Source organism: Crinia signifera, chromosome 6 (assembly GCF_055691185.1).
Source record: "Crinia signifera chromosome 6, ASM5569118v1, whole genome shotgun sequence".
Classification (NCBI taxonomy): Eukaryota; Metazoa; Chordata; class Amphibia; order Anura; family Myobatrachidae; genus Crinia; species Crinia signifera.
The window spans coordinates 98,544,336-98,616,424 of record NC_139222.1 but is presented as its reverse complement, the minus strand read 5'-3'; the positions used below and the strand labels follow the sequence as shown (position 1 = coordinate 98,616,424).

Here is a 72,089-nt window from a genome sequence, read left to right as displayed (position 1 = left end):
GGTGCCTATTCACGTGCCCACACCAGTTGCCGACATTAGTAGTGCTGCCTATACACGTGCCCACACCAGTTGCCGACGTTAGTAGCACTGCCTATACACGTGCCCACACCAGCTGCCGACATTAGTAGCATTGCCTATATGCGTGCCCACACCAGTTGCCGACATTAGCAGTGCTGCCTATATACGTGCCCACACCAGTTGCCGACATTAGTAGCGCTGCATATAGATGTGCCCACACCAGTTGCTGACATTAGCAGCGCTGCCTATACCCGTGCCCACACCAGTTGCCGACATTAGTAGCGCTGCATACACATGTGCCCACACCAGTTGCCGACATTAGTAGTGCTGCCTACACATGTGCTCACACCAGTTGCTGACATTAGTAGTGCTGCCTACACACGTGCCCACATCAGTTGCCGACATTAGTACACTCACACTTTACAATGGTGGCAGCTCATCCTCTCCTGTTTCCTGGTGTCTTCAGTCAGCATTGCTCCCTTGTAGCTCCGCCCCTTCTGGTCTGTGTAGCCACGCCCCCTCCATCAGTGTAGCTCCGCCCCTTTCGGACCCTGCCGATGACCAGCTGATAATGAGCCAGGAGGGATCTCTGTGCCTCCGGCGCTGCTGCCTGTGATGAAGTGTGACAGGCGCAGCAGCAGCCGGCAGGCACGGAGGACAGCAGAGGATGCACAGCAGGGACAGCGCCTCTCCTGCCCGGCGCCTACCTGCTTTGCATCCTCTGCTGAGTGGGTAGCGCCGGCCCTGTGCGTGACATCACATGCAGCCGCTGCAACCCAAAATGTGGCCAGTCTGTGCCTGGCTTTTGAGCTAGGCTGCGCAGCCAAATTAAACTGATATTGGCAACTAAGAATATACTATTAATATTAATGATACCGAAAATTCTAACAGTTCTAAAAAAGTCTCTGAGGACAACAGAATAAACTTGCAACAATTGTAATTTAGGACTCTGGTGCAGTGGCAAACGCAGGATTTTCAGAAGGGGGTTTCCAGAGGGGCGGAGCAAAGCACGGAGATGGACACTTAGGTGACCCAGTATATGCCGGGTCAGTTAAAGTATTATAGATAGACCAAATGTATATAAATAATAATAATATATTTATATATATATATATATATATATATATATATATATATACATACATATATATATATATATATATATATATATATATATATATATATACATACAGGGGCATTAACAGCAGTGTAGGCCCCTGGGCATAGCAATGTATTGGGGCCCCTACCGATCCTCCAGTGGTAGGGGTGGGGGAAGCTTTGATGTCCCACGGGTGGTAGGGGGTATTATATCAACCGCTCTGCATGTAGGGCCTGGATCAGTAATTTCCACTAATTAACCCTTCACTGCACAGATGGTGGGAGAAGGGGGCATTGGGCTGAATGAAGGGGCCCTGATACATAACTTCCAGGGTGGTAGAGGACTTTTAATATGCAGAGGAGGGGTGTATAGTGGAGTGGGCTTATTATTCATCATTTTCTGGTGGGAGGACAGCTTGCTTGACTACAGATATCTCCAGTTCCCGTAAATAGATTTCTTAGATTTTAATGGAATTAAAAACTAGAGAATTCCACCTACCAAATGGTACTGGGGACTAGGAGATCAGAGTTCAGGAGGCAGAGCAATCCACAAAAGAGTATATAAAACTACATACCAGGTGTGTGGAGCTGGAGCAGTAACCAGCTGCTGGAAGGCTGATATCTCTGGTTCTGGAAAGAGTAGAGACAAGCTACTAGTTTCCATCAAAGGGGGAGAGTCCCAGCTTTTGGAATATACCCTCAGAAAAACTCTAAGTCAGACACAACCTGAAATATCTGACTAGGAAGAGCAATTAACAGGCTTGGATGGGGACCACTGCTTTGAAGTCAGATATCTCTGGTTCCCAAGGGCCGATTTTTAAAATTCTTGTACCCATGGAAAGAGGGGACCCTCAGCTTTCAGCCTAGGGCCCTTAGACTCCTAGGGGGGTTTCTGGGTACTCAGAAACCCCCCCTGCGTGCGCTACTGTGGTGTTATACATTGATAATATTACATACAAGTTAGTATATCCAGAAAAAAAGGGGGAGGGGGGGGGAGAAAGGGGGGGGGGGGATATGTGTAATAATCTCCTTGTGTTTAAATTTATCATCCAAGTGCAGAATCTATATTATAATATTATAATGGGTTAATACGTTCACATATATATATAATAATATCCTTTACAAATATGTATTCTTCTTATATGATTGATTTGTGCATCCCAGGTTAGGATGAGCTTTAAATAATGAATATAAAACGGTCTGAAACTAAGGACCTAGATAGCACAGCAGGTAACAACTTGGACTTTAGCGTACCAAACCTAGGGTTCAATTCCAATGGAGACTGTTTTTATGTGTAAGGAAAACTAATGTTTTCCGGTCTTATATTTATGGTTTAATTATTTACTATTATTTTTATATGATAACGCTTTGTGTAAAAGAAGCAGGAATGGATGGAATTTAAATAAAATTAAAATAAAATTCATAATCTATCAAAGTAATTGCCTTTGAATGTGTAAAGGGTTAATTTGAAACCCACACCTGGATGCTTTACACAGGGAACTTCCTACGGGACACACCTGTGCAACTAATGTAAGCCAATGAGAAATCAAGGACCTGGGTATAAATAAGCAACTGAGAGAAACGAAAATTATTCTTTGAAAAAGCCCCCCAGTCGGGCAAAACGCGTTAGTATTTGGACCCAGCTACTTGTTTGGAAGTGCCGACACAGCCTGAGTCAACTAACATCTCCTGTGGATACAATCCACCCAGGCCGCAACACCCACGCCACTTCCAGCTGACCTAAAGCCGCAGCACAAGCCACAGAAATTTGGAGAACGCCGGGAGGAAGAGACATGGCACATTGCCGTTAGCGTCTGTCCCTCAGCCAGCAGCAGCGGGAGTGAGAGACCCGCCTGCCGATTCCATCGTACGGACCAACACGCTGCTCTCCCCACCCTCTCCTCCCAGCGGGACACTCCACGTAATACCACCATCGGATCACCAAGGGTGAGATAATGTGCTAAATGCACTCAATTACTTACAAAACCCCTAAAAAGTGACTTTCCTTTGGTGAGGGAATAATTCCTCTTTAAACATCTATTGTTTGTGGCTATTTGACTCTCTTCTGCAATTAGCGGGCTAAAGCCAGCTCTCTTGAATTATAAAACATCCAGTGCGGATTATACAAATATTTGCTGGAAGTCACGTGGCTCTTTCTAATATCCATTATTCAAAGTGTTTACATTGTTTTTTTATTTTATATTTTTTATAATGTATTTTTTATGATGTTTTTTTTACACATATTGATACAATGTACTAGTACATATACTGCTCTAGGTGGCCGCCTATTTAGATGTATTGTCTATATTTAATGTTTATATAATAAATTACAAACTGTTTTGCTTTTAAATACAACAGTCTCCATTGTTTCTGATCATTTGAACTCATCCATGGCACGGGAGAAGTTATTTTATTAAAATAGCGCAGTCTCCTATTCCTTTTGGAATCAAGTATGCGCAGCCATAGGGCAGCAGGCCCATGCTTTAGCGATGTGTCCGCTAAATTCTGCAGGCACATCGCTGGGCGGGACCTGGCCTGCGGTTTGTATACGGGACCTGCAGTTTTGTGAAACTGCAACTCATCCTGAATTAGGCCCAATGTAGGCTATGCAGAGAACGCGGTAAGAAAAATTACACCTGCTTGGAGCCATGCATTATGCACCTATAGTAAAGTAGTATAGGGCAGATGTAAGCGCAGACTGCTGCTTCTTATGACTAATGGCAAACCTTGCTGGAAGCCAATGCAGTGGTGGCATCTATTGGTAACTATATATGCTGCTTTTCCATGCACTACAGTATTTCTTTATGAATAATGTGTTTTAGGGCGTTATTCACTCAGAAAGGATTGTACTTCAAACTGATATCTGTATTGCAGTGTAAAAATAAAGCAGCCAGTATTTACCCTGCACAGAAACAATAAAACACCCACATCTCACTCTCTCTGCACATGTTACATCAGTCCCACCTGCAGTGCATATGGATTAGTCCATTAGAGAGTGATTGTGCCTTTCTTAGTGAACCAGAATAACCCCCTTAGGCTCTAGCTGAATGAACAATCAGTGAGTAATATAAAATTGGCCAAGTAATGCAAAGTGTAAAACATGTGCGTTTCATTAGAGGAGGAGGTCTGTGTGGTCCGGGCCACCTCCTCTGTACTGACAGCCGAGCAGCGCAGTGCTACAGAGTGTGAGCACTAGAAGGGGTCATACTGTAATGCACATGTGGAAAAATTTGGAAAATGGAAATTTTTTCCAATGATTTCCAGTGTTGCTGCTGTCAACGTGGGACTCGGATGGGTATTAAAAAAATTGGGTGCGGTGTGCACCCATTGTGTACATACACCACTGCTCTAGAAAAAAAAAAGTACAATATTTTTCTCAAATGTGGGCCCAGGATGCAAATGTTGCACAGACTGCTATAAGTATATTTTGAGTAATTTACATAATAGGGAAATAGGTTTACCTAAAGGATATTGCTGTATTATATAAAGGCACCTTGAAGTGCAGATCATTTTCCCAATGTGATTCAAATAATTTATATTGAACAAGGTGAAAAGAATTTCTCTTCTGTGCACCAGGTACAAAGTAACTTCAATTACTCTTACAGGTTACAATGAGCAGCATAATATATTAAAAAACACTCAGTAGCAGTTTATTTCAGAGAAATAAAGTCACAAGGTTTAGCACCTCATACAGTACGGTAATAATTACCTGCAGCGACACATCATTCAGAAGTAAAATTGCTGGATTTCTCTGCAAGATTCATATTGAAATATTCGGATGTATTTATTTTTTTGTTAATCTTCTTTTAAGCACATACCGTACATTATTTATAACCGCTTAAGGAGATTATGGCTGGGAATACTGAAAACACAGCTACAGTATATATCATCCCTAATTCTTGAAAGTTAGCTTATATCAGATAGTGATTTGCAAAAACAGGTAAAGTCTTAAAACTGTCTTGTTACTCATTGGCATTTTGATAACCTATGCTTGTACTCACTGGCATTAGAGGCCGTGTGAGGGCGCAAGTGGAGGACAATAATAAATTAAACAGGCAGAATCCCAAATATAATTATGCGTTGCTAAATAAAATGTAATATTTGTATAGTTATACACTCCTAGGCAGTGACAGATTGGGCCACCAAATCAGCCCCAGTATTTGTGCACGCACACAACTTTTGTCCTGCGCGTGCAGACGCCGGGCATGTGCACGCATGCACTGTGCATGCATGACCTGTTGATCCAGGCTTGCAGGGGAAAGGGAAATAGCCGCATGTGATGCTACCCTCTCTACTGGACCCAATCAGCACACAGAGAGCCGCCAGACCCGCAATGAGTTCAGCAGCTCTCTCTGTGCACTGATCAGGAGGTGGTCCTTGGAATGGAAAATCAGCCGACCTGGCTATCGGCCCAACTGGCATTTGTAAGAAATGCCAGATGGTTAGTCCGGCCCTGCTCCTGGGCATACTTTGCGCTAAGCAGGGAATACCTCACCATGCCCAGGTTTAGTATTCTCACAGAAGTTCTGATCCTGATGATCGGCATGCCGGTGTCAATGTTCTGATCACCACCATGGTAAGCTCCCGGATCCTGTACATGTCCCCTTACCAGTTCTGTTTATCTTAACAGGTATATATCCCAAATAAATCTAGTGAAGCAATGTACGGGGGAGGATGCGGCACACTAATTGAGAGCCAAAATGCTCAGGTGCCAACACTCACACCAAAAAATTGTAAAACTAATTCTGACCTTTTCATGTGTCCAGCTTTTCCATGTTGGCCATGCGCATGTCCACCTTTAGGTGTCAGCTTATTGACTGAAGACCCTATGATGATCCATACCCCAATTGGCTGAGGACATCAAGACACCAAGAGCACTCACAGCCTCCAGACACTGATTACTCCTTTCTGGGACACATCAATACAATGCTTTAACAGAAGAGACTGGAACCTTCAGCCTTTTCTTCCTCTTATATTCCTGGAGGTGCATTAAGAATGATGGAAAGATTGTCATCTTAAATGCTGCTCACCCAGAATGATATTTCAAACTAATAGCATACATACTTAGGGCAGCTTACCAACATGGATGTGGTTAGCATCCCAGCAGTCTGGAACGTCTACTGCTGCCATCCTGATTGTAAGTACCATATATACTCGAGTATAAGCCTAATTTTTTAGAACATTTTTTATGCTGAAAAAGCCCCCCTCGGCTTATACTCGAGTGAGGGTCCCACTTGAGTCAATACGTTTTTCCCAGTTTTTTGTTGTAAAATTAGGTGCCTCGGCTTATATTCAGGGTAGACTTATACTCGAGTATATACGGTATGTGGGGTGGATTAGGGTTAGGTCGGTGGTGTGAAGGGTTCGGTTTAGGCACTAGTGTCTCTGTGCATTTCAAACTTAGCCTTATTGTCTATAGACCAATTTATGGATAACATTTTTTTGAGTTTGTGCAATGGATACTGAGAAGAGTCTACTTTTATGTCTCTGATACAACCTAGGATTACAATTTAGGATTGGCATAGGACAGCACTGGATTTTTTGTGAGGCTTTTTATTTTTTTGCGAGGCTTACCATTTTAACCTTTTTTTAAAGGGTCAATCACTAAAGGCCAAATCGTACCATGTAAGCGATTGTCACTTTAAAATAACATCTGAGTTCTGCCAGCACCCTGCACGGCTGCCAATCTCAGGTAGCATTACATCCGGCCTGCGATCTGGTAATATTCACTCCATAAATAAAGATTGGACAACGAGTTAATAGCCCTGTGGCAGCCAAGGGATTCCTCTGTCGGAAATACAGTGTATTGACCAAGTACAATAGTTATTAAATGTTCTAAAGTCAACACCTATTGTATCACTATTTCATATTTAGTCCTCGCTACAAATATTGATGAGGCATAAGGATTTTCAGAGTATACAATTACATGACTTTCTACAATTTTTTTGATAGATGCTGCCTCCTGTCCTCCAGATTTGTGCCAGCAGCACCAATCTGTTGACTAAAGGACAAGATTGGAGCCTTCTTTGTCAACTTGATATGATGTTCCACCCTGTTATCAATACAGTTATCTGGGGCAAATGAAGCATTTCTGGAGGGGGTTTCCCAATGTTTGATTTTGAAGCGATTGTCGCTAGCCCATGAAGGATGCATAATTAGCATGTACAAACTGTAGTCTTCCCCAAACAAAGTTCAGGTAATACAAAAAGTGGGTAGGTATGGTGTATTGGCGCTTTTCCTTAGTCAACCAGGTGTAAACTGAGAAGTGATGATGATGTGGGGAATACTTATCTCTGGGATTCTTAGAAATCCTGATGTTCCCTGGCGAGATCAGGTAATGTACATCAGATGTATGCAGACCCAAGGGTAATGGTTATCCACTTACCAGATTATCTATTTGGTGCAATTATTAAGCACTCAGGTCCACATTTATACATACACAACAGACTTGGTAGGAAAATATTGGGACTTATTTTGGTTCACTCTCAGAGGCAAATACCTTCTCCAATGGACAAAACCATGTGCACTGCAGGTGGGGCAAATATAACATGTTAGATAGAATTAAATTTGGGTGGGGTTTTTCTTCAAAGTGATATCTATATTGCAGTGTAGAATTAAAGCAGTCAGTATTTTCCCTGTACAGAAACAAAATAACTCACCCAAATCTTATTCTCTATGCACATGTTACACCTCCCCCCCCCCCCCTGCAGTGCACATGGTCTTGTCAATTTGAGAAGGATTTTGCCTCTGACAGTGAACCAGAATAACCCTTTGTGTCACTGGGCAAGTGCAGCATCTCCATTCCCCCAGTATACTGCATGCATAGGCATGCGCAGCCTATTTTATTAGTGGGTGCACAATTGGAGGGGCATGCCTATCGCCGCCTACTGGGCGTGTCTTTTTCCGCCATACAGGGCATGTCTATCTCAACCAACTTCAATGTAATACTATGTATGCTTATATTGAACAGTCTCAATTTTAATTATGGGCTCATTCTATGAGATCAGGAAAATGCATTGTAATGGAAAACGAAACTGAAACGGATCACCTTTTTGGGATCGGCGGCGCACTCGTCCGTGAATGGGATCCGTTCAAAAGATCTGGTTCGTTCGCGAACGACCCATCTCTTCTTCAGGTGACAGTCCACCCGCCGCAGTGGCAACACCCGGTCGCCGTGATATGTCTGTAGTGCGGGCTGGAGACCGGGGGCGGCAGGCAGGTAATGCAGTCCTGACCGCCACCGCCCACTGGGTGCTGCTGCTGCTTTTAATTTTGTGGGGGGTGTCGGCAGGCATTAGGAGGTGCCTGTGCACCCCCGGCACCCCCCGTGTGCATGCCTATGACTGCATGTAGGAGCCACAAGTCAGCCTGTGGGTAAGGGGGATTTCTGGGAAACTGGAACCCCCCTCTGCATTAGCCTATAAATATCCAATTCTTTCCAAGGTCATTTTACAGTAAACAATTAGATGGCAAATTGTACCACCAGGCAATCAAACATTTTATTGTTCTTGGGGATTTTCAAGTGCATTTAAAAACATTACATCCTACTATTTGAATACCATGCACTAGAATATACTTCTGATTTTGGATAGTTATCTCAACTGTAAAAAAGTAGTGGTATTTGGTATTTACTGTACATCCGTGGCTTAGTGAAATATTCATTTGCCTGGGAAAAAAATGCAATCTCCTTTTTGACAACAATGAACCAGAATCAACTTACAGGTATATTACCTCAATGATACATTTTGGATAGGTACCTAAAGCTTAAAGTAGAAAATGGGGATCTTTTAGAATTTCCATTTTTTGTCCAAAATGGAGGGTTTGGGGCTTAGTGAAATGTCATTTATTTTCAAAAACATTTCAAATTTTGTTATATACCATGCACTAGAATCAATTTGTGTCAACTCAGTGATAGATTGTGGATAGGTACATAAGATTTATAACACAAAATGTTGGAGTTTTGATATTTTCATTTTTTGGCCAAAATGGAGGGTCCAGGGCTTAGGTAATTTTAAGGTTCATGGAAAAACATGGGTGATTTTTAGAATTTCTATTTTTTTTTTGGACAAAAAGAAGAGTCCAAGACTTAGGAAAAATGCATGCGCTTGCAAAAACATTTAAGTCACCCGTTAGATTAAAATGCACCAGGATCAACTTATTTTACGTCATTGATACATTTTTGAAACGTAACTAATGTAACACAGAGAATGGTAAACTATTGGACTGTAAATTTTTGGCCAAGGGCTTAGGTAAATTTGTATGCACATGCAACAACATTTCGAACACCGGTTTGAAAGCATGGCTTAAGGAATTTTCTTTAGAATGCAAGTACATTTCCAACTTCAATGTAAAAACCATTCACCAGAATCAACTTTGTTCACCTCAGAGATACATTTTAGATTATTATCTAAAGTTTAAAAGAGAAATTTGGGAACTTTTAGAATTTACATTTTTTAGGGCAAAACAAAGGGTACAGGGCTTAAGGTATTTTCGTGCCCATACAAAACCATTTCAACCTCCTGTTTAAAAAACACACACCAAAATCAATTACTTTTTACCTCATGGATATTTTTTAAATTGTTATATAAAGTTTACAAGAGTAAATGGGGTCATTTGGGATTTTTTTTTCCAAAATGGAGAGTCTAGTGATGAGGGAATTTTCATGTGCATGCAAAAAGATTTCAGACCAGAATCAACTGCTTTCATACCAGGGATGCTTTTTTGATTGGCATTCCACAGTGTAAAAGAGAAAATGGGACCATTTAGAAATTTTTATTTCTTGTAAAAAAAAAAAAGGATCTGTTGCTTAGGAAATTTTCATGGACATGCAAAAAATGTTGTCCTCCCAGTTAAAATTTGTACACCAGAATCAACTTCATTAACCGCAGTGATATATTTTGGACTGGTATCTAAAGTTTAAAAGTAAAATTGCATTTATTTTTAAAGAGCATTGGACAGTAAGGGAATAATTATGCTTATAACCTTTTTAAATACAGTAACATTCACCAGAATCAACTTCTTTTCACCAGTGGCGTAGCTACGTTTTGGGCGCCCCCCCGCCGTTAGGGGGGGGGCGCCCATACCCACCCCCCGCCGCCGCCCAGTCAAGCACCCCCCGGCCGCCCCGTCGCCCCGCCGCCTATGCTAACCCCCTCCCCCGCAGTCTTACCTATCGCGCTGCGCTGGTCCCGGCGGCTCCGTTCTTCTGCTGAGGACCACCACAAAATGGCCTCCCCATACAGCAGACAGTTTCAGAGAACAGTGTGCTATATGGGGGCGGCCATTTTGTGGTGGTCCTCATCAGAAGAACGGAGCCGCCGGGACCAGCGAGATACGTAAGTCTGTGGGGGATTGGGGGGGTAACTATAGAACCGCAGCCCCCGGCGCCCCCACATGCACGGCGCCCCCCCCGCGGTGGCGGGGGCTGCGGTGCTATAGTTACGCCCCTGCTTTTCACCTCAGTGATACATTTTGGATTGATATATAAAGTTTATAAGTAAAAATGCAGTCATTTTAGAATTTTCATTTTGTAGGCAAAAGCAGAGAGACTGGGGCTTATGGAAGTTGTGTGTGCATGCATAAAGATTTCAGACTCCCATTTGAAAATCATGCACCAGAATCAATTATTTCAGGACAGTGATGCATTTTGGATGACTACCTGTATTTTAAAGCAGAACATTTTACAGTTTTCATTTTTTGGACAAAACATAGGGGCATTGTTGGGGAAAACCCACCCAAATCAACTGATAGTGATACATTTTGAAGTGGTACAGTATCTGAAGTTTGAAAAAGAGAATGAAGTAACTTTCAAATTTTAATTTGTGGGCCAAAATGATTATCCAAATGATATCTCTGTGGTGAAAGAAGGTGATTTTGGTGCATAGTTCTTAAACAGAATTTTTGCATGCTCATGAAAACTGTCTGACCCTCCATTATGGCCAAAAAATAAAAATACTAAAATGACCCCATTTTCTCTATTAAATTTCAGATTTCAAATGTATCACTGAGGTGAAAAAAAAAATGATTCTGGTGTATGGTTTTTAAACGGGAGTTTAAAATATTTTTACATTGTATAAGAAAAATCACTGAGCCCCAGACCATCCATTTTGGCCAATAAAATGAAAATTCCAAAATGTCCCCATTTTTGGCTTTCAAATAAAGGTAGTTATCCAAAATGTATCACTAAGGTGAATAAGTTGATTCTAAAGCACAGTTTATAAACGGAAGGTTGAAATGTTTTTACATGCACATGAAATTTCCCTAAACCCCGGACTCTCCATTTTGGCCGAAAAAATTTAAATTGCAAAGTGACCTAATTTTCTATTTTAAACTTTTATTCTGGTGCATGGTTTTCATTCTGGAAACAAAAATAGCACAAAAAAGTTCATACTTAAAAAATGCATTGAAACAATACTCTTATAAACAAAGCTTCTGAATAAATGTATCGGACAAACATGTGTGCAGATAAATGATGTTTATAGAAATATAGACCACAGGTGTGCATGGTGAAAAAGTGTGGGGATCATCAGGTCTACAGCATGTTGGTCGACAGTCATTAGGTCAACACCACTAGGTTGACATGCTGAAAGGTTGACATGGGTCTATGTTCGACAGGTCATTAGGTCGACACAAGCAGTAGGTCGACATGGGCAAGGTGGACAGTCAAAAGGTCAACATAAGGGTTTTCACAGTTTTTTTTACCCGAATGGCGACACTGTTGACATGGACATTGAAACATAGCACCACCGCCATGCTTGAGTGCCTCGCTACACTCAGCACACTATTTTATTCTCCCTCCACGCCCTAGTGGATGGTAGGGCATGAAATACCGCCTGTCGGCACATGTCGGCTCAGAAAATAGTGAAAAACCCCATGTCGACCTAATGCTTGTGTCGACCTAATGCTTGTGTCGACCTAACGACATGTTAACCTTGTCCCATGTCGACCTAGACCCATGTTGACTTTTCAGCATGTCGACCTAGCGACTGTCGACCATATCCCGTGAGAAAAAGGTTATAGTAACTGTTATTCTGTCTTTTTTTTACCCACTCCATTATTTATACTGGGAAAAATACAGCATATACTGTACTGCTAGAGAAATATATCCCCTATGATGTTTAAAGCCATTTAGCGATAGAAACAATTTAGTTACGGTTTGTATATGGCTTATACTGTAAATGTTTCTGTATACTTAAATCTCTATAACAAGTTTTGTGTTACAGCATACAAAACCATTGGTTAATTTGGCATAACCTGAAACCCTCAGCAAACAGATTTTGTTATACCATGGTGTTTTTATCACGCTTTGAATATCATTGTCTAAGTTAAACTCTGCCACTCTCTCCCCCTTAATTACATTTAATCATGTTATCCTGTTTCACATCATGAATCTATATCATCAGAAGTTTTTTCAGAGGGGTTATGACTTCGCATTTATATCAACCTACCGAACGAAGGGATAATTTGAAGATAAATATGACATATAAATTCAGCTCTAACATCACAATATTAATGATTACTGTGTTAATTAGTACACAGTTGAAGATTATTATACATTTATGTTTTACCAGTCCCTTTTAACACTTGATAAAGTAACCATGGTATATAGCGTACACTACAGTATATTAATAAGAAGCATAGAACATGGAAAGGTACATACATAAAACGTTCTTGTTTGTGAATATAAAATTCAATTTATTGCCTTTTTAAATTGCCCTCAAATGAGTCATAAATAAAAGTCTTAAGTAAAATGCAGGCCCAAAAAAATTTGTAATTCTATCTCATCAGCACACATTTTTCGAAGCACTTTACAGAGAATATTGAAACAGTCTCATCAGTCCCTGCCCCAGTGGAGCTTACAATCTATATTCCCTACAACATGCACACACACGTTCACTCTTGGGTTCATTTTGTTGGGAGCCAATTAACCTACCAGTATATTTTTGGATTGTGGGAGGAATCTATTATGCTCGATATACACTCGCAAATAGTGTTACCACGGAAACCTAATTAAACAATTCCATGTGCTACAGATTATCTGCTGCTACTTCATCATCAAGAAGAAGATCCAGTGACATTGTGCAGCATGGAAAAGAAAATTGTGCCAAAAAAAAGAACAACATAAAATACTGTAAAAACTAAAATATTAGCTTTATTCCTTATTACCTATATAAATGGTTTATCTTGGTTTCTGTTCTACATGCCCTAAAGTTTGTGTTAGGAACCAAATAATCCACCTTTTTTTTTTTTTATTCTGAGAGGAAACCAGAGTACAAGGAAGAAAAACCTGCAAGCATGGAGAGAATATACAAACTCCATACAGTGAGGGCCATGTTGGGAATTGAACCCATGATCGCAGTGCTTTATAGATCTATCTATCTATCTATCTATCTATCTATCTATCTATCTATCTATCTATCTATCTGGTTGGGAACATCCCAATGAGAATATTAGGTAAGTTGCACACTAGATACAGCTTAGTTATAGATACAGCTTAGCTACTAGAGGCATATTTTCCACAAGGTAAACTAGGCACCTGCCTAGGACACAGCAGGTCCCAAAAGGCCTCATAAAGATATCCTGACCATTCAAAACATTCCCAAGTTCCTTTGATGTTCTTTGATAGGATATAAAATGTTTGGACACACAAAATACGGTAATATCATCCTCTATATGTGGGCACAGAGCCGCCCGTGACCAATTTGATGTCCTAGGCAAAATTCTGCCTGGTGCCCCCCTCCCCCTTGTTTCTCCAGCGATAAAGCCTCTACCCCAGATTTCCTCACTGAAGGATGGGAAATGATGGGAAAATGTGTCCAAACACCCATATTTGGGGGCTATTTAAAGATGATTTAAAATGTCCAACGGGTGTGGGAACGTGACGACGCGGGATTACAGGATGCAGCATTTTCTGGGAGCAAGAAAAAATAGGAGAATGGTACAGCGCTGTGTTCAATATTAAATTCAAATTTTTATTAAAATAATTTCACAACATTAGTTAAATCAATGTGGCCAACATTGGGACAGACAAGACTTACAAACATAAAGTGGACTCTCCCCTCAATGAAATATATAAAGGATCCTTTGAACTTAGTCAGTGGTTAGCAGCATGCAACTTGGTTATAATCAATGGGGGTTAGTATTGTTTAAAAGTTAGTGATATTAGCCTCTTGATTAATTGCCGGTACTTGTTTATGAAAGTGCACAATCATTAAAGTCAATACTTAAGTTTGTATCCAGATGGGCAAACGGGGTCCGGTCTGCGGTCTCCAACCAAACCTCTCCGACCGCTGAATGTTTGGTGCGGTTCTAGCTGGGATGGTGTGGTGGCTCTGTAAGGCGGCAGCCTCTCTCCCCAATCCTTATCCTCTATGCGTTTCTCCGCCTTGGACTGTCAGCGGCTTCCTCAGGAGGTGTTCCACCTCCTAAGGAAGCCGCTGACAGTCCAAGGCGGAGGATAAGGATTGGGGAGAGAGGCTGCCGCCTTACAGAGCCACCACACCATCCCAGCTAGAACCGCACCAAACATTCAGCGGTCGGAGAGGTTTGGTTGGAGACCGCAGACCGGACCCCGTTAGCCCATCTGGATACAAACTTAAGTATTGACTTTAATGATTGTGCACTTTCATAAACAAGTACCGGCAATTAATCAAGAGGCTAATATCACTAACTTTTAAACAATACTAACCCCCATTGATTATAACCAAGTTGCATGCTGCTAACCACTGACTGAGTTCAAAGGATCCTTTATATATTTCATTGAGGGGAGAGTCCACTTTATGTTTGTAAGTCTTGTCTGTCCCAATGTTGGCCACATTGATTTAACTAATGTTGTGAAATTATTTTAATAAAAATTTGAATTTAATATTGAACACAGCGCTGTACCATTCTCCTATTTTTTCTTGTACTATCTCTTTAAGGGGTTTGGTAACCCCTCTTAGGTACGAGCTGCAGTGTTTAATATCAATCCGCGCTAAATATCATTTTTTCCTTTTTTTCCGGGAGCAACCTGGGAAAATGCAGACGCATCTGGGCCACTCCGAGGAGGACCGCCGTGGATGAGTAATGTGACAGGAAGATAGTGGGTGACTGAGAGAGAGCGTGACAGGGATATATTGAATGATAATATAGTGCCTAACAAATAGATATAGATACAGGGAAATAGTGGGTGACAGAGATAGTGGGTGCCATAGGGTTAGTGCATGATACAGAGATAGTGGGTGGGAAGGAGATAGTGGGTGACACAGAGATAGTTGGTGCCATAGGGTTAGTGCATGATACAGAGATAGTGGGTGCGAAGAAGATAGTGGGTGGGAAGGAAATAGTGGGTGACACAGAGATAGTGGGTGACACAGAGATAGTTAGTGCCATAGGGTTAATACGTGATACAGATATAGTGGGTGGGAAGGAGATAGTGAGTGGGTGTTTTACAATATCCCCTTTACTGACTGATCAAAGTATGTATTAAATGTTTTCTACTGGTTTTAATAGGTGGCAAGTCTTACATTATACGTAGGTAATGGCAGCTATGGGAAAAACACACTTGCTAACCTCTAGCTGCCTCCTCTGGGAGAGGGCAACTAGGTTGAAACCAGAGCATCAAGATAGGTGGACAGTGCTAGGGTGTGTAGGCTCTAAAACGTCTAATTTTGCTAGGCTGAGGTGCTGGGAATGCCTTTTACAATGAGGAAATTGGCATGCTTTCCACGAGATCATGCCCAATAATATATATTTATGCCATCAGGAAACTGAGCCCAGCAGGGCCTTTATAATAAGCGAGTGCAGCTTCTACACTGGACTGTCTTCGTGGATGCGAAGTATTTCTCTAAGCTTACACCTTACCGATTTAGATGGACTTGATAAGAAGTGCAAAAAGTTTGTCTACTAATAATTAAATTTGGCTAATTCATTTGTCACTGCGCCTGGAGATTCATAGTTTTTATGGATTTGTGTTAGAGGACCAATATAGGAAATTTTAGATATGCTCTTTTAATCTGTGTATTACCTACTCTAATATAACATCATTCAGTTTTGAATATTATTTGGTATAATGTGTGATCATTACTCACTTACAGTATTAATATGTGTGGGAAAATAATCCTTTAGTTTCAATTGCCTGTGAAGCTTAAAGGTTTCAATTCTCCACTTAAAGTGATCTAAGCTGGTGGTCGGAATGAAACTTGTCAGTATTTTGGTCTCTGTATCGGTGAGTGCCGTTGAAGACAAGTTACTGTAAATATTACTTCTTGCATATTGTTTTTTTTTTGTTTACTACCTTTTCCACTGTCCACATCTTCTTGTAAATTTTGGCCAGCAGGGCCCATCCTGGCCAGGGTGGTAACCCCTAAAGGGGCCAATTGTATTGATTTGTTGTTCTGTCTCACTGTTTGAGGTGCCTGATTCAGCTGAAGTCTCAAAATGCTCTTTCCAAAAGTGTCTCCTAAATGGTGCTTGAGGTCTTTCTCATTTGGTACCTGTAAGCCAGTTATATACATTGTAAGTTTCGTAGTCCTGGCTCACTTTTGAAAATTGATCTTCTTTTTACTTAATGAGATCAGTTCTGTGTTTCTCTATTTAAAACTCTGGATTTTTTTTTTTTTATCCATTCACTGCTTTTATCAGTTTCAAAGAGTGATTTATTGGCTAATTCATATACCTCCATTTCTTCTTTGATCTTCTTAAGTTTCTATGCAAAATGCTAATAGATGCGACACTGTGGGGGAAATTTACTAAGATGGGAATAAGACTTCACATGTGATGTTGCTATGGGCAACCAATCACAATCTAATTCTTATTTATTTCGCACCCTCTAGAAGATAGTAGACAGGAGCTGATTGGTTGCACATAGCAACATCACATGTGGGGCAAGATTTATTGTGTTGACCGTTTTTCAGAAAATGCGATTTTAACTCAAATCGCCGTGTATCGCCATTTTTTAAATTCGCATTTTTTCCCAGAAATCGCGTATTGAATGGCTGGCGCAAAGCCGCCTGAAAAGTGCGATAGATATCGATAAGGTGCGAATTGAGTCGATGTAATACGCCATAAAAGTGCGATTTCCGGGTTAGGTCATGTGCGTATTTGCGGCCAACCGGAATGCGATTTACACCAATACACCTGATCAGCCCATACAACATGCTAACCTATTGGGCCACCTTAGTCCCTTGCAATACGCATCACACTCCCTATATAAAGGGGCGCAGATGCCATTTTACCCTTTGAAAGGGAGTAAGGCGTTTGAGATGGAGAGGAGAGGAGCAGTCATAAGGTGCAGAGGAGGCAGAGGGACAGCCAGCTTGGGCCCAAATACCCCAACCACTGGGAGAGGTAGGGGAGTGAGAGGCAGCACTGCCAGAGGCAGGACAGGGAGAGCCAGCATGCTCCCAGCAAGAGCTGCGCCAGGGAGAGGCCACATGGTGGAAGATGAGCAGGTGGCTATGGAGGATGAGGAGGAAGCAGGCACAAGCCATGTGTCCTCACAGGAGGAACAGAGTGCCAGGCACACAGAGGAGAAGCTGCAAGAGGGGGATTTCTCAGAGATGGACTGGCCTGTGCAGGAGGCAGATGAAGCAGACTTGGAGGTGCTGGGGGAAGAAGCAGGAAAGGAGGAGGAGGAAGAGGGTGAGGCTGAAAATGTGGAGGAGGAGGAGGGTGATGCCTCTCGTACAGCTAGTGGGAGGAAAGTCAGGTTCTCTTATGAGGAGAATATGGCCCTGGTGCGTGCACTCTTGCCCCTGTATGACCGCCTACTTGGTCCTCACCATCACCGCACAAGTGTGGCAAGAAAGAAGGGGATGTGGGACAATATCACCTCCGCGGTAAATGCAGTTAGCACACACAAGAGGAGTGTGCGGAACATCAAGAAGCGATACAATGACATCAAGCGCCTCCTCAAAGCCAAGCTTGCCCTGGAGAAGAAAGAGGCCTGTCGCACAGGAGGTGGCCCTAGGCAGGAAGTACGCTTTAAGGGCTATGAGAGGCTGCTACGCCGAATCATCCCACCGGAGGTGGTTCCCGGCATCCACATTGCCGTCACAGACAGGCCCCCCACTCCACCGCCAACTGGTAAGTGTCCACACATGTCAACTACACATTTTGCTATGTCATATGCGCATGCTATTATGGTGGTATGCTTTATGTGTCCAAAAGATTGCTGTGTGTGGAACTACATATCCCAGCAAAATCACATTTTGCTTGCTTGCATTGCTAAATAATGGACTCTGCATTTGGCTGGGTTATGTAGTTCCACAGATCAAATTAATGTGTGCTGTCCTAATCACCGTAGGCCTGCAGTGTACTTGATTGTTAATCCATATCAATCCTCTGGGTAGTTGGAAATGCACTTTACAGTCACTTTTACATGTGTAATCTGCTGGTCTTTCCTGTTATTTGCAAGTGGATTCAAAATATCGTTCACAGTCATAATACTGAAATAACCACTTCAGTTCAAAGTCTTCACATTCCTTATGTAATCATATCAGAGTAAAAAAGTTTGATTTTGTTAAAGTTTTTATCAGCATATTTGAAAAAGTGACAGTTAGGTGCAAATGAACATTATGGAAAATGTCTTCTTCTTTCAAACAGCTCCATCTCTGGAGTCCCAGCCTGCTGTTGAGCAACATCAGCCACATCCGATTGTTCACACTGTCCAGTCTGCAGGTGAGATATCATAGTGTTACACAAACACATTGCACATTTCACACATGGCTGTCCCCACCACAGTAGCCTGTGCCAATGCATGAGCAACACATAGCCATTCCAACTAAGGTAACATGACCCACCATACACCAATCTGGATAGCATACTTACCACTCTTTTCTCATTTGTAGGCCCTTCACAACCGATGCCTGAACCTACGGATCCCATGCAAAATATGGATGACATGAGTGAAATCATCCTTGAGACGGTGCCATCATTGGAACCTGCACAAAACCAAGCACACCCAGTCAATGAGGCCCCCTATACGCAGTCACATAGGCAGCAGCCCCCAATCAGTGCAGCCACCAACACCCCCACTAGTGCGGAGGAGTTGGTGCAATCCATCCATCTTTTCAAGGGGAAACAACTAGCTTTTATGGAGGTGCAGACCACCCAACTAGAAACCGTTAAGGGGTATGTGCGTAACATAGCTCTGCAAATGAGACGAATTTCTCAAAGTGTGCGGGCTAATGTAGGGACACAAATTCGTCTTGTCTCCACATTAGACACACGCTTAGCAGAAATTGGCCAAGCCATTCAGGGCCAAACTACTAATTTTAGAGCACTAAATGCCAATATGGTTGAACAGACCCAAGCTATTAATGGCCAAACAACTGCGTTGATGTCCCTACAAACGCAACTCAGCCTCAGTGCAACTAGTTTGTTAGGTCAGCACCAAACCACATCTACACAAAGTAGTAGTGTGTCCTCCACACCCATGAGTGGGTCCCCCACTACTCCCCCACGGCGTAGTGTCCGTACTAGGGGTGGTGGTGCCACTAGTGGTAAGGGTGCTAATACCCGGCCTGTATTCAAAAATGAATAATGTTGTTTGCATTTACATGTGTATCATGGGGATGCGGTCATTTGGTCGAATGCATTATGGTCGAATGTCATTACATCGAATCCATTAGGTCGAATTGCTAAAAGGTTGAAATGATTCTAGGTCGAAAGGTCATTAGTTCGACAGGTCATTAGGTCGACAAGGTCATTAGTTCGACATTGTCTAGGTCGACATTCACAAAGTCGACATGGGGTTTTTCACTGTTTTTTGAGCCGACATGTGCTGACAGGCGGTATTTCATGCCCTACCATCCACTAGGGCGTGGTGGGAGAATAAAATAGTGTGCCGAGCGTAGCGAGGCACCGTGCCCGACGCATTGCGAGCGCAGCGAGCGATGCGAGGGGATGCAGTGCACTTTAAACTGTGTCCATGTCGACTGTGTTGACATTCAGGTAAAAAAACAGTGAAAAACCCCATGTCGACTTTGTGAATGTCGACCTAGACAATGTCGAACTAATGACCTTGTCGACCTAATGACCTGTCGAACTAATGACCTTTCAACCTAGAATCATTTCGACCTTTTCCCATGTCGACCTAGAGTCATGTCGACCTTTTAGCAATTCGACCTAATGGATTCGATGTAATGACATTCGACCATAATGCATTCGACCAAACGATCCCAACCCGTATTATGTTCTTTCTTTTTTTCCTTCACTCATGCAGTGAATGTTAATGAAAATGTTTGATATGGTATGGCCTATGGCTAAATGTTTCAGCAAGTAAAAATTATTTGCATCCAGCAAACTTGTTGTCATTCTTTACAAATGATTACCCACACTGTTCTATTATTTATTGTCAACTAGTGACATTTTAGCAGCCACAGGACTTTGGGTTGTGTGTGCTTATTTGTCATGGAATTTTAAGGAAATAGTCACATTTGAAGGGTATAAGCATTGGGAATTGCATACTGTATGTAGGCGCCACTTGTTTTGCTACATTTCAACCACCTCAGATCAATGATCCATGTCACCTCCATCCGTTAAGCCTATGTTAATTTGTATTTGCCAACATTTTTACACACAGAAAACTACAGTACTTACTTGACATTGTTATAGGTGTTATCATGTTGCCAGGCATAAAGTATGCTGTGGTGGGGTAGCTTGCAGGTGTTGGCCATTATTGTTGGTCTGCTTCTGGGCAATTAACATGGACAGGGAAAAATGTAATGTTACCAATGTATGTGTGTTACAGGTTCCCCTTTACTATTCATTGTACACACAAAAATTACCTGTGAAATGCTGCAGGATCATCTGTGTACGAACCACATCCCCCTCCGTGTACTTTGCACTACAACATCAGTAGTTTGAGTTTCCTGCACGACTGCTGCAGGGGCCACATCTACATAATTTGGTTGACCCAAAGCTATGTTATGCAGCATGCAGCAAGCCTGGACAACCAAAACCACTTTGGCAGGGTGGTATAGCAGTGTACCTGCTGACCTGTCCAAACACCGAAAACGGCTTTTCAGCACCCCAAAGGTGCGTTCCACTACATTGCGGGTAGCAATATGTGCAGCATTGTAGCGGTGCTGTGCAGGGCTTTGTGGGTTCCGCAGAGGTGTCATGAGCCACGAATGACACCCATATCCTGAGTCACCTAACATGTAAAGGGACTTGTGTGGTCACATATCATGTGGGTAATTTGCACATAATAGTAGCAGCCTATACTATATTGTTTGGGCTGGTATAAACAATTACAACAGAAATGACTCTTGAATAGAAGTTTACACACATGGATGTTAAAGGGAAAGACATAGGTAAGCAAACATCATGTAAACAGTGGTAAGTGACTTACCAAGTAGCCAGCCCTCTGGCATGGTGTGGTTGTGGAAACGGTCCCAGAGAGCTGAGTGCCGCAGGATATAGGCATCATGGCAGTTCCCGGGATAGCCTGCAACCACACTGAGAATTCTGAGGTTGGCATCGCAGACCACCTGCACATTGAGGGAATGTCTGCCCCTGCGATTCACATAGACATGCTCCCTCACGTGCGGGCCCGAATCCCAATGTGGGTGCAGTCTATGGCTCCCAGCACATTTGGAAATGCTGAGAGCCGATAGAATGCCACCTTCAGGTCCTGCCACTCGGACTCACAACGTGGGAATGTGATATATGTGCACCACAGCTTCTTTAATGCATTTAACACTTGAGAAAAATGTTTAGAGAAAGTGGCTTGTGACACCCCCAAGGCCCATGAGCTCACAGACTGAGTGGAGCCTGTGGCAAACAAGTGCAGGGCACACATTAATTTCTGCAGCCCAGACACTGCATAGTTGGCCCCCCCACAAGGGTCCAAATCATCTCTCACCTGCTCATATAAGTTCAACAGGTTCTGTCGGTTCAACCTAAACATGTCCACCACCTGTTTATCAGAGAGGGAGTCCAGGTACACCCTAGCACGGTACCGACAAGACGCACGGAGTGGTCGGGGTAACTGGATCTGGTGAGCAGCATCATCCCTCCTGCGTAGCTCCTCCAAATGCCCCAGCTCACACACTAGTACCTCCAGTCCACTCTGCAAAATGTCCATCTCAAACAGCCTCACAGGTGTCCATAATCATGTGGGGGTATATGTAGGGGAGTTAGTAAGTGCTATGTGGGTCACCTGTGAGAGATTTAACCGTTTCTACGCTCAAACGCTGGCGATTTTAAGCAAATCGCCACCCTGTACTTGGTCTATTTTTTGGGGGGGGGAAAAATCGCATTTTGCTGCCGATTTCCAAATGCTGCAGCCATTAAATTAGCGATTTGTATCTTTTTCAATGGGAAAACATCTGGATGCGATGTTGTAAATCGCCACTTCAGAAAGTGCGAATTAGCGGCAAAAAGTGCGATTTATGCCGCAAATCGCCACCCATTAAGTAGTCGATTTGGGAAAAAAATGAAAAAACGGCCGTTTTTGCGATATAAATCGCCAAAAACCCAACATCGATCTCTAATAAATGTCACCCGTGAAGTCTTATTCCCATCTTGGTAAATTTCCCCTTGTATGTTCAAAATGGGTGTCTTAAAACAACTCTGTTTACAAAAAAGACAGACCGTAATACCCAACAGTTGCATCCTAAAGCTACCATCCTAAGCCTGCCATAATCGCAATTTTGTGGGTAATTTGTAGCTAAGCAAACGAACATCAGGCATAAATGGACCAAATTTTCCTCAAATTTTGCGAAAGGGGTTATAACAAAAAAAAGTCTTAGAACAAGCTAGAAACAAAGCCCTGGACATTCCTCATATATGGCCGCTAAATACAAATATGAATATGACGGTATACGACTGCCTATGCCATCGAGGAAAAACGAATCTGTAAATAGGACTGATTAGTAAATCTGCCCTATTTATGAATTGCATTTTCCTGAAAATACGGCCTATGCCGGTCGTATGGATTTGTACCCAGCATCTGACATATTTTCAAATCTTGGTAAATTTACCCCATAGTGTTGTCTCATAGAGTGGGATTACTGAGCATTATGGTCAATACCTCTAAACCCATGAGACAGAAAGTATCCATGTAAGAAAACAATATAGTATAATATATGAAGGAGAGAGAGCCATGCTAAATTAGTCTATGCTTAGTATTTCTGCACTGATTGACCATGGAGCATATCCCTCAGATGATTGAAGATATGAAGATAAGGACTTACGTATATACAGTAGGAGCAAGTTTCATCTTTGCTCCTTTGGCCATGGCTAGCCATGGCTATTCTATTGTTCTCAGCTGCAATACAATACGTATTGCAGCTGAGAACAATAGAATAGCCATGGCTAGCCATGGCCAAAGGAGCAAAGATGAAACTTGCTCCTACTGTATTAAGGATTGATTCTTATTTGTTTATAATTCTATTGAACAGTATGCTGTTTCACACCAAAACAAATGTATTTCTATATTTCTATATAATACGGAGTTTCAGAGTATATTTTCTGATTGAGGTAGAATCAAATTAATCAGCACAGTCTGTGTTCACTTTGTGAGTAAGACACAAAAAGACAGCGCAAGCTGAGTCACATGAAATCTGTCGGCTCAGGCCTGCTGGGCATCTAGTGAAGTATTGCATACTGTGGTTAGATGAATGAGGAAACATCTGTGTATATATAGAGCAGAAAAATGTAAAAATACTGGGACATTTGGGAAAGAATTAATTAAAAACTAGACCACTGAAAATGGGCCAGGAATCCTGACATTCTACAAATTGATGTGTTCTCTCCTTTCTGGGAGATCCACAGAGATGAGACTGTCAGCAGCACTTCTGGGAGCCTGATGTAGTCATCATCATGCCCCATCCCCAGTAAATGAAATCCCACAATTTGCATATATTCAGGACTAATTAGGGCACAATTTGCATATTTAGCCCCGCCCCTCTCCCGAAAAGTCGCGGTATCTGGGAAGGTTGCCAACCTTCTGGGGGGCCAGGAAGGGGACCCAATTTTTGCGAGCCTCTGGCCATTCAGGGCACTACATACATACTTCCCCCCCTGCCCCCCCCCCCCCTCCTTAATCCAGCTCTAATCCATTTGATCTGTAGCTGTCAGGAGCCCATCATAGATCTGATCAGATGTATCTGAAGTGAATAGAGTAAAATTTAAGGTTCAGATCAGATTCCTGGGAAGCTCCTGGGAGAGTTCATGGGAAATCTGAAGAGATTTGTAACTTCAGATATCCGTAGTGGAAGACAGAACAGACCTGGCTGCAGAAAAGCAAGTTGTGGCCCCCTAGGGTAGCATAGAGAGACAGGTTGAGGATAATGTGAAGTGACATATTCAAGCTAGTGTATGTGATGAGAAGCAGGCACTAGAGGACATTTGGCAATATGGTTTAGGAACGCACATAATGGCATAAGTGACTGTAGCTAAGTTTTATTGTTCCTCAGTGAGAAAAACAAAATAGCAATCTAGAAATAATGATACCTTTTTAATGGCTAACAAAAATAAATGTTGTTAAAATGCAAGCTTTCGAGACTTCTTAGGTCTCTTCCTCAGGCATGGTATAACAAGGTGTGTGAAGAACCACATATATATACACAGCAGAGTAGGAACAAGATGTGATAGATGGACATTCTTAAGATCAAAACAAAACAAAATAACAGAATGAGCTTGTAAATTGAGTCCTTAATTAGTTTGTAGATAAGTAGTGTGAAAGTTTTATTGTCTCTAAGTTGATGACAGGCCAGAGTTAGAGCTCCGATGCCCTCACTCTCTCTGGGCCAGATTCCTCAGATGTTGTAGTGGGCCATAAATCCCTCGGATAGATTCAGTCCTGTGTTAAGGGTGTCAAACGTTGTCATTAATTTGTATTCCCAGACCCTCCTGTCTCTTTGTGATTTGAAATTTCCTTTTAGTATAATCACTTTCATATGATCCTGATTGTGTCCTGGGCTGCAGAAATGTTTGGCCACAGGAAAGTGTGTCTTTTTTTCCTTTATTGTGTGGCGATGGGACCTCATCCTTGCCTTAAGTTTTTGTCCTGTTTCTCCAACATACAGGCCCCCAATAGGACATTTGGTGCACAGAATCAGGTACACTACATTGGTAGTAGAACATGTGAATGTCCCTGGGATCTTATAGTCCTGTTGTGTGTTGGGGATCCGTACACTGTCTGTAGTGAGGATATGGGCACAGGTTTTGCAGCTCCTTACATTGCAGGGATAGGTTCCTCTTTGTGTAATGGATGGCAGTGAACTTCGGATTATAATATTTTTCAGGTTTGCAGGTTGTCGGTAACATAGTAGTGGAGGGTCTGGGAATATTGTTTTCAGGCGGTCATCTTTGTGTATGATGTGATGTAGTTTTTTTTGCAGTTTTTCTTAGCACCTCAAGCTGTGGGTTGTAGGTGACTACCAGGGGTACACGGTTGTTTCTTTCTCTTTCTTTATATTGGAGAAGTTGATTTCTGGGTATCCTGATGGCTCTGATAATCTGATCGTTGATTGATGTGGGATGATATCCCTGATTTAAAAAGGTCCCTTTAAGTTGTTTTAAGTGGACATCTCTATCTGCTGGGCTGGAGCAGATGCGATGATATCTGATGGCCTGGCTGTAGATAATGGATTTTTTGATGTGTTTCGGGTGAAAGCTGTCCCATCTGAGGTATGAAGGCCGATCCACGGGTTTTCGGTATAGGGTTGTCTGTATTGCGTTGTTTTGAATTGTTATAGTGGTGTCAAGGAAGTTTATCTCGGTATATGAGTAATTCATTGTCAGGTTTATTGTTGGATGGAATCTGTTAAATTTTTCATGGAAATGTATGAGTTCTTGTTCAGAATCAGTCCAGATGATCAGGATATCATCGATGTAACGGAAGTAAGCCAAGGGTTTGATTGAGCAGGATGCCAAGAAGTCACTCTCGAGTTTTGCCATGAACAGATTGGCGTATTGCGGTGCCATTTTACTGCCCATGGCGGTCCCGGTGCGCTGTAGAAATATTTCTTTGCCAAAGGAAAAATAATTGTGTGTAAGGATGAATTTTGTAAGCTGTATTGCAGGACCAGGAGCAATCCCATTGGACTCAAGATATATCTGGCATGCTGTCAGTCCATCTTCATGGGGGATATTGGAATATAAGGATTCCACATCCATGGTGGCAAGGATGGCTCCATTAGGGAGGGGACCTAGGGTTGATAATTTATTCAGTAGGTCCGTGGTATCTTGGAGAAAGCTGGTTGTATGTCTCACCAGTGGTTTCAGGACACCCTCTACCCATCCTGAGATTTTTTCAGTGAGGGTTCCCACGCATGAGATGATTGGCCTCCCTGGGTTGCCGGGCTTATGTATTTTGGGAAGCATGTAGAATATTCCAATTCTGGGACTGTCGGGTATCAAGTCCAAAAGTTCTGTAGACTCTGCTGACAGCCCCCTGACAAGCCTTCTCAACTCCCTTAAATATTTTTGAGTTGGATCTTTGTCTAGTTTGGTATAGTATTGGATATCCATCAGCTGTCTATTTGCTTCCTTAGTATAGTCCGATGTGTCCATGATGACTATGGCCCCACCTTTGTCTGCAGGCTTGATGGTGATTTTCTTGTTGTTTCTTAAGGTGTGAATAGCTCTTCTTTCTTGCACACTGATGTTAAAGTATTCCTTTTTATGTTTTTCCAATATTGTTGACTGGACCACATTTCTAAAAGAGTCAATATATAGGTCCAAAATGGTACTGCGGCCAGGTGGTGGTGTCCAGACAGAACTCTTCTTGTGGACTGGTCTAATTTGTGTTTGGCTATTTGTAGGTTCTGTCTCCTCTCTGTCATGGAAGAACTCCTTCAGTCTTAGTTTCCTAAAATATTCTTCCATGTCACTACATAGTTCTGTTTTGTCGAGAGGCTTGGTCGGACAGAATGTAAGACCTCTAGATAGCACACTGACTTCTACTTTAGTGGGTTTGTGAGATGACAAATTAATCACACAGTTAAATTTACCTGTGTCTTGCTGGGAGTTCTGTTCTATCCCTCCAGACTTGGGGTGGACTTTCTGTGTGCTTGAATAAAGTCCTGCTTTTATGCGAAGTCTGTGAAGTTTATTTTTCTTGTTATTGATTAGACATAGCTGTAGTGTTTTATAATATTGTTGTAGTATCTGTATTGAGTCCTTTGTGAGGGAGCGCTTTAAAATTTGTATTTCCATTTGGACATTTCTCTTGGTGCTGTAGAAGACATGAATAAGGTGGTTTCGCAGTCTCTCAGAAGTCCTGTAGCAGAGATGATGTGCATATTGAGTTTTGTAGGTGTGCAGAATGGGGTTCTTAAGGCCAAGTCCTTTGGGGATTAAGTGTTCCTTCTTGCATCTGGTTAGAAAAAATAAGTTGCTGTCCAGTTGAGCCAGTTTCTTCAATAAACCTTTTAGTTCCATGTGTGTGCGGTACATTCTGGTATCCTCCATTTAGTCAAAAGAAAAAAAGTTTGGTACCGTGTTAGCCAGTTGATAAGAAAAGTTTTATTGTTCCTCAGTGAGAAAAACAAAATAGCAATCTAGCAATTATGATACCTTTTTAATGGCTAACAAAAATAAATGTTGTTAAAATGCAAGCTTTCGAGACTTCTTAGGTCTCTTCCTCAGGCATGGTATAACAAGGTGTGTGAAGAACCACATATATATACACAGCAGAGTAGGAACAAGATGTGATAGATGGACATTCTTAAGATCAAAACAAAACAAAATAACAGAATGAGCTTGTAAATTGAGTCCTTAATTAGTTTGTAGATAAGTAGTGTGAAAGTTTTATTGTCTCTAAGTTGATGACAGGCCAGAGTTAGAGCTCCGATGCCCTCACTCTCTCTGGGCCAGATTCCTCAGATGTTGTAGTGGGCCATAAATCCCTCGGATAGATTCAGTCCTGTGTTAAGGGTGTCAAACGTTGTCATTAATTTGTATTCCCAGACCCTCCTGTCTCTTTGTGATTTGAAATTTCCTTTTAGTATAATCACTTTCATATGATCCTGATTGTGTCCTGGGCTGCAGAAATGTTTGGCCACAGGAAAGTGTGTCTTTTTTTCCTTTATTGTGTGGCGATGGGACCTCATCCTTGCCTTAAGTTTTTGTCCTGTTTCTCCAACATACAGGCCCCCAATAGGACATTTGGTGCACAGAATCAGGTACACTACATTGGTAGTAGAACATGTGAATGTCCCTGGGATCTTATAGTCCTGTTGTGTGTTGGGGATCCGTACACTGTCTGTAGTGAGGATATGGGCACAGGTTTTGCAGCTCCTTACATTGCAGGGATAGGTTCCTCTTTGTGTAATGGATGGCAGTGAACTTCGGATTATAATATTTTTCAGGTTTGCAGGTTGTCGGTAACATAGTAGTGGAGGGTCTGGGAATATTGTTTTCAGGCGGTCATCTTTGTGTATGATGTGATGTAGTTTTTTTTGCAGTTTTTCTTAGCACCTCAAGCTGTGGGTTGTAGGTGACTACCAGGGGTACACGGTTGTTTCTTTCTCTTTCTTTATATTGGAGAAGTTGATTTCTGGGTATCCTGATGGCTCTGATAATCTGATCGTTGATTGATGTGGGATGATATCCCTGATTTAAAAAGGTCCCTTTAAGTTGTTTTAAGTGGACATCTCTATCTGCTGGGCTGGAGCAGATGCGATGATATCTGATGGCCTGGCTGTAGATAATGGATTTTTTTATGTGTTTCGGGTGAAAGCTGTCCCATCTGAGGTATGAAGGCCGATCCACGGGTTTTCGGTATAGGGTTGTCTGTATTGCGTTGTTTTGAATTGTTATAGTGGTGTCAAGGAAGTTTATCTCGGTATATGAGTAATTCATTGTCAGGTTTATTGTTGGATGAAATCTGTTAAATTTTTCATGGAAATGTATGAGTTCTTGTTCAGAATCAGTCCAGATGATCAGGATATCATCGATGTAACGGAAGTAAGCCAAGGGTTTGATTGAGCAGGATGCCAAGAAGTCACTCTCGAGTTTTGCCATGAACAGATTGGCGTATTGCGGTGCCATTTTACTGCCCATGGCGGTCCCGGTGCGCTGTAGAAATATTTCTTTGCCAAAGGAAAAATAATTGTGTGTAAGGATGAATTTTGTAAGCTGTATTGCAGGACCAGGAGCAATCCCATTGGACTCAAGATATATCTGGCATGCTGTCAGTCCATCTTCATGGGGGATATTGGAATATAAGGATTCCACATCCATGGTGGCAAGGATGGCTCCATTAGGGAGGGGACCTAGGGTTGATAATTTATTCAGTAGGTCCGTGGTATCTTGGAGAAAGCTGGTTGTATGTCTCACCAGTGGTTTCAGGACACCCTCTACCCATCCTGAGATTTTTTCAGTGAGGGTTCCCACGCATGAGATGATTGGCCTCCCTGGGTTGCCGGGCTTATGTATTTTGGGAAGCATGTAGAATATTCCAATTCTGGGACTGTCGGGTATCAAGTCCAAAAGTTCTGTAGACTCTGCTGACAGCCCCCTGACAAGCCTTCTCAACTCCCTTAAATATTTTTGAGTTGGATCTTTGTCTAGTTTGGTATAGTATTGGATATCCATCAGCTGTCTATTTGCTTCCTTAGTATAGTCCGATGTGTCCATGATGACTATGGCCCCACCTTTGTCTGCAGGCTTGATGGTGATTTTCTTGTTGTTTCTTAAGGTGTGAATAGCTCTTCTTTCTTGCACACTGATGTTAAAGTATTCCTTTTTATGTTTTTCCAATATTGTTGACTGGACCACATTTCTAAAAGAGTCAATATATAGGTCCAAAATGGTACTGCGGCCAGGTGGTGGTGTCCAGACAGAACTCTTCTTGTGGACTGGTCTAATTTGTGTTTGGCTATTTGTAGGTTCTGTCTCCTCTCTGTCATGGAAGAACTCCTTCAGTCTTAGTTTCCTAAGCCTTAAGTTTTTGTCATCCTTGCCTTAAGTTTTTGTCCTGTTTCTCCAACATACAGGCCCCCAATAGGACATTTGGTGCACAGAATCAGGTACACTACATTGGTAGTAGAACATGTGAATGTCCCTGGGATCTTATAGTCCTGTTGTGTGTTGGGGATCCGTACACTGTCTGTAGTGAGGATATGGGCACAGGTTTTGCAGCTCCTTACATTGCAGGGATAGGTTCCTCTTTGTGTAATGGATGGCAGTGAACTTCGGATTATAATATTTTTCAGGTTTGCAGGTTGTCGGTAACATAGTAGTGGAGGGTCTGGGAATATTGTTTTCAGGCGGTCATCTTTGTGTATGATGTGATGTAGTTTTTTTGCAGTTTTTCTTAGCACCTCAAGCTGTGGGTTGTAGGTGACTACCAGGGGTACACGGTTGTTTCTTTCTCTTTCTTTATATTGGAGAAGTTGATTTCTGGGTATCCTGATGGCTCTGATAATCTGATCGTTGATTGATGTGGGATGATATCCCTGATTTAAAAAGGTCCCTTTAAGTTGTTTTAAGTGGACATCTCTATCTGCTGGGCTGGAGCAGATGCGATGATATCTGATGATTGCTAGATTGCTATTTTGTTTTTCTCACTGAGGAACAATAAAACTTTTCTTATCAACTGGCTAACACGGTACCAAACTTTTTTTCTTTTGACTGTAGCTAGAAATGCACTTAAACACTAAGCAGCGGATGAGAGATAAAGTACCCACCAAACAAAGCCTGAACATGGCAGTTAAGAGCTGTTTTTTATACTTTATCTCTTTGTACTTTATCTATTTTCAAGGCATAGTAAATATATAATACTCAGGAAGGATTTGGTTAACATATACCAGATGTGATGCAGGCAGTTAAAATACCGATGCCAGGATTCTGTCTCTCATGGCCAGCATCCCAACAAGAAGTATCCCTGGGCAAGTTAGGGTTAGGCCACAAGGAAGGGGGATTATTATATTCAGACACTATAGGTGAAATATTTTAGTAAGATGAGATTTCTAGGCAAAAAACTGTCAAAATAGCACGTTTACCGCATATTGCACATGTAATAATGTGCAAGTTGCTGTAAGAATCACCCATTTTGACCTGTCTAAAAATTGCATCTGTAAAAGATAATAAAATGCCACAGTGGCAGTAGTAGGATTCAGCCGGTTCGCACCAGTTCTACAGGACCGATACCTAATGTTCTATAGGTTCTGCAGAACCGTTTGCTGGCCTGCTGAATTCCCTGGACAATGATTAATAATTAATATAATGGCTGCTGCCTGACTCTGCTCTGCTCTTCTGGGCTCGGCAGGGCTGGCCTGGCTGTCAGTCAGCCTGTAAACCCTGCCCTGCCTCCCTTGTTGTTGTCAAGGATTGGCTCTGCCCTGTACACGTGTTCTTCCGATCTTCTGTGCAGTGCAGGAGAGGAGCGACCATCACACGGTGGCGGACGGTGTGCAGAAGACTTGCGGCTTCTTGACACAGAATCTGCACTGTGGCAGATTGACATCAGCGGCGGTCTGAGGTGGCTGTGGGTGTTGTGTGCCCAGAAGAGCAGAGCAGAGACAAGCATCTCACTGTCGTGTCTGGGTGAGTTATTAATTATATGTTGCTGCTGTGCTGTGTGGGGAGAGTGAGATGGAGGGGAGAGGGGCAGCATTGCAATGCAGCAAGCGCAAGGCTGACAGTCACTCTGCTGAACTGACACTGAATGCTGTATTTAATGTGCCAATGGAGGTGCCGGCCGCTGGGGGCATCAAAATGGCACTGGATGAGTAGCTCAGGGGTGCTGTCGCCTGCCTGCCAGCAGGGTTGCTTAACTGTTTACTGCCTGCCAGTGCTGAGCCTGTAACTGTTGGGGAGAAAGTGAGGAGCCAGTATGGCACTGGACACGGTTGCTGGGCTGGTTGTGGGCTGGCCAGAGGACTAGAGGAGCCTTTATCAGCCTGCAGTGGTGGGGGAGGGATGGGGCATCAAAAAGGCGCAGTAGGAAGAAGGAGAGGAGGCTGGCCTGGCCTGCCCTGGCTGTGGTGCTGAGTGGAAATGGGGGGAGGTCAGTGGTCAGAGAGGCTGCATTTTGGTAATGGCAGCTCAGCTGCAAGAGTGTGTAGGGACCGGGATGCTAGGGCAGCGAGGGGGGACTGAGGTGCTGGGCAGTCCAGCAAGGACTTTTGAATCATTGCTGCTAAGGCCGGTGAATCTGCATAAGAAAACGCACACATTGTTATTCTTATTTACTTATCAAGTTATTATATATATATATATATATATATATATATATATATACAGGTCGAGTATCCCGTATCCGAATATCCGTTATCCGAATTATTCCGAAATACGGACATTCCAGAAAGTGAAAAAAAAATTTTTTTTTGCTAAAAACTCACTGGGGACATTTGTAACAGCATCACTGGGGACATGATATGTAACTGGCACTATATATGTGCAAGACAATGATTGCTTGGCATTCAAATTCAGTGCTGAGATAGTACACACATTTTGTTTCACGTTTTGAAACCTTGTTTTTTGAACAATTAAAATATATTTGTGTGTATTTTATGTGGTAATAAAATATATTTGTGTGTATATTATGTGTTTATACAGCATAAATGCAAGATACTTCAAAATACATCATTGAAATATTAAAATATTCCGAAATACGGAATAATCCGTTATCCAAAATTCTCCTGGTCCCGAGCATTTTGGATACGGGATACTCAACCTGTATATATATATATATATGTGCATGCACTATATATCTTATATAGCTCATGCACACATATAATCTGCAGCGCTTCACAGAGAATATTTGAACATTCACATCAGTCCCTGCCACATATTGGGCCAGAATGATGTATTAAGCCTGTTGAAGAGATAAAGTGGACAAAAAGTGGAAATGAAATGGAAGGAGATAAGTTAACGCACCAGCCAATCAGCTCCCAACTGTAATTTTTCAAACATAGCTGATTGGCTATTGAATTCTCTCCTTACACTTTATATTCACTTTACCTCATCATCATCATGCTTAATACATCTACCACATTGTTTGCTATAGCCGGTTTTCTCTACGGTTTAGGGAGGGTAAATGGGAATGCTGATACACTTTTATTTTGCATAGAAATAAGTATTTATATTTCCATCTTTACTTTTGAACAGAAAAATAGACCAGACCAGTCTATCAGACCTGTCTGATAACCATCTCTGGAGTGGTTTGGATTGGAAAGAGAGAAAGGTCCCAGAGGAAGCAGAGAACATTTTGTGGAACCTGTCTGACAAGTCTGACATCTCTAGTGGTTTGGAAAGAGAAAAAGGTCCCAGAGAGGAAGCAGAGAACATTTCATGGAAACTGTTGGGTTACACAGTGGGTTGAAATTCCACTTCACAGATAAATGAGTGTTTTGTACTTAGCAGGGGGAGGCAGAGTGTAAAAGGGGAAAAACAGTGGATGACCATTATTCATTTTACTTATTTATTAACAGTTTCTTATATAGCGCAGCATATTCCGCTGCACTTTACAAAGGAGACAGTGATACAACAAACAGGTAATTTACAGACAGTCAAAAAGTAGGAGGGCCCTGCTCGCAAGCTTACAATCTATAGACCATGACAGGGTGACAGTGGCAGCAGTGGGCCCTTTAGTCCTCCTTAGGTGCCCTGGTGCACTGCACCTGCTGCACCAATGGTAGTTCCGCCTCTGCTAACAAAGGCAGCTTTGATATAATATCTTCTTAACCCCCGGCTCCATTCATCCCCAACTGTTAATCCTTGTATGGATGTACAGTACCATTTTGCATGCCGCCATGGATACATGATTTCTGTACTTAGGGTGAGACTGAGATGTATTATTCCTAAGAGTGGTGAAGAGTGGCTGCTTGTAACAATCAGCTTCTACATTTCCATAAATAAATGTTGTTATTATATTTTAAAAAAGTTTTTTTTTTAGGTAGCCCTTGAACCTAAGGATGAAAAGGCAACACAGTTTGACAGATTTTTTTCAATAAGAAAACAAAATCAGATACTGTTGTGTCAGAATTGGTCTTGGAAGGTTCAACACAGTCACAAGCACAACCAATCCAGCCTGAAGAAAGCAGCACGTCAATTAAAATAGAAAATCACAACAATTCCAATATTGAAAATAGTCTTCCTGAATGCTGGTCAGTGCAACAATATAACAATTTTAATGAAAAATATGAAGGACTGGGAATTTCTAACAAAAACTTAGGTTGTGAGTATTGTGCAAAATATGATTTCATAAAAGAGAAAAGTGTTCATGCATCAAAAGAGTGGAAAGAATTTCAGATTGAGGCATCAGTGAAAAATAGAATGGTACAACAAGTTCTCTAAGGAAAAAATGAAAGAACATTTTTCATCAAAGGCTCATAACATTTGTAAAGACAACTTCAAAATATGTGAGCAGGATTCTATAACAAACGTAGTAGATACAGTGAATAAAAAATATTTAAGTACTACTTGTAGAGTATTTAATACAGTTTACAGCCTGTCAAAAAGATGTAAACCATTTTCAGACATAGAAGATGAGATTCAACTGCAAATTAAAAATGGCTTAGATATGGGAATAGGATTGCATTCACGTAAAACTGCTATGAAAATAGTTGATTTTATGGCAAAGGAAATTAAAAAAGAAATACAGTATTTACTAAAATTACTGAAAATAATCAGAAAATATGTTTGATTATTGACAAAGCTTCAACGATATCGTACAAACCAGTTATTATACTATTCTAAAAATTTGAGGACTCCGTTTCATCTCCAACTATTTTTGTTGAGCTGGTTGAATTTTAAAAACAAGATGCAGAGACACTGGGTGAGATTTAATAGGATGAGAGATTCAGAAAGTGAGAGATTTGGTGAGAAATCTCCAGTTTTTTTTAAAATGGCAATCATTTACAGTGCAACATCAAACTGTTTTTTCAGTGTAAATGATTGCCGCTTTTAAAAAAAACTGGAGATTTCTCACCAAATCTCTCACTTCCTGTACACGTGTTCTTCCGATCTTCTGTGCAGTGCAGGAGAGGAGCGACCATCACACGGTGGCGGACGGTGTGCAGAAGACTTGCGGCTTCTTGACACAGAATCTGCACTGTGGCAGATTGACATCAGCGGCGGTCTGAGGTGGCTGTGGGTGTTGTGTGCCCAGAAGAGCAGAGCAGAGACAAGCATCTCACTGTCGTGTCTGGGTGAGTTATTAATTATATGTTGCTGCTGTGCTGTGTGGGGAGAGTGAGATGGAGGGGAGAGGGGCAGCATTGCAATGCAGCAAGCGCAAGGCTGACAGTCACTCTGCTGAACTGACACTGAATGCTGTATTTAATGTGCCAATGGAGGTGCCGGCCGCTGGGGGCATCAAAATGGCACTGGATGAGTAGCTCAGGGGTGCTGTCGCCTGCCTGCCAGCAGGGTTGCTTAACTGTTTACTGCCTGCCAGTGCTGAGCCTGTAACTGTTGGGGAGAAAGTGAGGAGCCAGTATGGCACTGGACACGGTTGCTGGGCTGGTTGTGGGCTGGCCAGAGGACTAGAGGAGCCTTTATCAGCCTGCAGTGGTGGGGGAGGGATGGGGCATCAAAAAGGCGCAGTAGGAAGAAGGAGAGGAGGCTGGCCTGGCCTGCCCTGGCTGTGGTGCTGAGTGGAAATGGGGGGAGGTCAGTGGTCAGAGAGGCTGCATTTTGGTAATGGCAGCTCAGCTGCAAGAGTGTGTAGGGACCGGGATGCTAGGGCAGCGAGGGGGGACTGAGGTGCTGGGCAGTCCAGCAAGGACTTTTGAATCATTGCTGCTAAGGCCGGTGAATCTGCATAAGAAAACGCACACATTGTTATTCTTATTTACTTATCAAGTTATTATATATATATATATATATATATATATATATATATATATATGTGCATGCACTATATATCTTATATAGCTCATGCACACATATAATCTGCAGCGCTTCACAGAGAATATTTGAACATTCACATCAGTCCCTGCCACATATTGGGCCAGAATGATGTATTAAGCCTGTTGAAGAGATAAAGTGGACAAAAAGTGGAAATGAAATGGAAGGAGATAAGTTAACGCACCAGCCAATCAGCTCCCAACTGTAATTTTTCAAACATAGCTGATTGGCTATTGAATTCTCTCCTTACACTTTATATTCACTTTACCTCATCATCATCATGCTTAATACATCTACCACATTGTTTGCTATAGCCGGTTTTCTCTACGGTTTAGGGAGGGTAAATGGGAATGCTGATACACTTTTATTTTGCATAGAAATAAGTATTTATATTTCCATCTTTACTTTTGAACAGAAAAATAGACCAGACCAGTCTATCAGACCTGTCTGATAACCATCTCTGGAGTGGTTTGGATTGGAAAGAGAGAAAGGTCCCAGAGGAAGCAGAGAACATTTTGTGGAACCTGTCTGACAAGTCTGACATCTCTAGTGGTTTGGAAAGAGAAAAAGGTCCCAGAGAGGAAGCAGAGAACATTTCATGGAAACTGTTGGGTTACACAGTGGGTTGAAATTCCACTTCACAGATAAATGAGTGTTTTGTACTTAGCAGGGGGAGGCAGAGTGTAAAAGGGGAAAAACAGTGGATGACCATTATTCATTTTACTTATTTATTAACAGTTTCTTATATAGCGCAGCATATTCCGCTGCACTTTACAAAGGAGACAGTGATACAACAAACAGGTAATTTACAGACAGTCAAAAAGTAGGAGGGCCCTGCTCGCAAGCTTACAATCTATAGACCATGACAGGGTGACAGTGGCAGCAGTGGGCCCTTTAGTCCTCCTTAGGTGCCCTGGTGCACTGCACCTGCTGCACCAATGGTAGTTCCGCCTCTGCTAACAAAGGCAGCTTTGATATAATATCTTCTTAACCCCCGGCTCCATTCATCCCCAACTGTTAATCCTTGTATGGATGTACAGTACCATTTTGCATGCCGCCATGGATACATGATTTCTGTACTTAGGGTGAGACTGAGATGTATTATTCCTAAGAGTGGTGAAGAGTGGCTGCTTGTAATAATCAGCTTCTACATTTCCATAAATAAATGTTGTTATTATATTTTAAAAAAGTTTTTTTTTTAGGTAGCCCTTGAACCTAAGGATGAAAAGGCAACACAGTTTGACAGATTTTTTTCAATAAGAAAACAAAATCAGATACTGTTGTGTCAGAATTGGTCTTGGAAGGTTCAACACAGTCACAAGCACAACCAATCCAGCCTGAAGAAAGCAGCACGTCAATTAAAATAGAAAATCACAACAATTCCAATATTGAAAATAGTCTTCCTGAATGCTGGTCAGTGCAACAATATAACAATTTTAATGAAAAATATGAAGGACTGGGAATTTCTAACAAAAACTTAGGTTGTGAGTATTGTGCAAAATATGATTTCATAAAAGAGAAAAGTGTTCATGCATCAAAAGAGTGGAAAGAATTTCAGATTGAGGCATCAGTGAAAAATAGAATGGTACAACAAGTTCTCTAAGGAAAAAATGAAAGAACATTTTTCATCAAAGGCTCATAACATTTGTAAAGACAACTTCAAAATATGTGAGCAGGATTCTATAACAAACGTAGTAGATACAGTGAATAAAAAATATTTAAGTACTACTTGTAGAGTATTTAATACAGTTTACAGCCTGTCAAAAAGATGTAAACCATTTTCAGACATAGAAGATGAGATTCAACTGCAAATTAAAAATGGCTTAGATATGGGAATAGGATTGCATTCACGTAAAACTGCTATGAAAATAGTTGATTTTATGGCAAAGGAAATTAAAAAAGAAATACAGTATTTACTAAAATTACTGAAAATAATCAGAAAATATGTTTGATTATTGACAAAGCTTCAACGATATCGTACAAACCAGTTATTATACTATTCTAAAAATTTGAGGACTCCGTTTCATCTCCAACTATTTTTGTTGAGCTGGTTGAATTTTAAAAACAAGATGCAGAGACACTGGGTGAGATTTAATAGGATGAGAGATTCAGAAAGTGAGAGATTTGGTGAGAAATCTCCAGTTTTTTTTAAAATGGCAATCATTTACAGTGCAACATCAAACTGTTTTTTCAGTGTAAATGATTGCCGCTTTTAAAAAAGATGGAGATTTCTCACCAAATCTCGGACTTTCCGAATCTCTCATCCTATTAAATATCACCTAATCTGTTCTTCAGTTAAGGAAAGTTTAAATAAAGTTGGCATTACTAAGAACTACCTACAAAAAAATTTAATAGGATTTTGCTCTGATGGTGCAAGCGTTATGTTTGGGAGAACATCTGGAGTGAGCACTAGGATAGCAATAGACTTTCCAAACATAATAATATGGCACTGTTTAAACCATCTCCTCCAACTTGTTTTAGATGACTCAATAAAGTAAATAAAGCAAGTAAATCATTTCAAAATATTCATTGATAAGATATATTCTATTTTCCATCAATCCAATAAGAACCAGATTGATATTACCAAAATATCCGAACAACTTGGAATTGAAATTATAAAGATTGGTAGAGTTTTGGGACCAAGGTGGGCTGCATGTAGTTTAAGGTCAACCCTAGCTGTGTGGCATGCTTATCCTGCGCTACATCACTATTTTTCTTCAAATCCAAAGTACTTGGGAATGGCTACCCATCTTAAAAATATTTTTTTTTTCACTGATTTGGCATTGATGATTGATATTTTAAACAAAATTTCTCTGCTTTCAAATGCACTGCAAGCAAGAAATACAGACATCATAAAGGCTGAAAAACTTGTGATACAATCTATTAAAGCATTTGAAATGCTTGAAAAAGAAAATGGTCCATATGAAAAAAAAGTTAATGACCTAATTACTTTAGAAAGCTACAAAAATATAGAATTTGGAGAAACTCATCGATTTGTTGGCCTTCCTCGGGAAACACTTTTACAAGGCATCGTAACTAATTTGAAAAAAAAAATATTAATGGATTGTGGACATTTATTTATTTATTTATTTATTAGCAGTTTCTTATATAGCGCACACAGATTCCGCATTTAAAAGCAAGTTGTAGCCAATTTGAGGATAGTAATACATTACAATCTCTTACTTTTTTTTAGAGCCAGATTACTGGAATATTGAAAAAGTAATAGCTCCATGGAAAGCAGCTGAAGAGCAATTGCATGTGTTTACATTTTTTAATTACCAAATTGATATTAATATGAGTATCAAGATTTTGTGGAAAATGTTTTAAAAAATTTCCAGAACTATTCAATTCCTGAAAGTGTTCAAAGAGCTAAAAATATTGTGAAACAATTGCTGTAAGTTCAGCAGAAGGGGAAAGGGTTTTTTCAAAGATGAACATTATATTTTCTGAAAAGAGAAGTCGCCTAACTGTTTCTAATATATCAAACAATGATTATCAGTCTAATCGGACTACCACTAAAGGAATGGAATCCTACTCTGACAGTGCAAAGATGGCTAAGGGTAAATAACACAGCCGATGATGCTCGGACAAAAGCAAAGAAAATTGCAAGTGAGGACACCAATCAAACAGCAATATGGAAATATCTTCAATAACTGTTGTAAGGTATTTAATATTAAAACTCTGTCTATAAACATAATCTAGTTTTCTGTACCTCTTTTATTGTTCTTATTGAAGTATTTAATGTGTGAATTATTACACTACCTTTCAGTATATCTTTTGGTATACTTTTGGTATACTTAAAATGGTCATTAGGACATAGAACCTGTTGTTAATTTGTTTGAATCAGGCCTCAGGCCACCTACCCCCCCAGGCACAGTCAGACCCCCTTGGCCTGTGGGCACATTAGTCGGACCCTCTCGGCCCATTGGCATTTAATCGTTGGGCCCTCCTGGCCCGGGGTATATATAGTCAGGCCCTCCAGGCCTGTGGTCTCTGAGGCTGTGCACCGGGCATTAGGCCCGCGGCCTATATAGCTGGGCGCTAGGTCCATGCCCCTAATTAGCTGGGCATTAGGCCCAAGGCTCCTTGCCCACAGGAAATTTAGTTGGGCATTAGGCATGTGGTCATTGGTCAGGCCTTAGGCCTGTGCACAAGTAGGGGGCGCTAGGCCCAGTTTCATTGGTGGTATAGGGAATTGTATGAGTGATCTGGGCACCAGCTCCAGATCTCTCCAACCGCCCCAACTAGGCAGGCCCACAGTCCTAAGCCCCTTATAAGTGATTCTGGGCACTAGGCCCGGTATAGAAGAGTTCCCCTGGTGCATTTATTGAAAGGTGGACTGGTGGTCACCTTTCCAGGTATACTGAGCAGGGCAAGAGAGCGTTTGTTTTCCCATGGGTGTGTGGTTGTTAAGAGGTGGATGGGCTCTGCGGCAGTCCCCTTGTGAGTCCCAAAGTAGTTAATGGGGACATTTTAGAGTGTGCGTATTCTGACCAGCTCTAACCAGGTATTGTAACATCAAAAGTTAGGCAGAGGTTTGAAGGGGTTGTTTGGTGGTAAAGTCTTCTACTGTTTGTATATTGTTTTCATGCAGAGCAAAGTTGTTTAGGTTGTTGGTAATAGTTGTGTCACACCACACACACTTAGTCAGTTCTAGGGCTTTGTGTTGCAGTTAAAGTAGTCGTGCCACGCTTAACTTATATTAGGCTCTGCACGTGTCTGGTTTTTCTGTCTCCTTACAGGGATCTGTGAGGAGAACTGAGGGGCCCAGTACAAGAGGGAGGATGGTGAGTGTCATCTTGTCCCTCTGTGTGTCCGTTTCTGCCTATCTCCCCTCCTTCTTTCTTAAGGGGGCGTACATGGACCTTGCACCCCAGTGCAAGGTCAACTCATCACCTAGGTGCGCAAGTGTCAATAGGTGACACTCCAGGATCTGAGGCCGTGTGCCGATGATGACTCTCCCCGGAGCTTCCTGTTGTAGAGACGTCGCGGGACAGAGGGCGCATCGGTCTGCACTAAGGAGGAACCATGCCCATCACTTCTCCTGCCTCCTAGGTATTTGTGTCCGGGTTCCGGAGTTTTCCAGGACCGTGGTTCATCACAGCCTGAAGGTGAGAGGGTGCGGTGCCAGGTAAGTGGTCCGGTTACACCTGCACTGCAGCAGGCACCAAACTGCACTGGCCACAACACCCCTCTCACATATTCACTGTTGACAAGCGGTGGCAGCGTGGACTCCCAACTGCCCCCCCCCCCCCACGCCGCAGGACACTGCATGCCCCGGGCGGGATGCGGGAATGTCCCAAAAAAACAGGATGTTCCCACAGTAAATTGGACAATTGGGACGTCTGTTTATGTATACAGTTACATTTACTGTAGTATAAAGAAAGAATTAATGTCCTAACACTTCTTTCTTCGACCCACACCATCTAACCTAAGGGAGTACGATAAACCTTATGTAGTATGAAGAACTGAATTTGTTGAAATCACATGGTAGATGTGGTGGGCAGATGGCTAATCAATATGAAATACCACTGTTTATTCTCCAGTGGGCCTAAATTTTACATCCATTTAAATCTAAACAGCATTATCTGAGTTAACAGTAGGAGACTTTCATCTGCCAGTTTCTTGAGACATAGTTTTAAAGGGAATTGTGATTGGGAACAATCTGAGGAGTACTAGAAGAAAATGAGGGAAAGGGAAATGTAGGGAAAGCTGAAGGGAAAGAGCAGATGAACATACAATTCATGACCCATGGTTCTGTCTTACCAGGGCCAAAGCTTTCAAAATCTCCATTACTGTGCAAATGTCTAAGGGAAAAAAAATCCATCTGGGACATAAGGAGCTACCATCCAATAGGGCAAATTCTCCAATAGCTGGAGACACATCATGGCCAACCCCCCACCAGCACCACCATCACCACCACCAAGACATGGACCTGCTTCCCAAGCATTTGATAATGTGAGTTGCCCCCCCCCCCCCCCCCCCCCGCCCCCAGTGGCAACTATTATTAAGGAAAGCTGTACATACATTTGAACAATTTCCGGGCTGAAAGCACGTTTCGACTGTTCGTACGACGCCGTGTGTGTGTGTGTGTTATTGCGCACTAGACTAGCTGTAGGCAGCAGAATCTCTTTAGATGCACAAAGTTATTTTACTTTACCAGTGGCAGTTAAATAGCACCAGGACACATAGGGTGATATTTAATAGAATGAGAGATTCAGAAAGTGAGAGATTTGGTAAGAAATCTTCAGTTTTTTTAAAGCGGCAATCATTTACACTGCAAAACCAAACTGGTTTTGCAGTGTAAATGATTGCCGCTTTAAAAAAACTGGAGATTTCTTGCCAAATCTCTCACTTTCTGAATCTCTCATCCTATTAAATCTCACCCATACTTTTATTCAAATGCTTTATACAAAATCTAAGTGCAATAAACCTGGAACATACTGGCAAGGCTAATACAAAATATAATATGACATTGTGACAAGCACAGGTACACCAGATTTTGTAATTGGGTAGAATAAACAGCATTTTGTAATAAAAACAAAAAAAGCTAATTAACCAGAACAATAACACAGAAAAATAGCGGTTGTGGCATTGTGAATGATTCTCACATTGCTGTCAAAAGCCAAAAACCTATAGCACGCTGTGTAAAGGCCCCCATACATTAGGACAACGGTGGGAGCTGTGGAGCACTTTAAATTTAAGTATGTAACAGGCAAAATGTTTTTTTCTCAGGTTTTCTCTGGCTTTTATTGTGCATGACTCACCGTAACTATGAATGTTGCCTAGAATTGATCAAATCTATTGCAGAGAATAACAATAATAGTATAATAGTACAATATGGCAAAGTAAACATCATTCTCCGTAAGCGGCAACTAGTACACGCTGTTCAAAATACTCTCGGAACAAATATGGCAGTAAATTGAAAAGGCTCAAAATACAATGATAAAGTATAACTGTGCTATTTTACTGAATAATTCTCCCTGTTGCATATAATGTACCTTGGCATTAACATTAGAGCCCTGTTTCATTATTCACTTGCCCTTTGATTACCTCTGAACAGCTAAATGAAAGTTACAATGTAATTTTTTGTGTTGGCCACCAGGTGGTGCTGTTTTAATGGTTTCTGCATGGTATTTGTTTTTACATAATATGACGCACTATCACAATTTGTTTTCACATTCTTCAATGCACGTATGCCGATAGGCCATAACTATGTTTTGTTTTTGTTTTGTTTTCTTCATTTATATGTGGAACAGCAACAAAAAAAGGCATTTCCACTTATTAAATTAGGATTAGGAATTAATCTATTAAAATTTCACATTTCTGCAGATTTCTTTATTCCTTGTTTGACATAAACAGTGTATTCACAAACAGTTGACTCAGCTGATAGATGTGTTAAATACTAGTACAATCACAATGGAATTAAATCAAATCACTCCCATTCAAGTGTATAATTATCAATAAAAATGCCAATACCATCATACTACCCTATCCCAACACAATTCATTACTTTGGTTGTATCATTTGAAAAATCCTTGAAGCAGAAGTAGAAGCATGTGTGCTTATAATAGCTGTGGGGTTGGTAGTAGAGGTAAAGGGGTCTGTGTGTGAATCCATTATGGCAGCTCAGATTCAGAAGAAGAATGCTTCTGATTGGTGGAGCTTCCCATTTCAAAAATGGTACAGAGAGCCGTAATTGGCTTGCTGTATCATTGCCCCGTCACATTTGACTGGCATATATAACAGGCATGTGGCAGGTAGTCCATTGGCACAGGAGGAGCTGGAAAGTACTCCTGATATCCTTGTAGTTGGCAGAAAATGCAAAATAGCTCACATGGCCAGTACCCACTAGGGGAAATTTAACTCCTTGAGTGGTCGGTTTTGCTGGGGCAGAGCATAGCCCCCCCCCCCCCACTTGCCCGGGCACCCCCTCACCTCCGCTCCGGCGTTTGTACGCTGGAGCTCCTCTGCCGCTACCCCAGCTGTCAATCACTGCAGGGGCAGACTCTGGGATGTCCCGGGCGGCTCGGGAGGGATTGGGTGCCTGATTTCCTGAGTGCTTCCGAGCTACCCCGAACATCCCCAACCCTGCCGCCTGCTCCTTGAAAATAATGGTGGCCGGGGCAGCTGCAGGGGAGCTCCAGCATATGAAACGCTGGAGCAGAGAGGTGAGAGGCATTGACGGGAGAATCAATGGGGGTGCCTGGACAGTTGATGCACCAGTGGTGGACACCTGGACACCATTGGCACACACCTTGATATTAGTGGTATGCCCGGAAGTGCAGCTGAGCCCGGAAAATTTCCGGCATACCACTCAAGTGGTTAAACAAGAAAATGTAAAACTGGAAACCCTTGCGGAGCGTCAGTCCCACAAAACAGCTTACAGTCCACTGCCCCCCCAGGTGGAGGTGCAGTGAAATAAATTATTCAAAAATTATTAAACCAGTCAGGGCCAGATGTATTAAGCTTCAAAAAGTGATAAAGTGGATAGTGATGAACAACCAGCCAATCCGCTCATACCTGCCATTTTTCAAACCCAGACTGTAAAATGCAGTTAGGAGCTGATTGGCTGGATGTTTTCACTGTCCATTTTATCACCTTTGGGAGCTTGATACATCTGGCCCACAGTGTCTTTATTTTACTATTTCCCTTACATCAGGCTATAGTTACTAGCGGGCCCTCATCTTCTACAGCTCCAGCCAGGTTACCTGAAAATGTCCAGACCTATCAGCAAGTTCAGCGCCCTATTTAAACCATCTCTTGCTATACATTGCCAGATCTTCTACTCTCCATAGCAGATAGTTATTTGGCTCTAGGTTCCTGTTTATTGAATCAGCAACATTCCTGGTTGCTACTGCAACTGATCCTGCAGCTTTCCAACAGTATGTGATTCTTCGTTGCTCCCACAGCATCTCAGCTGCACTACTTGTCCATTTACAGTATAGCTGCTTGAGTTCCTGAGTGTCAGTGGTACCAGTGGAGCTGGTCACTTGGGTAAAGACTGCAGCAGAGTGATGTTGGCCAGTTCCTGGTTGAGTGAGCCAGGAGTGCAGCTATAGGTCATGGCCAAGTACATGATTAGAGGTGGTCATGACTGGTGCCTGAGGCAGTGTGGAGGAAAAGGGCCAGCTGTGATTGAGCAAGGAGAGAACAAGAAGTCCGTGGTGGCAGGTGCCCTTGCAAAGCTGAGAAAGTGTTCATTCAGTACCCCCTGCCAAGTATCTTTTTTGCAAATGTACACTCTTTTCCTAATAAGTTGGAAGAGTTGTTGGCCAAAATCTCTTGCGTTTACCTTTTGAGCCCCTGGAATTGTACTATATTAGACATAGCTTGCTCTTCATATTCCAGATTGGCGAGTTTAGCTCCTAAAATAACTCTATTTAGAGCTAATAGATATGCTGATTCAGGTGAGATTCTGACAGTGCATCTATATTAATAACAATTGGTGCCCTAATGCCACAATTCTTGAAAGTCTTTGCTCGCCTGTGTTGAATGCATGCCATTCTCTCTGCCATATGATATTTCTGTGACTATGGCTTATGGGCCAGCTGTACTAAGCTTGAAAAGTGATAAAATGGAGAGCGATAAACCACCAGCCAATCTGATCTTAATTGCCATGTCATAGGAGCTGATTGGCTGGTTGTTTATTACTCTCCACTTTATCACTTTTTGCAGCTTAGTACATCTTGCCTATATCCCTCCACAGGCTGACTCCAAGGTTGCTCTAGAAATCCTATATAATGCGATCTCTCATACCCCTGTGTACACCGCCGCAAAAACCCGGGTCAGTGGCGGGTCAGTCCCGGGTCAGCGGTGTAAATGGGTAAACCCGTGTCACTTTACACAGGACTTCAACCCTGACCTGGGTTGAACATGGGCAGGACCTGGGTAGAGGGCAGTGTAAACAGACCCGACCCTGCTGCCATTTACATCAATGGGGGAAGCCCAACCTCCGACCACAGTGTCTGCATGTTGGACAGGAAGGGGGGGGGGGGGGGGAGAGCGCACAGCCTCCGCTGCTGTCTGCTGTACTCTGCAGACAGCAGCGGAGGCAGGGTGGAGGTGAATGGATGCCTGTGTACGGCATCCATTCACCTCGAGGATGGGGCTGGGGCGGGTGAACAAAGGCTGGGGGCAACCCAGCAGCTTACCTTAGTGCTGGGCTTGCCCCCAGCGCAGCGGTCCGGGGCCCAGCGCAGCGATCCTGGGGCTTGAAGATGATGTCATCTGCAAGCGGCGGCTTAGGAACCGCCTCGCCGGGGGTAACATACGTCGGTGTAAAAGGTAACAAATGCCGGGTCACCCCGGGTTCATGCTGGGTCCAAAAACTCAGGTGCGACCCAGAGTTTTGGTGTAATAGGGATATAAGAGGCAATTGGTTGACCAAGTTGGAAATTTTTTTCTTTTTGTGGATTTTCATCAGACTAATATAAAGTATTTGTACCGACTCAGAGATAATATTTTAGATCAGGTTTATTGCAATGTTATAATGCCTTCAAAGTTATTATATGCCCTCAGTTTAGACATTCAGATCACTTATCACTGTTTTTAGTATAGCCCTTGCTAAATGTTCAGAGGTGGAGAGTAGAAGTATGATTATGGCCTAGGGTAGCAATGTCTATGTTACAGGATTACTTTGAATCCACTAATTGGATTTGTATTTGTTTTGTAATCTATTGCGGACTCGGTTGTTAGTGTTGACTACTTGAAAGCCTCTGTTTTGTCCTATGGCTTGTACACTGGTGTATTGATAATGCAGAAAAATAAATATATGTGTACTGTATATGCACCAACAAGTGTCTCACAAACAAAATGTCCAACCTATACCCGATGAGTGTGTAGGATATATGTGGAAAAACATATAACAGAAAAATGGGTCAGATACGTCTTTCTACGGTACAATTATTGTATACAATATCGCATTGCATAGGTTTTGCAATGCAATGAGATGAGATCTAGTGAAAAAAGTATGTGCAGCACATACTTTTTGAGCTGTGCGATGAGATGTGTGATGGGTGCGTGCATTTCATCGCACCCAGCAATTGTACCATGTATGGGCACCTTATGACAGTGTTTCTCAAACTCTGTCCTCAGGACGCCACACAGTTCACGTTTTCCAGGTCACCTGACAGTTGCACTCATTACTGACTGACACATTGTGGGCGGGATGTATTAAAATACATCGCCGCCCTTCGCCGCCCCCCCCCCCGCCGCGATGCTATGTACTAACATATGCGGCTGGCATCGCGGTGCGGTGACGGAGGCCCCCCGCAATACCTGTACACTGGTGTGCGGGGGGTCTCCCTCACCTCCCTGCCGCCACGCTGTCCCCTCACGCCAGGGACAGCTATGCATGCTGTCCCCGGCGCTTCCTCCCCCCCCCTGCAGCCGGAAGGATGTCCGGCTGCTTCACTAGGGGGAGGCAGGGCTTACCTTCCGGGGTCCAGGAGGACCCTTCAGGAAGGTAAGCCAGAGGGGGGGTCGGTGAGATGGTGGGTTTGCTTAGGCCATAGGCTTCTATAGGGTATCGCCACCCAAAGGTGGCGATACCCTTCAGTGCGGTATCATTTTTGATACATTGGAAAATGCGGTAAAACCAGGGTTTTACCGCATTTTCCATTTGATACATCTCGCCCTGTAAAAGATCCACAGGTGGAACTAAATACTTCACTTGATTCTGTGAGTACACCTGCAAAACATGCACTGTGTGGGCTCTTGAGGACTGACTTTGAGAACCTGTGGTGCATGCTATAAATTAGAGATGGGTCGTTCGCGAACGAAGCTAATCTTTTTGAACGGAACCCATGAAAGAACGAGTGAGCCGCCGATCCCAAAAAGGTGATCCGTCGTTCCTTTACTTTCAGTTTAGTTTTTAATTGCAATGCATTTTCCTGATCTCAGCACTGCTACCTGTAGCAGCTGAGATGTACTGACTCCAGAGACTGAGTACAATGCTGGGTACTCTTTATCTAGCACGGCGCCCACCATTTTGATCGTGGGCATCGCAGGTAAAAAAATCGTGGGCATCGCGGCCATTGAATGCACTAAAAATCGTGTGCGACGTGACCGACGCTATGCCCGCGATTTCCCATAGGGAACAATGTTAAATTTCTCAATTGACCCGATTTTACTGTTCAATGCCTCAATTGACACGATTTTTCCATAGGAAACAATGTTAAATGGCCCACAGAGGCCAAATAGCCACCCTGAAGTGTGAAATGGCCCCCACAATTGGTAACGCCACCCCACGATCAACGTCAACCCGAAGCATGGCAAGCGGCGGCGGTACGCATCCTACGACCTTTTCATACCCCCACTATCCACGTCGGCGTGGAGTTGAGAATAGAATAGTGTGGCGAGCGTAGCGAGCCATCGAGCCCGAAGCGTGGTGAGCGCAGCGAGCCCCGTGAATAGCAAATAACTAGCGCTACCGGCGCTGCAGGGACGCCGGGGAAGCAATTTTTTTACACAGTTCGCTGGGGGTGAGGGGCGAACTGCCGCCCTCCAGATGCCGGCGCCCTAGGCAAATGCCTAGAGCTGCCTAGTGGTGGCGCCGGCCCTGATATGAATATATGGACGACAGTAACAGATGCTCACACTGTCTTACTTCTGTTTTAAACATGTAGCGGTTTTATTAAAATCCCAGCATGATGTCAATGCAGCATATGCAATATATAGAAAAACCTCCTGATGGTGTAGAAATTCCAGTAAAAGGTTTATTAAAATACAATAGATTTTAAAATAAGGGTAGCCTCATACCATGTGACAAGGGTGGCATAAGATGATGACAAATAAGCAGTGGATGTAACCCAGGTGTTTATCTCTGCAGCATCAAACAGTCAAAATACAGGAAGCCCTTGTGCAAGATTCACTCCAGGAGGATCTTGGTGCATATAAAACAGCAAAGCAAAAAGATACTTACAGCTAAAATAAAACTTCAATTTAACAACGTCCTTGATTCAAGGAGTATGTGGAAGGGGAAAATGACAGGAGATGATTGGCTGGTGCGTTGTCACTCTCCACTTTTTGAAGCTTGGTGCATCTGGTCCTGTATCCTGTTTTGGTACAAAAATAGAACTAAAGCAAATTGGAGGCTCTTAGAGTGGGTTGTTATGACATCAGAGAGTATTATTGGAAGTGCTTTGCCCTCTATTGCGGAAATGTATATTAAAAAACTGCCTTCATGAAGAAAATAGCATTGTTAAGATTTGTTTGCATATTCATTAAGTTTTTCCCTTCTTCCTTCCAACCTTCAGTGTATAAAAGTCAGAACATGACTTGTATAGGAATCTTTTTCCATCTGTCATCACAAGACTGAACCTGAATGGTGATTTTTAACTTATATGTGGATAACCTGGATTGGTATTTCATTATTTTAATAAAAATCACAATAATGTATTTATTAATATGCTAGTGTTATATAAAGAATTGTTAATATTTATTACTAGAGCACTTGGGGGCCTATTTAGAGTTGTGTGCAAATGGACTGCAGAACTAAATATGGATAGTCATATGTACTTACATATATTTTACTATATAACACAAAATTGTGTATTTTAAGAATGCTTCCTTTCAAGTAATAAAAATGAGCGTGGTTAAAAACATTAACCCCTTCAGTGGTGGGTTGTTTTTTGGGAGCGCTCCCCACTGAGCAAGTTTTTTATGGGGAGCGCTCCCTTAAAAAAAAAAACAGTACCTCCCCAGGTCCGGGCAGCGCCGCTGCACTTGTCAATCAGCGGCTGCCCGGACCAGCGCCCCCCGCGCCGCGTCCCTGTCCCCGGCAGCTGGCTTGTCATAAGCCGGCGCCGGGGACTTCAAAAGGAAACCCGGAGGGGAGGGGGGAGGAGGGGGGAGGAGGAGGGAGGAGGCGGCGCCGCAGAGGGGAGGGAGCCGGGCAGCGCGAAGCTGCCTGAGATCAGTGAGTAAACTCAGCAGCGCTGCCCGGCTCCAAACGGTGGCAATCCCGAGAATTTTCCGGGCTTGCCAGACTGGGCATTGAGGCACAGCCCGGAAAATTCTCGGGATTGCCACTGAAGGGGTTAATATCCATATACCTAAACTTTTCTAATTAATAAAGATAACACTGAATGTTAAGTATAAACAATTAGTGCCCATTTAAAACTAAAAAGCTGGCAAATGTTACCGCCTTTTCCAATCACAATTACCAAAGCAGAGCGGAAGATGAAAAACCAAATGAACCGGAAAATTACCTGTTCTATAAAGCCTTTTTCTCTCCACCTACATTTTGTACTCACTTTAATTAATTCAAATACTGTAACTGATAACAAAATATTCAAATATATTAAATACTAGATATTTATTATGAATGTTACATGACAGAAAATGTTTAAATGCTTAAACAAATAGGGTGAAATTGAATAGGATGAGAGATTCAGAAAGTGCGAGATTTGGTAAGAAATCTCCATGTTTTTTTTTTAAATGAAACATCTCTGCGCCTCTCCAGTCCGTGAGCGGGTACCAGCTGGGAGCAGCGCGTCTGCCGGAGAGGATGCCGAGGTCGTCGCCGGGGACCAGGTGAGTAGGATTTCCTTCCTTAGGAACCCCTTTTGGACTACTTCGGATCCTGGACCCCAGAGACATCAGCCCTGGAGCCCAGGACCCTGGACCAGCCCCGGAACCAGGACCAAGGCCCCGGAACCGGACTCTTCTGTCCAGGAGCCCCGGACCCCGGACCCAGGATCCAGGGACCGACCTACGGACTCAAGGTAGGTAAGTATCAGTGTGTGTGTTAATGCCCCGCATGCTGGGACTTGTGGTTCTCCAAGTCCCAGCATGCAGGGTAGGCTTGCTGGGACTCATAGTTCTACAGTAGAAAACAATAGTATTTAAATTTTTTTTTTACACTTTGCATCAGCCCGATGCCCACCGCCCAGGGGCATCGGGGACAGCCCCGGACTTTCAGCATGGGCTGGTAAGTCCTGGAGGGGGGGGACCCCTTTATTGGGGGGGTCCCCACTTCCCCAGGACCCCTGCCCATGCTGACCAGCCAGGGGGATAATGCTTTGGCCGCGGGACCTTATATAATAAGTGTCCCCCAGCTGTGGCATTACCCTGCTGGCTGGTTGGGTCTGGTGCTGGTTCTTAAAATACGGGGGACCCCTAGTCATTTTGTCCCCCGTATTTCGGGAACCAGCGCCGGACCTTGAGCCTGGTGCTGGTTTCATTAAATCAAGGGGACCCCTATTTGTCGGGGACCCTGATTTTATGTCACCAGCACCGGCTCAATGAGCCCGGGGCTGGTTATGCTCTGGCGGGGGACCCCGCGCTGTTTTTTTTTTTTATTTTAACTGTTTAAACTTTTCTTTCCACCAGAACCCTGCACAGATCGCAATGATCTGTGCAGGGTTCTGGCTAATTCGCCCATCAGAACCTCGTCTGATTTTTGGGCAAATTATAGACACAGTTTATACAAATCGCATACCATTAAATATGCGATTTGTATACTTTTTAATGTGAAAACATCTGGATGCGATGTGCTGCGAAAAGCAGCCATCGCATTTCCAGTGTGTCCAACTTGTTGGCCAAAATCGCACTTTTTTCACATTTTCGCAGCTCATTAAATATGCGAAAATGGAAAAACATGCGATTTCGGCCGTTTTTGCGAAAAAAATCGCAAAAAAAATAAAAACGCAAATCATAGAATGTCCCCCTCACTTTCTAAATCTCTCATCCTATAAAATTTCACCCATAGTTTGATTCACAATGTTGAGAAAAATTTTGATGTTCACTATCTACGAGCAGAGATGGGAAAATCATAAATAAAAATTAACATTTTGCTTTAAATTTACAATAGTTACTTCGATTGCAGAGTTATGTTTGATTTTGCAGTACTACATACAGGAGTCAATTCAGATACGCTTATAGCGGGACGAATTTGACCCCTTCCCCGATGTTTGGGGTTTGCACCAGTCCTTAGCAGGGGAACGGCCAGCATTATACGCCTGCTTTGAATGGTGGGGTTATGCGCACCATAACTTCGGAAGCCAACGGCTTTTTCGAGTTTTACACTCAATGAACCTTTTGATCCAGGAGGGGCGGCAGCAGGAAAACACCCAACGTTTTATGGGCGTCCCCATAAAAATGCTGGGTGTTCCACTGCACACTCATGGCCTGCAGCTGATGATGCAGGACATCAAGGCCCGCCCCCTTTTCAGCGATCTGCGGCCGGAATAAGAGTCCGTTTAGACTGACAGAGAAATCATTCCCTGGTCTGCGACAGTGTGTTAGGAAACACATCCCCTTGCATGGTAGCAGCTGGACTCGGGTGCTGGGGGGAGGGGGTACGTTTGGCAGGGCAGCAGGTGGCTTTTACCTGTTTGCTAGGCTGCTAACAGGTCTGAACAGGCCCTGTGTTTGCATTTCTTATTTTATCTTTCTGCTATTCAGGAACATTCCATGTATTCAGGAAAACACCCTTTCCCATCAAGGTAGTTTCTGGTTTTCCTGCTGACCACCAACTGTGTTTTATTTCGGAGATGCATACATTTACTGCATATAAACTAGTGCATATCTCCCCTTCAGCAATGCAATTACATGTTATCATTTGCCTGGCAATTTTGTTTCTTATTGAATATACAATGTAATTTTTTTTTATTATTGTTCACCGTCATCAGTTATACTGTATAATAAAGTTTTATAAAAGTGAATGTAGGTGACACGTTTTTTTTTCTTCTTACTGTAGGTTCTATAGCTGTTATTTTTGCACTGTACACTTTATACATTATTTGTGAGACGGATTATCTCAGCTGTATAGGTTCTGAGAGAAATTATACTCATTCACATCAGGGGTTCTCTATATAGGTTTTGTTCTGTTTTTTAGTCATTCCCATGGCAGCTGATATGAGTTTTTGCATTATATTTGATGAGCGAACAAAAAGGAGAAAAAGGTTATATGAGGGCTGGCATTTTATATATAATATAGAGAATACGGATTAGTGTTAGTAGAAAGAAATGTACAGTATAAAAGGGAAAATGTAATGAAAATGTTGGTTACATACCACTAAGTGGAAAAATATGTAGGGGTTGTTTTATTGAAGATGGGATGTTGCCCATAACAACCAATTGAGGGCCAGATGCACTAAGCTTCAAAAGTGATAAAATGGAGAGTGGTAAACAGCCAGCCAATCAGCTACTACCTGACATTTTCCAAACTCTGTCTGTGACAGGGCAGGTAGGAGCTGATTGGCTGGCTGTTTATATCTCTCCATTTTATCACTTTTGAAAATTAGGGGCAGATATATTAAGCTCAGTGAAGTGATAAAGTGTCTGTTTTTTATCACCGGCCAATCAGCTCCTAACTGTGAAGTTACAGGCCTGGTTTGAAAAATGACAGGTAGGAGTTGATTGTCTGGTGATAAAAAACAGACAATTTATCACTTCACCGAGCTTAATAAATCTAACCTACAGTGCATCTGGCCCATAATCTGATTGGTTGCTATGGGAACCATCCATCTTCAATATAACTCCCACCTTATTAAATTTACCTCAGTAGTGTCTTAAAGTGGGTGTTGGGGGTGCTGGTTGCATTAAGGTGTCACCTGCCGAGGGTTGACACCATAATGCTGGCTCCTGCACAGTGGCAGAAGCCAGGTGCTGCACTGAAAATATACATACAGCCAGCTCTACAGCCACAGCAGTGGCGTAACAATAGTGCCACAGACCCCGCGTTGCCGGAGAGTCGCCCAGTAAGTGTGGGCACCGGGGTCTGCAGGGCTATTGTTACGCTACCTCTACCTGCCTTATCCTGCCGCCTCTGCGTCTGTATTCGGCCGAGAGTCGGGACCGCAGATCTACTAATCTGCATCCCTGCACTCCTCCTGGCTCCTTATGAGTCAAATGTCCATCACAAAATGCCCCCCCTTAGAGCAGACAGTTTTTTAAGATGCTAGAGGAGGCAGCGGCGGCCTCCTCTAGCATCCTTACAAATGGTCTGCTGTAAGGGGGCGGCCATTCTGTGATGGACATTTGACTCATAAGTAGCTAGGAGGAGAGCCGGGATGTAGATTAGTAGATCTGCGTTCCCGACTCCCTGCCAAATACAGACAATGTGGGGGAGGCAGGGTTAAATTTAGGGGGGGGGGGGGCAGCAATATTTTCCAGTGTGGGGGGGGGGGCGCAAAAATTGGCGCTACGTCACTAAGCCACAGCACTTGCATCTCCCAGACCCCAGAGTTACAAAAAACTAAGGAGCTGGCCACTCTCCCATGAATCCATGCCTCCTGTTTGCAATGGTCACACAATGTGTCATCAGGGGGAAGTGATGTGATTTACGGTCAGAACAGTCAAACTCAGGAACTCTCTTCCCAGAGAGGTGGTAACGGCTGGCTCATTAAATGCGTTCAAGGCAAAGTTGGACAAACATTTACTGGATAAAAACATCCATGGGTACAAATAGGAAATATATTCTGTCTGTAAAATATCAGAACCTACCAAATCAGCAATGGATATCTATACCAGGTTGAACTAGATGGACGCAAGTCTTTTTTCAGCCTTACCTACTATGTAACTATGAGTACATTTTAACAAGAGAATTAAGGTGAAATAAGTCCTGCATTATTGAACATACACCAGTATTCTGAACAAGTACTAGTACTACGAGAAATTTTATAATACTTTACATGCATGTTCCTTTCAATGTATGCAAATCATTTTACATTATGTATGAAACATGTCCATAAGGTTGAGAAGGAGACTGAGCTACATGAGAAAAAGAAGAGTTTTAAAGATTGTTTATTGCAAAAGATAAACAGATCAGTAAAAACATAGTAAAGTTTGAAAAAACATTGATTACCAATAAAAAGAATCCTCACTGATTATAAACAAGATGTGACTAGAATTTACAATATACAATCTAATACCATTAACGTGAAATCCGGTTACACTGAGATACAGGGCATCTGATAACTATGCAAAGAATGCTAATTTCACTAGACCAAATAGTAGAACAAAAAGAGAACATAATTCATTCACAGGCTTGCATGCGGGTATGAAATCATATGAGGGTCGCCAACCACATACCCTCCAACATTACCGATTTTGCGGTACAGTTATGTTTTTAAACGGTCTGTACTGGCAAAATTCAAGTGTACCAAATTTTTTGGTTGTACAATGCCCTCTGGGCGCCATGATAATACACAAGTACCGTGGGGGGTGCTATCAGCAGCAGCTGTGATGTCCCATGGGTGGCAGGGGGTGCTCTATCTTCCACTCAACATGTAGGACCTGGAGCAGTAACTTCTGCTTATTACTCCTTTACTGCACAGGTGGTGGGAGGGAGAACACTAACGTGTGGAAGGGGGGACTGAGCTGAATGAAGGGTCCCTTGTAAATGACTTCCGGGGAGGGTTTTATACTCAGGGGAGGGTTGGATAATGGAGTGGGCTTAATATTCGTCATTTTCCGGTGGAAGGGCAGCTTGTTTGACTGCAGATATCGCCATTATCTGGAAATAGGTTTCTTAGCCTTCAATAGTATAAAAACCTAGAGTCCCAACTTTCAGGAGGTGCTGGGGACTTGGGGATCAGAGATCAGAAGCCAGAGCATCCATTGACAAAAATATAAAACTGTACACCAGACGTTTGGAGCTGGAGCAGGGACCAGCTGCTGGAAGGCTGATATCTCTGGTTTTGGACATGATAGAGACAAGCCGGTAGTGTCGACAGAAAGGGGAGAGACCCAGCTTTTGGGATATACTCTCAGAAAAACTCTAAGTCAAAGAGAACCTGATATTATTACTGGGAAGTGCAATTAACAGGCTGGATGTGGACTGCTGCTTTGAAGTTGGATATCTCCAGTTCCCAGGGCCGAATTTCAAATTTGGGGTATCCCTGGAAAAAGGGGATCCTCAGCTATCAGCATAGGGCCCTTATATTTATTTATTATGGGCAAGTGCCCATTAAGCCCATACAAAAAGACAGCCCTGCTGCCTCTCGAAGCAGAGGGACATAGAGTGCAGCCGGGGACAATATACTTTGAAAGATTTGGACCTCCTGAAGCAGGGACGCCATATTACATCCCTCTGTGGTGCATCCTCATCCAGGGCCTCATTTATCTGTTAGTAGGGTGAGTGCACTTCTATATCCTGTGCCCAGACATTGGGAAATCCTGCCCTGTGCCTCCCATTCTTACTTGATTGTGTCCTATACCTCCAGCAGTGTATGGATCACTGTTCTGCTACAATAAACAGTGGCAGCCAATACTTGTTATTTGAGCTCCCTACATTATACTAATCTGGTGGCCTGATAATTCCCTGATACTGCATCTTCCTTGCTTGATAACTGGTGATCCTTGGTGGTGTGCTAGCCACCACCTTGTTTCCTTTGACTCCCTTCTTAAGTATTATTTGACAACCACCATTACTATGCCACATACAGCTGCTGCTTAGGGCGATTAATGCCTCTACCCAGAAGATAATTATTAAACTTGGAATGACTGAAGTGGCTGAGTGCATCATGAAACAAGCAGGAGGCAGAGAATAAGGTGTGATGGTTACTTTATTTATCAGAGACACATACATTTAATTCTAGTATCCTGTGACATCATGTCATCAGGATAGTATAGGTCTGAGTGCCAGATACTAATATATATATATATATATATATATATATATATATATATATATATTCCCACAGACGTGCTGCACTCCAGCCAATTTTCAAACAGATTTTATTGAAGACAACGCAGACTCAGCAACGTTTCAATACACTTAAGTATTATCATCAAACTTAATGCTTAAGTGTATTGAAACGTTGCTGAGTCTGCGTTGTCTTCAATAAAATCCGTTTGAAAATTGGCTGGAGTGCGGCACGTCTGTGGGATTATAATTGCTGGAATACTGTGTGGACTTTGATTTAAGTGGTTGTGCCGGATCTCCTGTCTAATATATATATATATATATATATATATATATATATATATATATATATATATATATATATATATATATATATATGCAGCGTGTTTGTAGCCGGCACTCCCAAATTGAGGTCCAATGGGTACTTACCCGGTGCCTTCCACTGTGGACCCGCAGGTCCCGGTACAGGATGCAGGAATGAGGCGGCACTCTCGGATTTGCAAAAACGTGTAAACGTGCTATTTATTGTCCGACATGTTTAGGGCAAGTGCTGCCCGTCCTCAGGACGCTCACTTTTTGACTTGATTTTAAATGCCGAGTACACATTCAGAAAGGGGATGGCCACAACCCATTTACCAGTGGCCACACCCACTCTACCCATGGTCACGGCCCCTTTCTATGTATTTATCAATTTCTGCCCTTCAGATGTTGGAGGGTATGCGACCAACAAATGATTTCTGCAGTGCTTGCAAATCTAAGTCAGTCTCTGCTGACTTAGATCTGTGGCATTCTGCTCCAAGAACTGGGCGGGCAACTGATGTACGTTGACGTCACCAGCCTGCCCCCAGAAGGCAGTCACCCGCCCGAATTCACTCGGGGACAACCAGTGTTTTCCTGGTTGCACCCAGCGTTTTTGTGGCTTTGCACAGGAAATACAGCGCCCCATCTCTGCAAGCTCCTCAAAGACTGTGCAAGTCTACAAATGTGCCCACATAGAAGGCCTGAGCATGCACCGAGCTTCAACGTCGAACACCCCGTTCAAACATACAGGTGAGTTCGCTAATCAGAATCGGGGCCAATATTCCACCCTCTGTGCTTTTTGCTGGAACATTTAAATATGCTTTTCCATTTATAAGGAGAACAAATCACCCAGCAGTTTTAATATTACTACAGTATTTATAACTTATTATAAATAATGGCACAGAAAACTGATGTAGGAATAAAGAGGACACTATCAAATACTTTGATTAGACTAGAATTGGCAAATACGGGTGGTGAGAAAATCAGTTTCATATTGAAATTTAAATAAATGGTCTGGAATAAACACCCTGGCAAAAACTATACTGAGTGGAATCACTCCCACTTAATTGCCTAGCACTGGCCCCTCCCTGACGTGGAGGGCAGGTCATCCCCTGAGGTACAGGTAATATTGCCAATCTCAAAGGAGACAAGCCTCCCAGCTGCTTTTGTGCTACTACAGGCTGCCGAAGACTCCTTCTTTCCGCCAGGCTGCACCACAACCTGGTGGAAGGAAAAACACAACAGAGGATGTTCTAACTATATTAATAAAGAATATACATCAACTATATTGGAAATCGGGTAGTTGAATGGCATTCTCCAATGGATATGAGGAAACCTGCTGCTCCTACTTCCATTATATATTTGAATACTGTAGATAAACACACCCTTCAACCTAGAGGTTGACTGCAATCAGGGTTGTCTTAACATATGAGCATCTGCCCTAGGGCCCCACAATTCTAGGGGCCTTCGAGCAGGGGTTTGCTGTTGCCTCCAGAGTTTCTTGTGATGTTATTATAGATTGTGTCTGGCTGCTTTCATTATGACTTACACAAAATCAAGCTGCTGGGAAACATTCTCTACAGTTAATGGCTGTAACCATGTTAATTGCTGGATGGCTGATAGAAGGTGGAGAGATACCATAGGAAGTTATGATTTTTTTAAATTACTTAAGTATGGGCCCCAGTGCATTGCATTGCCGAGGGCCCACAATGCTGTTAAGATGGCCCTGGCTGCAATGTACCTCACAGAATCCTATACCCTGCTCTTGATCCACTTAATACAAAACTAAAACCTGAGGTGCTTGTGTAGACTTACACTGAATTATTAAGACTTGCTATCTATTGTATTGTGAAGCATTCTGATGAAATTGTTTATATGCATCTCAGTCAACAAAGGTGGATCATTGCATTGATTTTAGTTGCTATTTTCTCCTGCACTTAACATTAAGGCACGGATAACAAAGGCCCTTATTCTGATTGATGCGGACTTTACCGCGTTCTTACGGATCGCGTCTTTACGGCGTCTGCGCATGCGTGGAGAACGCTACGCGCATGTGCCACGCCTTGACTCGGTACCAGTTCGGACAAAGCCCGTCCAAAACTGGTCACCGCAATCAGTCGGGAAATAGGGGCGTATTATGGGCGTCATGCGGAATGACACATGGGCGTAGTTTCAAAGTGGGCAAAACGGGGCGGAAATATGGGCGGACACGGGGGAGTACACTTATGTTGGGGGGCGTACATTCGGAAACCACTCCGAATGCACGCGAGCAAAAAGGGCTGAAATGTGCGGTGTCCACAAGTGTACTATTGCTTTGCGGACACCACTCGTTCATGCGGTAGGCGAACGTACGCCTAATGACTACAACCATTAACACCTGAACCCAATACAATCTACTCCTTTACTCATTACTCACTAATAGGACGCTTGTCAGTGCTTTAATTGAAACCATTGCACTTCAATTGCTGTAAGGGTTAATGTGTGCTATGCATGTGTTAGGCATGCTTGTAAGGATATATTGGAATCTAATTGATTCCAATTCCAAATAAGCAGTTTTTTATGAGGATAGGTAATTGAATAAGTGGGTCATGTGATGTCTTGCAGAAGATACTTCATAGTGGGTTGTTTGGCGTAAATCCTCCGCTTACGTGCGGTAGCACCGCTTGGCTCCCGTTCGGATGCGGTATTCCCGAGCATACTCTGTAATACTCTGTAATACCGTGCCGAATCTGAGTGTTTCTCCCGCACACGCATGGTTTGTATGTCGTCCGTAAACACGCCCTGTTCTTAAAGAGTGAGTCCGTCCGAATGCGGAGGACACGTGGGCGTTTCTACGGACGATGGCCGCACGCGGCAAAACACCGTGGCGTGCGGACCGCTCCGTAAGAATGCGGGAATATCCGCACAGATCAGAATAAGGGCCAAAGTCCCCATATATGCACTTCTGCCTTTGCTTCTTCCTCAGCATAGGCTGACATCATTACAAACACCATACAGTATCTTGTAATACATTCATAACTACAGCTGTCATGGTGACCAAACTTAGACCAATCCTGCTGCAACAATTTCAGGCAGGAAATTTGTGTCTTGTAAAAAAAAAAATGTCATTCAAGGAATCCACACATTTTTTTTATGATGCTATCAGCTTAATTAATACATGATAGTGTTAACTGAGCCATGTGTGTGTAAATCCTTGGGACAGGGGTGGAAAGGGAATTGAAAGTGGCCCTGGAAAATGATGTAGAAGTGGCCTGACATTGGTAGCAGCAGAAGTATAACATGCCATGTAGCCATGGCAACATCATGCTACATCAATGGCAACATCACTGGATGTTATTGTACTGCAGATATGGAATAAAAGAATGAATGGGGACAATACAGTGTATTGATTGTAGTGGGCTGTCAGCCATGTTGGGAGTGGGGTCACATGTCAGCAAACAAGGCCTGGGGTATACACCAGCCCACCAGGTGCCGGATGACGCTCTGACAATGGGGATCCCGACAGTCAGTACCCCGACGTCGGGATCCCGACTGCCGGTGCTCCAACAGGGGGATCTCAACTCACAGGGGCTATTCTCTCTTGTAGGGCTCCATGACCCCCATAGAGGGAGAATAGAACCTATGGTGAGCGTAGCGAACCCGCAAGGAGCTTCTTTGCGCTGGTCCCCCTGTCGGAGCACCGGCAACCGGGATCCCGGCGTCGGGATAATGACTGTTGGGATCACCACTGTTGGAGCCCCATACCACACCTGCCAATACACCCATGCCAAGTTGGTAATGATTTACAAGGCATGGATTTGTCTACTGATTGCAGCTTTAAAAACAAGTCCAAGTTCAGCTGGCATCCTGCAGTTTCCCCAAACTCAAATGCTATTACCTATGCTCCTTTTGTTCAATATACTTGGCATGTCATTCGTATGCAGATATTTCCATATTTGTGAATTCATTATTTTAATGATCATACTATCACAGTAACATTTTGATATGAGCACATTTTATAGAAGATACTCATGTATTATTCACACTATCCATGGGGATATAGTTGATCATAAATGTATTTTTTTTATATGAAAGTGCTTCAGGTTAATAGAATATGGTTTTCATCCTCATAGAAGTGTCATCATTGCAGAATACGGTTATCAGTATAAGTCATCATTTAACCAGGGCAGTTCTGTTTCTGCTAAGCAGAATAAAAGAAGACGTTGCATTACCAGAGAAGATGGATCAACTACAAATTGCAATGTAGTACAAACAATGGAGCAGTGATTTATAATAGAACAGTAACAGCAAACTAAGAACATGCTAAAAAGAATAGAGGCGGTCAGAAATATTTGCCAACTTTAAAATAAAATATAATTATATTTTCTCTGTCTTCCCCTATATTAGAGATGAATTGGTTTGGTTTTCTGTTAACCCCATCCACCCAAATTTAGGTTTCCCTGCCAGACTCGGACTCCAAAATGTGGCAAAAGATCATCTTCCATGTTTTGGATTCTATAAAACTCCCTCCCTCTGTGTTTTGAAATTCATTTCACAGGACACTGAAGGGCTATGGTGTTGGACTATGGGCTGCAGCGCTGTGATTGTGTCAGTGAAGGGCTGTGAGGTGCGGCAGACAGGACAGAACTGGCCATTTGGCACTTCTAGCAAATGCCAGAGGGGCCGATTACCAGGTGGGCCGAATTGTCCAATGATGGTGGAAGCACCTCCTCCATATCAGCTCACAGAGATAGCAGCTGGACTCACAGCAGGTCTGGTGGCTTTCTCTGTGTGCCAACCGGGTCCACTCACTCCTGAATGCCGGGATCAGCAGTGCACGTGTGCCCAAAGTGTGTGTGCCAGGGCCTATTCAGAGGCTGCAGCACTATCGTGGCACTAGTGTCATTGTATTAGACTGAAGGGCTGTGAGGTGCAGCACTGCTGTGGCACTACTGTCACTGTGTTAAACTGAAGGGCTGTGAGGTGCAGCACTGATATGGCCCTATTGTCACTGTGTTAGACTGAAGTACTGTGGGGTTCACCACCGTTGTCTCATTACCGTCACTTTCTTAGACTAAATGACTTTGGGGTGCAGCACTGCTGCCAGACTGTAAGCAAAGGGCTGTGAGTAGTATCACTGCTGTGACTGTGTCAGTGAAGGGCTGTGGGCTGCAGCAGTGTGAGGCACTGTGTTCGGTGCAGGAATCGTGTTAACAGCATTAGAAAAGAACTGTCAAAAAATAATGTCCATTAGGTCCCAGTGTGACAGCTTTATTAGAAGCTATCTGAGACATAGTAATACATTTACTAAGATGGGCGTCCTACTGAAAATGGGATGTTGCCTATAGCAACCAATCAGATTCTATCTGTTATCTTTTAGCTGGTGCTAAATATATAAGAAGACGAATCTGATTGATTGCTATGGGCAACATCCAATCATCAATAGAACTACCATATTAGGGAATGTACCACATAGTGTGTAAAAGAAACAGCGATCTGTGTGCAGCGCATCTGCTGCCCAACGGACTTTGCATCTGGCTTGCCAGTGTCATTCAGTACAGCTGTGGCATTGCTAGTCGTAGGGAACTACGACCAGTGGTCAGGGAACTCAGTCCTCATTACTCCACACAGTGCATGTTTTGCTGGTAACCCAGCAGGTGCACTAATTACTCACAGACACATATTATAAGGTCCACAGGTGGAGTTAATTATTTCACTTGTGATTCTGTGAGGAGACCTGCAAAACATGCACTGTGTGGGGAAATAAGGACCGAGTTTCCTTACCACTGCTTTAAATAAATAAGACACACACCCTGCAATATGTGCAGCTCCATTGGGAGCACTCTGTCAGTGCTGCACTGGTGCCGGTGGCACCACACCCAGAGTCTGATCTCAGGATGTCATTGGTCAAAGAGTGTGATAAGTGGCATGATTGAAACAGGGCACAGTGCTGCCTTGTTCCGGCTCTGAAATCTGTACCACTAGGGTCATAGCTCAAGGAGACGAGTAGTTTTTGAGTCTGCTCTGCCGGTCTCTCGCTCCACTGCTGCCGGCAACCTCCTCCTCCGCTGTGCCCCTGTCGGCTTAGCAGCGGGGGAGCCACATGGAATACTGGAAGGATCCAAGCTGGGAGGAGGGACAGTGGACAGGGATAATAACGCTATACTTGCACTAAAAAAAGGAATGCTCAATCCTTAGAAATGACAACAACATATAAAAACTGTGCTGGGGGCAGCCTTAGCATAATATGAATTTATTATCCATATATAAATCACTGGCCAGTGAACATTTAAAAAAATTGTACATAAAACTTACATAAATAAACTAACATAAAAAATAATTGGTTAGCAACTTAGGTGTTATTAAAGTGCATTGTGATAGGTGTTAATAGTCCAATTCATTTTGTGTTGTTTTTTTTTTTTTTTTTTGTAAAAAGCATGCATATTAGTTGCATTTGGTATGTTAGTAAATTAAAAAAATACTTTTAAGCAAAACATATATAGTAAAAATTCATTAAAAAAAATATTATAACATTTCCAGTCTTAACTTGACCAGACAAATGAGGTATCTCTCTAGGTTCTGCTTAGTGGCACCCCCTGGGTAGTGTGATTTAGTGCACACAGCACGGTACTGCTTCGCAGGCTGGGGGAGCAAGCTTAAAATAGCTTTCTTGAGGTGTATGCAGGTACCAATGAGAGCCTTGTATTCCAGATGGATATTGAAAATGAACCAATAAGTATTGGTTTTAAATGATGACGCGTTTCCCCGCCTCTTTTTTGGTATCAGCGGCTTCCTAGGATTGTTAAAAACATTGCACTTCCCCTTCCAACAGAGCTTCCAGCCGGTCCCCACCGCCTCGCCACCAGTCCCAGCCGAGTGCCCGCACCTCCCCGCAGCCCCCTAACCCTGGCTGTCTCCCTGAAGTGGAGATAGACAGGGTTCGCGTCCCCCACCGCCCGGAAACTGGGATGCGCGTGCGTTTCCCAGTCACATGGAGCACCATCTTGCCAGTGGAGGCATTCTGGCGAGCCCCAGCGCTGGCTGAGAGGCGCTCCATCTGTACCTCACAAAATATCTCCCATCTCGAACCACTCCGCTCTGCACAAGATCTGCATCTCTCTTCTGCATGGATCACTAGCTTCCATTCACTATTACAGGACTTTCATCAGACTGCTCCCATCCTATGGAATGTCCTTCCACGCACAATAAGACTTTCAAGCATTCCCTGAAAACTCACCTCTTCAGGCAAGCCTATAATATTCCAAGTTCCATACGCATAACCCTCTGAGGCACTTACAGATGTAGCCGGCCACATCTTTGCAAGGGCTGGCGACTTCTACTGCCAGGGGTGCGCGCGCAGAAGATGCGCACGCGCCCCGTGGCAATGGAGGCTGCCACTGGTCCCTGCCGCCTCCCCCGCCGTCGGTCCCGCTCGCCACCCCAACCCTCCCCTAAACCCTTCCTGTCTCCCTGAAGCAGAGATGGGCAGGGATCCAATGCGCAGCCGTCACCAGACTGGGATGTGCGTGCATGTGAGACGCACAGGCGTCCCAGTCCCTATCACCGGCGCTCACCAGTGAAAGGGATCTGGCGGGCGCCGGCAATGGATGGAGTCGGCTCCATCTGTATTTATTATATAGCTTTTCTTCTGGACTTGCAACTTGGTGGGACTGCTATGTTATTACTGGTGCCTGTCCTTGTGTTTCCCTCCTATGTCCCTATAGATTGTAAGCTCTCAGCAGGGCCCTCTTACCTCCAAGTCTGTCTGTTGTTACCCAGTTTGTTTCACCTCTGTTTATAACTGTAAGGAGCAACGGAATCTGCTGCGCTATATAAGAAACTGTAAATAATAAATATTGTACATTACAAACACTGCAAATGCAGTGCAGGTGGGCCTGATGTAACACATGCAGCGAGAGATACATTTGGGTGGGGTGTGTACTTCAAGCTGATCTATATTGCAGTGTAAAAATAAAGCAGCCAGTATTTACCCTGCACAGAAACAAAATAACTCACCCAAATGTTAACTAAAAATAACTCTCTGCACATGTTACATCAGCGCCACTGGCAGTGCATATGGTTTTGTCTATGTGAGAGTGATTTTGCCTTTGCGAGTGAACCAGAATAAGCCCCAAAGTGGGTATGCATTTTGTACACTTTGTGATGATATTTTCAGTCAAACACATTTTCTGACTCTCTGATCTCTTCTCTCTAGCTTGTTCGCAGTTTGCTCTTACTATTTTGTTGTAAATCACTGCTGAATTGTTTTTACTACATTGTAATGAGTTTAAAATTGATACATGTGCTCTGGTGCTGAGAATTCTCATTTTATACTGCTTAGCTGAGGTTGCACTGGCCTGGTTAAATGATGACTTATCCTGATAGTGCTGACAGATTGTACACTGCATCTCCTGTGGTGAGAAAACCCTTGTTTTATGTTAAAATGCTGTTACACAAAGGCATTTCTATTATTAAAACACCATTATTTTTACATCACAGGAAAACTATATTTCACTTATTTTATTGTGTACGTTTAATTGTTCTCAGGTTGATTTGTTCAATTTTTTTTCTAGATGATCTACAGCTAATAACAGGTACAGGAACAGCACTAGGCAGCATCTCACCCACCACCCATGCTGCCCCTTATTCATAGTATGTCACATATCAGTGTCCCCCAAAGCGGTAACATTACTTTTTTGGTACCCAGTGAAAGAAAGAGAAGTGCTCCCCCACCCCAACCATTTTTAGGGACACATGACAGAAGCCCTCATCGGGAAGGGTCATGATAAAAACTAAAAAAAATGTTATGATGGCCTTTACCAAATCATACTGTATTATTTGCTGGGCCAGGAACAGAGCATTTTCGGCCTGATTCAGCGCTGTTTTAAAGGCAGCATATATTTGCTGCCTAGAAAGCAGGTAAACGCCTACCCGCCGAATGCACGTCCCCCCGCCCCCTGCCGAGTAAATCCCTGCACTACTGTAGCTTGCGGTTGGATGTGTACACTTACACATCTGCTCCATGGTCACTCACCATCAAATGATTTCTCCAGCTTTCGGTCAGAAAAGTAAGTCTATACTTACTTTTTAGATGGCCACTATCTGTTTAATTGGGGGCGGGTGCTGCCGTCATGAGACATCAACCACCCACCCCAGGGATGCATGGGCATGTCTGTGTTAGCAGGGATACGCCCAGCGTTTCCATGGGCGTGTTCATTTTTTGTGAGAACGCCCATAAAAGGCTGGGTGGTCCCCTGTGCCTGCCCCCTTTCTGCCCAACAGTGAATTAACGCCCCGGCGACTGAGAAACTCACAGAAGGCATTTTCTCCAGTGGTTTGCACATGCGCATTCATGCATATGCATGCACAAACCCCAACAATGAGTTGCCCCATTTGTCCCTCCAGGAATGGGCCATGTTGGGAGCATTGATGTATATATATTGGGTCACATGGGCCCCTAAGTCCAGGGGGTCCACACCACACAAGTTGCACCCCTTTACTTACCATCCATGGCATAGCGCTGGCAGCAGCAGCGCTGCAGAAATCTCTGGTAAAAGTCCATCATGCCATTTTTCAGGAGATCTATGCATGCGTAGTAGGGTCTGAATGCTCTAGTGCTCAGACCCTACTGCGCTCTGCTAAATGTCGGCAGAGAGGAGAGGGCCCGGCTGGAGGAAGCTGCATACCATCCTCCCTCCTCTCTTAAAACTCCCCTAACTGTAAGAGACAGCCTTCCTTTTTTGTTTGTGGACTCAATGATGTCACATGACTTTGCTTCAAATGCTAGGGCATGCCTGCATGCTCCCTGACACTCCCAAAAAATGGCAGTCTACCACCCCCAAATGCCGGCTTTCTTGCAGGATTTTTTTGCAGGAAGGCGGCAAAGGCCACCCATGATCTACGATCTGTATGCTTTAGCAGTCTACCGATTGCCTAACCTGCAAATTCACACCTGTACGATCAGGTCTGAAAAACCCTGTGTATCCTCTGGACAGTAAGTTACCCTAATATTTAGTGGAGTGGTAACTAGGACTTTGCATACACAGATACTGTACAAGGTTCTCACTATAGGAGTATTTCATTAATGCAGAACTTGAATGGTAATTAGTCTCCTAATAAAGCAGGATCGCCACTTTGATTTACATTTATGCTGAGCAAATACAATTATTTATTACAGTCAGCACATTAAACTTGGTAATGGAAATAAGTTATTAATTTTTATTTGTAAGAGCTAGGATTCAATTATGCATACCGATTAATGCGCATTTACTCTATAGTTCCCTGTTATGTTACTGACTAATTACAGTATATGGAACATTTTGTATTGTTGACATGATGAGTCATCAACTAAACATTCAGTTACTGTATTGTAAAATTGTAAGTTTCTAGTTTGTCCTGCTTTGACCAGAATCCAAACATATAATACACTGTGGTCCCATCAGGTCATATTTAGGATAATGGGATGGGAGTTCTATTTCACATGGGATATTGCTATGGGCAACCAATAAGATTCTGTCTATTGTCTTCCAAAAGGTACTAAATAAATAAGAAGATTCTGATTGGTTGCCCATAGCAACATTACATCTTAAATATAACTCACATCTTAGTACATTTACCCCTATATTGTTGAGGGATGGTAAGGGATCAAAATGCATTATATACAATGTAGTTTAACATGCTGTAGAATTCACACTTTAAAAAGGTTTATTTCTCACCCACACCGGGTGGTTTCCTGGGTATTGTGAGTATCCGTCTCTGTGGTGTTTGCTGTGTATTGTTATGTAGAGTTATATTGTGCTTTTGCATGGCATCTTTTCCTATGTTTACAACTACAGTAGGTCATCCTTTGGTTAGAGTCAAGGCAGTTTGACTGACAGTTAAGGGGTGAAAATATGGCATTTTCTAGGTGTGCCCAGGTGTTTTACTAGTGGGTCTCATGAGAGATTGTTGTGAACAAAGATTGTCATAGAGTATCAATGTCACCTTAGATTTGTGTCTCGTTTCTTCAGTAGGTTGAGTAGGGTAGTCAGAGAACATGCCACCGCCAATACATTGCTGATCTTTTGGAATGTTTGCAATAGGGTTTTTCATTTTTGAGCCACATACAGTAAGTTACATCGCTGCCTTGCATAGCAAGCTTGGAGGCAGATCAAAACAGATAATATATTTTACACAATAAAAAAAAAATGTCTTCAGGTATGATTTAAAATTATCTAAGGAGCACAAGTAAGCTGGGAATCACCACTGAATAAATTATAAATAGGGGGAGCACATTTTGAGAGTAAGCCATATAGGGTCATGGTCAGAAATCATTCTGGTATGAATATCTGAGTCTATCATACCATGTATTTGAGTCTGCATCCAGCAATCGATCCTAGTGGAATTATTGTAGGGTAGGAATAAAAACAATATTCTCTATCAGTGTAGTGCTGGAATATCTAAGGCTCTATCGACTGTTAGAAATGAAAACAAGGATGATGCACCTCCGTAGGACCTACCCAAACATTCATATCTGTCCAAAGATGGGGAGCGTGTGATGTTGAAGGCACCCATGAAAATATGATAACGCTCAGTCCAACAATGTAGCTTGGCATATAGATTTGGGGGAAAAGAGGCATTAAGGCTTGTCGGAGAATATATATCCTCTACAGTAAAACTTGCCACCATCTATAAGTCCCGGGGAACTAAAAACTAAGTAAAATTATTTAATGAATGGATGTAAAAAAAACAATATATATACCTCTATTTGTTTATCTGATTATATTGCTGTCTTAAATTCTTTAATCCAGTTACTCCACAAAACATGTTGATCAATACATCTCCAACAAGACTCCTGTGATCACAGTAGGATAGAAATTTTTCAGTTTTTAAACTATTTTTTTTCCTCTTGATGGGGGTTTTAAAACCCTCAACGTTGAAAACAAATTTTAGTGACATCTTGATTTAGCTAGTATCTGAGTCAGCAGGAGACATATAATGAATCACCTGTCTTAAAGAACATTTAACTAGTAAAAGACCTCTCCAGCTTGTACCAATTGAGCAAGTGTAGAGCAGAACAGAGACAAAACACAATTTAGCAATAAGGAATTGTGAACTAATTAATAGAAAGGTAACAAATGTCGGAGCGGAGTAGCATTTTTCATCATATCTATTTGTAAAATCTTAAGAACCCAAAAGTGTGGCTAACAGGGCCACCAAGAAAAATTAAAGTGAATCTATATAAGAACAATAGAAAAAATAATAGCATGTCAGTGGACCTTCAAACTGAAGGGGTCACTGCAACTTTAGACATAAAACATATACGAATGAAAAAACAAACACACAAAATATACATTAAAAAAAGAAAAGCTTTAGCATACAAAAAAGCCATGTGGAGACCAAGATGTATTAAATCTTTTGATTTCACCAATTCAGGGAGAGCAAAAAGACTAAAGGTGCATACACACTGTCCAATTTGATTAATTTTGGCCCTTCTGAATGATAATGGTCAAAATATCTTTCAGTGTGTATGCGACGAATGACGAATGATGATGCGCATACCCACCAGTTGTTCATTAAGGTTGTTTGTCAACAGCGCATGCGGCGCAATTTGGATATCTTTTTTTTAAAAAAGCCTGTAAACCGTAGCTAGATCTTTTGTCTCTCGTCCAGGACACTGAGTTCAAGGGAAATTGGTCATCAATGTCTTTCAATGAAATTGGTCAAATTATTTGTACAGTGTATATGCACCTTAAGTGTATTTATACCTGTTCCTATTTTCCAAATCTTCAAGTTTCTCTTAAAAAACAGCACTGGCTGATTTGTGTATGCAAACTGTTGACGTTTTCTCTGATAGCTTATCTTCTAGAGACAAGCTTTGTTGGCTGTTAGTGGTAGAAGACCTTGCCAGCTATAGTATAAGGTTCTTATATAATTCAATCCTCGTGAATCAATACATGATCAAATGTGGAGTCAACAGAGTCCATTAGTTCTATTGGCTAATTTTTTTTCTTCCGAAAGAGGGGAAATGATATCTGATATTGGATAAGCGTTTTGGAGGGATTCATAACTGAAACAAAATGTCTGTGACCTCTTTCCTAGACAGAGGAAGAAGAGTGATGTGGATCAGGGTAGGGGTCCTTTTCTCCATCGCCTTGATGAATGACCCCTCTTAGACCCTTTTGTTGTCTAACAACATCCACATCTGATGGTAATGATACAAGAACTAGGCACAAAACCGTCCATTATAAAAAATAAATTATTTGGTAAAGAGTTTGTTAAAGAATACAAAAATATTTGTCAACAAGTGAAATCCATGATGATTTTTATAAATGTTAGGACCAGACAAGTAAAATAAAATAGGGATAACTAGTGTCGCCCTTAATGGAAGTCCAATTAGGCCTGCACATGGTAATATGAAGCAATAGTGTATAATTGTCAACTGCATCCCATTACAAGGTGAAACCTCAGTGTAATACAATATTATGGTTGTTTAGCAATTAGCTCACATGGGAACAGGGTTACCTTTCTGGCTGTTCCCCACAGCTGTAAGAAAAGGAGCAATGAAGAAATATGTTTGTTCAGGAGTGGTGTAATCTGGCTTAGTCGGCCATAAAATTGGGACACAAACAGAACGATATTAGGTTCTTGACATAGTTGTTGTTCCAACCCTTCTTTTAACCGGTCCAGAATCCCTCTGGGTTGTCTCCCATAGAGAAGTCCAAAGGAATCCCAGCATGCCTTGCAATAGTTTTGCTATAAGGGAGTGTTAAAACTGGGGCAAGGCATGCTGGGATTTGTAGTTTCACAACATCTGGAGGGCCACAGTTTGAAGACCCATGTGTTAAATGGTCTGATTAAACCTCCAGGTATCAAGTGGCATAATCACTACCACAAGTATGTATTGATGCCCTCGAGCAGATTGTTCCACGGGCCCTATGAAATCCATACCAATTCCCTCAAAAGGCACAGAGAGTATAGGGAGGGGTACCAAGGGAGCCCTAAACTCTGGCTGGGGTGCTGTCTTCTGACATTATTGGCATTCCTGACAATACCACTTAACAGCTTCATAAATGCCTGGATAAATGAACCGCAACTGTGTGCGTTGGAGAGTTTTCTCCTTCCCTAAATGGCCACCCCACAGGTGTGTATGTGCAGCTCCTAATACAATCTGCTCGAGTTTTCAGGAAACTAACAGCTGATCCACCCTTTTCCACTGTAAAGATATATATCAGAAGACAAATACACGTTATTTGAAACGTTGATCACCTTTAAACCGTGTCACGGTGTGATTATTTACTGAACATTGAAGCCGTGAGTGCCGCACCTCCAGCTCCTATACTTATCCTTCTGTGAAGTCACCGGCTGCAGCTCTCAGCTGTCATATTGGAGTGCCAGACCCGTACCTACTATAAAGATATAGGTACTCTTTACCTAGAAGGGCGCCCATCGCGGGCATCGCATGTACATCACATGCCATTATAATGGCATGCGATGCCCGCGATTTTACATAGAAATACATGTTAAAATGTAAATCGCGTCGGTCGCATCGCATGCAACCAAAAATCGCATGCGATGCGACCGACGCGATTACCGCGATTTCACATAGGGAACAATGTTAAATGGCCCAATTGACCCGATTTTACATAGGGAACAATGTTAAATGGCCCACAGAGGCCAAATAGCCACCCTCAAGTGTGAAATGGCCCCCCCAATTGTTAACGCCACCCCACGATCAACGTCAACCCGAAGCGTGGCGAGCACAGCGGTACGCGTCCTACGACCTTTTCATACCCCCACTATCCACGTCGGCGTGGAGTTGAGAATAGAAAGTGTGGCGAGCGCAGCCTGAAGCCCGAGCCCGAAGCGTGGCGAGGGGACGCGGATACCTTCACAGGTATCCGCGTCCCCTTGCGGGCTTCACAGGTGTCCGCGTCCACTCGCCACGCTTCGGGCTCGCCACACTTTCTATTCTCAACTCCACGCCGACGTGGATAGTGGGGGTATGAAAAGGTCGTAGGACACGTACCACCGCCCCTCGAGGGCTCGCTGCGCTCGCCACGCTTCGGGTTGACGTTGATCGTGGGGTGGCGTTAACAATTGGGGGGGCCATTTCACACTTCAGGGTGCCTATTTGGCCTCTGTGGGCCATTTAACATTGTTCCCTATGTAAAATCGGGTCAATTGGGCCATTTAACATTGTTGCCTATGTGAAATCGCGGTAATCGTGTCGGTCGCATCGCATGCGATTTTTTGGTCGCATGCGATGCAACCGACGCAATTTTTTACCTTGCGATGCCCAAGTGGGCGCCGTTCTAGGTAAAGA

The 72,089-nt window shown here is 42.8% G+C and overlaps 1 pseudogene; it reads left to right on the top strand.

The window, feature by feature from the left end:
- Positions 1–37,520: 37,520 nt before the first annotated feature.
- Positions 37,521–61,072, top strand: LOC146009619 (E3 SUMO-protein ligase KIAA1586-like; annotated as a pseudogene).
- Positions 61,073–72,089: the final 11,017 nt, after the last annotated feature.